General features: G+C 55.3%; 1 protein-coding gene across 1 annotated transcript; it reads right to left on the bottom strand.

Moving 5' to 3' along the window:
* Window positions 1-18,216: 18,216 nt before the first annotated feature.
* Window positions 18,217-51,605, bottom strand: LOC139250227 (15-hydroxyprostaglandin dehydrogenase [NAD(+)]-like; the record flags this gene model as incomplete). Its single annotated transcript, XM_070872722.1, has 6 exons — window positions 18,217-18,361; window positions 18,722-18,873; window positions 28,892-28,968; window positions 29,623-29,719; window positions 39,136-39,242; window positions 51,482-51,605. Coding segments are annotated over 6 exons (702 nt in total), but the record flags the coding sequence as incomplete, so codon positions are not given.
* Window positions 51,606-70,111: the final 18,506 nt, after the last annotated feature.

Raw genomic sequence — 70,111 nt, 5'->3', positions numbered from 1 at the left:
ACCCTGGGCTATCCCCCACTCCCCCCTCTAACCCTGGGCTATCCCCCACTCCCCCCTCTAACACTGGGCTACCCCTCACTCCCCCTCTAACCTGTCCCTCACTCCCCCTCTAACCATGGGCTGTCCCCCACTCCCCCCTCTAACCCTGGGCTATCCCCCACTCCCCCCTCTAACCCTGGGCTACCCCTCACTCCCCCCTAACCCTGTCCCACACTCCCCCCTCTAACCCTGTCCCTCACTCCCCCCTCTAACCCTGGGCTACCCCTCACTCCCCCTCTAACCCTGTCCCTCACTCCCCCTCTAACCCTGTCCCTCACTCCCCCTCTAACCCTGTCCCACACTCCCCCCTCTAACCCTGGGCTACTCCTCACTCCCCCTCTAACCCTGTCCCTCACTCCCCCTCTAACCCTGTCCCTCACTCCCTCTCTAACCCTGTCCCTCACTCCCCCTCTAACCCTGTCCCTCACTCCCTCTCTAACCCTGTCCCTCACTCCCCCTCTAACCCTGTCCCACACTCCCCCCTCTAACCCTGGGCTACCCCTCACTCCCCCTCTAACCCTGTCCCTCACTCCCCCTCTAACCCTGTCCCTCACTCCCTCTCTAACCCTGTCCCTCACTCCCCCTCTAACCCTGTCCCTCACTCCCCCTCTAACCCTGTCCCAAACTCCCCCCTCTAACCCTGGGCTACCCCTCACTTCCCCTCTAACCCTGTCCCTCACTCCCCCTCTAAACCTGTCCCTTACTCCCCCCTCTAACCCTGGGCTACCCCTCACTCCCCCCCTAACCCTGTCCCACACTCCCCCCTCTAACCCTGGGCTACCCCTCACTCCCCCTCTAACCCTGTCCCTAACTCCCCCCTCTAATCCTGGGCTACCCCTCACTCCCCCTCTAACCCTGTCCCTCACCCCCCCTCTAACCTATCCCTCACTGCCCCCTCTAACCCTGGGCTACCCCTCACTCCCCCTCTAACCCTGTCCCTCACTCCCCCCTAACCCTGTCCCCCACTCCCCCCGCTAACCCTGTCCCACACTCCCCCTCTAACCCTGGGTTACCCCTCACTCCCCCTCTAACCCTGTCCCTCACCCCCCCTCTAACCTGTCCCTCACTCCCCCCTCTAACCCTGGGCTACCCCTCACTCCCCCATCTAACCCTGGGCTACCCCTCACTCCCCCCTCTAACCCTGGGCTACCCCTCACTCCCCTCTCTAACCCTGTCCCTCACTCCCCCCCTAACACTAATGCCTCGTGACCCCCCCCAATGCCCAGTGTTGACCCCATGCCCAATGGTCATAGAATCTTAGAAGTTTACAACGGGGAAGGAGGCCATTCGGCCCATCGTCTCCCGTCGGCCGACCAAGAGCTACCCAGCCTAATCCCACTTTCCAGCTCTCGGTCTGTAGCCCTGTAGGTTACGGCACTTCAGGTGCACATCCAGGTACTGTTTAAATGTGGTGAGGGTTTCTGCCTCTACCACCCTTTCAGGCCGTGAGTTCCAGATCCCACCACCCTCTGGGTGAAGAAAGTTCCTCGCCAGGCATGTTGTCCACATACAATTTGATCCATCAGCATTTGCAGCATCGTCAGGGCCCAGGGCCCAGTGTGGGGCCCAGTGTGGGGCTCAGGCCCCAGTGTGGGGCCCGGGGACCAGTGTGGGGCCCAGTGTGGGCTCAGGGCCCAGTGTGTGGTTCGGGGCCCAGTGTGGGGCTCAGGGCCCAGTGTGGGCTCAGGGCCCAGTGTGGGGCTCAGGGCTCAGTGTGGGGCCCAGTGTGGGGCCCAGTGTGGGGCTCAGGGCCCAATGTGGGGCCCAGTGTAGGGCTCAGGGCCCAGTGTGGGGCCCAGTGTGGGGCTCAGGGCCCAGTGTGGGGCCCAGTGTGGGGCTCAGGGCCCAGTGTGGGGCCCAGTTTGGGCTCAGGGCCCAGTGTGGGGCCCAGTGTGGGGCTCAGGGCCCAGTGTGGGGCCCAGTGTGGGGCTCAGGGCCCAATGTGGGGCCCAGTGTAGGGCTCAGGGCGCAGTGTGGGGCCCAGTGTGGGGCCCAGGGCTCAGTGTGGGGCCCATTGTGGGGCTCAGGGCCCAGTGTGGGGCCCAGTGTGGGCTCAGGGCCCAGTGTAGGGCTCAGGGCCCAGTGTGGGCTCAGGGCCCAGTGTGAGGCCCAGTGTGTGGCTCAGGGCCCAGTGTGGGGCCCAGTGTGGGGCCCAGTGCCCAGTGTGGGGCCCAGTGTGTGGCTCAGGGCCCAGTGTGGGGCCCAGTATGGGGCTCAGGCCCCAGTGTGGGCTCAGGGCCCAGTGTGGGGCCCAGTGTGTGGCTCAGGGCCCAGTGTGGGGCCAAGTGTGGGGCCCAGTGTGGGGCCCAGGGCCCAGTGTGGGGCCCAGTGTGGGGCTCAGGCCCCAGTGTGGGGCCCAGGGCCCAGTGTGGGGCCCAGTGTGGGGCTCAGGCCCCAGTGTGGGGCCCGGGGACCAGTGTGGTCCATTCCGCAGTCACCCTCAGCAGCCCCTCCCCTCCCCACGGCTCCTTCCTGAGCAAGCGCAGGAGATGCAACACCTGCCCTTTGACCTCCTCCCTTCCCACTGTCCAGGGCCCCAAATACTCCTTCCAGGAGAACCAGCGATTTACGTGTACTTCTCTCAGTTTAGTATACTGTATCCGCTGCTCACAATGGGGTCTCCTCTACACTGGGGAGACCAAGTGTAGATTGGGTGACCGCTTTGTGGAACACCTCCGTTCAGTCCGTAAGTGTGATCCTGAGCTTCCGGTCGCCTGTCACTTTAATTCCCCGCCCCTCTCACACTCTGACCTCTCCGTCCTCGGCCTCCTACACTGTTCCAATGCAGCTCAACGCAAGCTCGAGGAACAGCACCTCATCCTTCGGTTAGGCCCTTTACTGCCTTCTGGACTCAACATCGAGTTCAACAATTTCAGAGCGTGACCTCTGCCCCCATTGTTTCCCACGGCAGCTGATGGTTCTGATTCCCAGTTACACCTCAGCTGGTCCCAGCTTTAGTTTCTTTACTTGTCCCATTACTGCCTCCTCTTGCCTCGCCCCATCATCCCTCCTGGGCTGGATTTTCGGCTCCCTTGCGCCTCAGTTAGCGCCCTGGAGAGGCGGTAAGGGGTGTCTCTAGGCATTATGGCGGGCATCCAGCTTTTACCGCCCGGCCGGCAAATTCGGCTCATGGTTTGCAGCGGTGCAAACACTTATCGCCCCACCCTCTAGTCTCACTGAGATGGTGACGTCAATTGTCGTGCAACGCTCTGCTAGCGCTCCGGATGCAAAATTCGGCCCCAACACCTCATTTCACGCCCACCCCAGGAAACGTCTGAAAAACCAGGGGGTCCCAGGGTGTGGTAGGCGGTATTGGCGATGTATTTAAATGGAGGGGGGAGGGCCTACATCGCAGGTCAGTGAGAGAATGTAATGGGGGCATTACTAGTCCGCCAGTGTATCATGCTGCATGCTATTACCAGGCCGTGTCAAGCTACAGGAAGGGCTCTTGGCCATGTCGGCCCATGGATGAGGAGAGGCTGAAGATATCTGGGGAGGAGGGCTACACCCCCATGGTTTACAGGCATCAACACTCAGACCTCCAGCTCTCTGAGGAGCAGTGTGTCAGATGCCGTCTCCTACAGGCAGACCCATGCCTGCACTGCTCTGGAGGCAGCCTTCAACACTCCCCTCACCAGTTTCCCAGGTGTGCCTCATGTTGCACAGCTTGGCCACCATGAGGGGCCAGGCATTGCCCGTGGGGACAGCAGGCCCACCTCAGGAGAAGGAGGACGATGAAGAGGAGCCTGGCGAGGCCCCCATTGGGTAGCCCCCCCTATCCACGGGGGGTGCAGCAACGCCAGCTCATGATGGACCAGCTCCTAAATAGAGAAACTGAGGGTGGAGCCTACACTGCACACGCTGGGTGCCCCCATAAAGGCACATCGCCGGTGAACGTGGGAATGATGCACAACGCACCAACGGCAAAAGGTGAATCCTAAACTTTACTGCAACATAGAAACATAGAGAATAGGTGCAGGAGTAGGCCATTCGGCCCCTCGAGCCTGCACCACCATTCAGTAAGATCATGGCTGATCATTCCCTCAGTACCCCTTTCCTGCTTTCTCTCCATACCCCTTGATCCCGTGAGCCGTAAGGGCCATATCTAACTCCCTCTTGAATATATCCAACGAACAGGCATCAACAACTCTCTGCGGCAGGGAATTCCACAGGTTAACCACTCTCTGAGTGAAGAAGTTTCTCCTCATCTCAGTCCTAAATGGCCTACCCCTTATCCTTAGACTGTCCCCTGACAAAGTCACAAAATCTCCCCCCACCAAAATAAACCCATTCGATGTCCAATGTTATGTTGCAGGGCACTGAACAACAAGTCCCTTAAATCAACAAACAGTTTTTAACGCTGTGATCTGTGGCTGGGGCCTGACTTGGCCCTGATCACGGACACTCATTCTTTGCCGAATTTTGCAGGCGAGGGACGCAAACCTTTTCCAGGCGTTATCAGGAACGCCATTGATCAAAAATCTCACAATGCGACAATCCCGCCTGGTCTCTCAATCTCTCCTGCCTCCCAGCCTGTCACACACCTTCCCCTTTGTCCTCCCGGCCCCTGCACTTGTTTAAAACCTGTCACATCTCGAGCTTCTGCAGTTCTGCCGAAGGGACATGGACCAATCTCCACAGACACTGCCTGACCCGGAGTGTGACCATTTTCTGGTTTTATTTCCCATTTCCAGCCCCTGCCGAGTCCGGTTCTGTTCGGTAATCGGGAGATTGCATGGACTTGCTGCCACCTGCTGGTGGTCAAGGGGAACGCTTCAGCCTTGATCCCAGAATCACGGGATCGCCGCCTGGTTTGCACCTCCGGTTAGAGCCCGCAAGGGTCGGTAACAGGGCGCTCGGGGGTTACCGACCGGGCGTGGAGAATTCACCAACGCTCGCCAACTTCCCTGCCGGTTTTGTGTTGGCGCTAACACTTACCGCCTCGCTCTCTTGTGTCCCGTAGATTGTGACGTGGTCCGGTGCGCAACACTCCGTTACCGCCCCGGATGTGATATTAACTCCCGCCCTCTGGCGCATCGCCAGGCGTCAGCACCGGCAGCTGCAGGAGGTGTGGGCACCACGGCCAGGCCCTTGGGGAACGCTGGTTAGAGGCAGGCAGGGAAACAGTTATCTCTCGCTCCAGTATGGTGCCTCCTGATTTAATGTGAGCCACGATGGCTCGGCCCTGCGCTCGGTCTCTCAGTGTGCGGGGCTGTTACGCACGGGAAGCAGGACCCATGACCCTACACACAGCAGGAGAGTGATTGAACCCACCATTGGCCTTCCTGTTAAGGACATCGCTCCACACACTGCCACCACCACCCCTCACTCACTTTAGCGCTCTGAGAGAAGTCATGGCACTTGGTTTAGCTCCACTTCTCTCGTCAATGCTAAAGCAGAAGTTTCTGCAAGCAAACTATCGTTTTCGCCTGCCGATACTTTTGTGCTCCTTCACGAGCTTTCACCTCAAGCGGCCGCTGTGCAATTCCTAGCCCTGGTTCAGCACAGCGGAAGGCCATTCAGCCCATCGAGTCCATGCCACTGCACTCGCTCTTTCCCCATATCCTTACATTTTTTCTCCTTCGTGTTTTTAACCAATTCCTGTTTGAAAGTTACGATTGACTCTGTATCCACCACCCGATCAGGCAGTGCATTCCAGATCCTAACCACTCATTGTTTAAAAAGGGTTTTCCTCATGTCGCCTCTGGGTTTTTTGCCAATCACCTTAAATCTGTGTCCTCTGGTTATTGGCCCTGCAGCCATTAGACACTGTGTCTCTTTATTTACTTGATGAAATCCTTCTTGACTTTAAGCGCCTCGATCAAATCTCCTCCCAGCCTTCTCTGCTCCGAGAACAAGAAACAAAAAGAAAGACTTGCATTTATATAGCGCCTTTCACGACCACCGGGCATCTCAAAGCACTTTACAGCCAATGAAGTACTTTTGGAGTGTAGTTACTGTTGTAATGTGGGAAACGCAGCAGCCAATTATTAGCTTGGAGGCAGCAAGCAAAGGGTAACAGTGGCTACACTGTTGGACGGAGTATAAATCAAGAAATAATGGGGGCTTGTAAAAAAGGAACGGCAATAATCCTGGGCGATTTTAACCATCATATTGATTGGACAAAGCAAATTGGCCACAGTAGCTGTTATGTATTGTCCAGGTACATTAAATGTATAAGTACAATGGTGCTCCACAGAGGGCGCTGTGGTGGGAGACCTGGAAGTAGCTGCGAGACAGAGTATAAAAGGCTGCCCACCACACCTGAGGGGCACTCTGGAGTTACACAATAAAGGACCAAGGTCACAGCAGTTACTACAACACCAGACCGTGTGGAGTCAGTGATTTGTGTGCTACATACACCACATTGGCGACAAGAAAGCGGACGAACTCCACGCAACCATGGCTACTCTGGGCTCGCTAAAGGATTTTACCGTGGGCAATGATTGGGAGGCCTTTACGGAAAGGCTCGAGTACTAATCCACAGCAGACGACCTGACGGGGAACACGAATGCACTGAGAGAGAAGCGTAAGGCGATATTGCTCTCCAGTTGTGGAGATGAGGTTTACTGTCTCGTCAGGGATTTGCTGGCACCTGGGAGCGCCAGGGACAAGTCATACGAGGAGCTGACTGAACTCATTCGTGACCAGTTGAAACCGAAGGAGAGCATCCTCACGGTCAGATACAAATTTTACCATCACTGCAGGCCCGAGGGCCAGGATATCACCAAATATGCTGCGGACCTCAGGAGACTCGCGGCGCCGTGTGATTTTGGCGCACACCTTGACGAGGCGTTGCGAGACGTTTTCGTTATGGGGATTGGCCATGAGGGCCTCCTTCACAAGCTACTGGTCACGGAACCCACAGTCACTCTGACAAAGGCCATCACCATCAGCCGCGCACATATGACCTCGACTTGCTGCACCAAGCAAATGATCCACACAGTCTCGAACCCGGCAGGCACTGTCCACAGGATAGCGCCCACCACGGACAAAACTGCAGAACGTGGCTCTGCCCAGGGCAGAGAGCACGGACCTCGGGGTCCTGGAACTCAGAGTCCGCTGAGGGAGGCCAATCAAGCAGCACCATGCTGGCGTTGTGGAGGAAGCCATGAGGCTCACCGGTGCAGGTTTGCGGAGTACACGTGCAATACGTGCCACGTTAAAGGCCACCTTCAGCGTATGTGTAAAAGAAATCAGACTCACCATGTGGCTGAGGAGATGGGGGATGATCCACTGTTCAGTGAGGAGCAGGCAGAAGAAGATGAGGTGCTTGGACTGTATACGTGCACCGACGGTTCAACCCCAGTGACTATGGAAGTCAAGATTAACGGAGTTCCAGTGAGTATGGAAGTGGACACGGGCTCGGGTCCGTCGTTGATGAGTCGGAGAACTTTTGATCAACTGTGGGTCAACCCAGCTGCACGACTCAAGCTGGTCCCGGTCACGGTGAAGCTGCGTACCTACACCAGGGAACTGATACCTGTTCTCGGCAGAGCGATGGTGCAGGTATCCCACGGGGGCGAGGCGCACGGTTTACCCTCATGGGTCATTGCAGGCGATGGGCCGACACTCCTCGGCAGGAGATGGATGGGGAAGGTCTGTGGGAGCTGGGAAGACTTCATTCCTCCACAGACCGGTGTTCCCCGGGTTCCCAAAGAGCGGCGCCGACCGAGCTGGAGGAGGAAGAAGCCGTTCATCGGCAGTCTGAATCCCCACACCGGCGAGCAGACCCGGGAAGAGTAGCTTTGTAAGTACGGGCCGATCGCTGAGGTGCGAGTCGGTGGGGAGCTGCAGGCGATGGACAGGAAATCCATCGATGGCCAGCAAGTCCGAGGGGCCCACGCGGAGAAAAAGTCGGGCGGTGGTGGCGGCTACGGCGGCCGCAAGAGAGGCGGCCATTACTGGGTCAGCGCCGGCGGCCGCAGGAGAGGCGGCCATTACTGGGTCAGCGCCGGCGGAGGCTACGGCGGCCGCAGGAGAGGCGGCCATTACTGGGTCAGCGGCGACGGAGGCTACGGCGGCCGCAGGAGAGGCGGCCATTACTGGGTCAGCGGCGGCGGAGGCTACAGAGGCGGCCATTACTGGGTCAGCGGCGGCGGAGGCTACAGAGGCGGCCATTACTGGGTCAGCGGCGGCGGAGGCTACAGAGGCGGCCATTACTGGGTCAGCGGCGGCGGAGGTTACAGAGGCGGCGGAGGTTACAGCGGCGGCGGAGGTTACAGCGGCGGCGGAGGTTACAGCGGCGGCGGAGGCTACAGCGGCGGCCGCAAGAGAGGCGGCCATTACTGGGTCAGCGGCGGCGGAGGCTACGGCGGCCGCAGGAGAGGCGGCCATTACTGGGTCAGCGGCGGCGGAGGTTACAGCGGCGGCGGAGGCTACAGCGGCGGCAGAGGCTACGATAGCAGCCGGTATGACTCGGGAGAACGTGACAGCTACTCGGGCGGGTACAAGAGCCAGAGCGGCGGATACGGCAGCAATTACAGAGGCCACTCTCACAGGGACTATGACTGATCGAATCCAAAGAACCACTTCTGCCAGAGTCAAGATCAAATTGTTCTTGGCCATTTTTCTTCCTTCTTTCTTCTTTATTCCTTCTATTCCTTCTTTAAACTCCATCCACAACTGCATGGAGAGAATAAAACGTCATGCCAGCGAGCTCAAGATTGTGGCGAGCCTCGTGGTAGCAGAGCTCTGCAGAGAAAGGCAAGCAGAACAACTAAAATGGTGACGCCCAGTGGAAGCCTCGTGGAAAACACAAGATTGCGTCTTAAAAGGGAAAGGCACCCGGGAGTCTTAAAAGGGCCTTACACGTTGGCAGTCCCCACAAAGAGACTTTTGTAAGGCAAGAGCGAATCTAAATGAGCAATGTGATTGTATGATGACGGATTTATGATATGAGTTAATATTTTAATGGTAAATGGTTACCACGTTTAAAATAATGGATATGAATTACGAAGAGTTAATACCATGAGGTACAGGTAAAAGGGTTAATGGGTTCGTGACTAATGTGACTAATGGACTAATGCAATTTTCGATCTATGTATTTATGTAATTGTTCAGCGGCTGCAGATGAGCTGCCAAGGCGACTGTTTTCTGAGAACAGAGGCAACGCACTAGTTGCGATACCCTGTCTCAGCGCAGCCCATTACCTGGGCCAAAAAGGGGCTGTATACCCCCACCACACCTCACCCAGTGGAGCCGGGATTTAATAACTGTTCAGTGTACCTGCAACCTTTTGACATAACATCTGTACCATATAGAATATGTACCATACAAATGTACTGTCCATGTATACCTGCTTTCTGTTGGAGTTTCTACTCGTGTACTTCATCACCCATGTAAACACCACATGCTTGCACCTGATCACAAGCATAATCTCTACAAGGGGGGAAGAGGGCAATGGATGGTCATGGGCTCACACTCACAAATCAACCAGGACGGACCAGGAGGTTACCGGCAATGGCTTTTGGAACTGGGGGGGGAGTGAGATGTTATGTATTGTCCAGGTACATAAAATGTATAGTTACAATGGTGCGCCACAAGGGGCACTGTGGTGGGAGACCTGAAATTACCTGCGAGACAGAGGAAAAAAGGCTGCCCACCACACCTGAGGGGCACTTACACAATAAAGGACTAAGGTCACAACAGTTACTACAACACCAGACCGTGTGGAGTCAGTGATCTGAGTGCTACATACATCACAGTAGCCTTGAGGAGGAGTTTATAGAGTGTATCCGGAATAGTTTCCTTGAACAGTACGTTGCAGAACTAACCAGGGAGCAGGCTATCTTAGATCTGGTCCTGTGTAATAGAAACATAGAAACATAGAAAATAGGTGCAGGAGTAGGCCATTCGGCCCTTTGAGCCTGCACCACCATTCAATGAGTTCATGGCTGAACATGCAACTTCAGTACCCCATTCCTGCTTTCTCGCCATACCCCTTGATTCCCCTAGTAGTAAGGACTACATCTAACTCCTTTTTGAATATATTTAGTGAATTGGCCTCAACAACTTTCTGTGGTAGAGAATTCCACAGGTTCACCACTCTCTGGGTGAAGAAGTTTCTCCTCATCTCGGTCCTAAATGGCTTACCCCTTATCCTTAGACTGTGTCCCCTGGTTCTGGACTTCCCCAACATTGGGAACATTCTTCCTGCATCTAACCTGTCTAAACCCGTCAGAATTTTAAACGTTTCTATGAGGTCCCCTCTCATTCCTCTGAACTCCAGTGAATACAAGCCCAGTTGATCCAGTCTTTCTTGATAGGTCAGTCCCGCCATCCCGGGAATCAGTCTGGTGAACCTTCGCTGCACTCCCTCAATAGCAAGAATGTCCTTCCTCAGGTTAGGAGACCAAAACTGTACACAGTACTCCAGGTGTGGCCTCACCAAGGCCCTGTACAACTGTAGCAATACCAGTGATAGATGCAGATCTGGAACTTTGTGTTCGCAGGTGCAACACGGCTGCCCAGCTGGGCCATGCGCCCAGGGAAGCCCCCCTTAGCCCCTGGCCATGGCCCGCCAAGCCTTGGTCACGCGTCTATGTGGACTACTCAGGTCCTTTCATGGGAAAAATGTTTTTGGTTGTAGTAGACGCCTACTCCAAATGGATCGAGTGTAATATTTTCAATTCAAGCACATCCTCTGCCACGGTAGAAAGTCTACAGGCAATGTTCGCCGCCCACGGTCTACCGGACATCTGGGTCAGCGACAATGGCCCGTGCTTCACAAGCACTGAATTCCAGGACTTCATGGCAGGCAATGGAATTAACCATGTTAGAACGGCACCGTTCAAGCCGGCCTCAAACGGCCAGACAGAACGAGCAGTGCAGATAATCAAACAGGGGATGCTCAGAATCCAAGGGGGTTCCCTACAAAGCCGCTTATCACGCCTCCTGTTGGCCAATAGACCCCGACCACACTCGCTCACAGGGGTTCCACCCACAGAGCTGCTAATGAAAAGAACGCTCAAAAACCAGGTTATCCCTTATACACCCTACTGTGAAAGAAATTGTTGAGAGCAGGCGTCAGTCACAATGTGACTACCATGACAGGAATGTGAGGGCGCGATGTATTGATGTCAATGACCGTTTTTGTCCTCAATTACGCTGCAGGGCCCAAATGGCTCGCAGGCACTGTGGTTGCCGAAGAGGGAAATAGGATTCTGATAGTTAAACTTACCAATGGACAAATCTGCCGCAAACACGTGGATCAAACAAAAAGGAGGTTCAGCAACCCCATAGAAGAAGCAGAGGAAGAACACGATATTGAGTTCACTCCACCACAGGTGACCGAACACCGGAACCAAAGGGAGAAGAGCCCAGTCACTGTGGGCAGTCCGGACAGGCCTGAGGCACCGCAAACAGCAGACACTCAGGCCAGCGCCCAACAACCGGAGCCCCAGCTCAGGCGCTCTACAAGGGAGCGTAAACCACCAGAGAGACTCAACCTGTGATCCCAATAAGGGGGGGAGGTGATGTCATGTATTCAACCAGCATTGTAACCCATGTATAAACTGACCTAAGTTGTACACCGTGAGAACACTGACCACTAGGTGGGAGACACTCCTAACCTGGACCTGCAGGTATAAAAGGGGAAGCTCCACCCACCTTCATCACTTGAGTGCTGGCTAATAAAGGTAACTGGTCACAGAGTGACCTTCTCTCAATTATGGGCCTCGTGTGCATTTATACTGTGTAGTAAGGACGTATTACAGCCAGTCTTCTTAAATGTGCAGCATACTTAGTAATTTCTTGGCCTTCGGGTCGCCAGTGAGTGTAGAACCGGTGCCTGGCTGTGAGGATGCTTTCTTTTGGTTTTAGTTGCTCCTGTATAAGTGTTACAAGTTCCTCATAGCTTTTGCTGGTTGTCTTCTCCGCGGCTGGCAAGTCCCTGATGAGACAAAGGATGGTAGGCCCACAACTGCTAAGCGGGATGGCCCTGCGTTATTTCGGTAGTGAAGCCAGTGTGTCACCATCCAGGTTGTTGGCTATGAAGAAATGTTCCAATCTTTCCATGAAAGCATCCCAATCTTCCCCATCGGTGAATTGTTGAAAGCTGCTGAGATTCGACATGCTGAGCATGTAGTTCGTGACCTCGTCGCCAGTTATTGTATATGTTGGCACCTTGTTAATGACTCCACGAGGCAGGGTATGATACTTACAGACTGTAGTCCTTTATTTGCAGCTTCTGAGTGAGGACACCAAGCTGTGAGCTCCCTTTTATACTGGGTTACCTGCCGTGTGCAGGTAACCCTTAGGTCTTCAGCAGCAGCACCCTCTGGTGTACAGGTAAGGTGTGTACAGTGTAAGGTACATTCAGTGTTACAGACATCATATAACAATACAAGCATGCATACATAACAGAGAGGGGTAGGGCAGGGGGAGGGAGGGAGGTGGAGGGATGGATGGAGAGAGAGGGGGGAGGGACAGAGAGAGGGGGAGGGGGAGGGACAGAGAGAGGGGGAGAGGGAGGGACAAAGAGAGGGGGAGGGGGAGGGACAGAGAGACGGAGAAGAACAGACAGAGGGGGAGGGGCACAGCGAGAGGGGCATGGGGAGGGAGCTAGAGAGAGGGAGGGTCAGGGGAGAGAGGGAGGACGAGGGGAAAAGAGAGAGGGGGGGGAGAGACAGAGAGAGAGAGAGAGAGAGAGAGAGAGCGGGGGAGAGGCAGGGGGAGGGAGGGAGGAGGAGGACGGAAGAGAGAGAGGGGGAGGGAGAGCGACGGAGAGAGGGGAGGGATAGAGAGAGGGGCACGGGGAGGGAGGGGGAGAGAAAGGGAGGTGGAGGGAGAGAGAGAGGGAGAGAGGGAGGGAGAGGGAGGGGAGCGGGAGGGGAGCGGGAGGGAGCGGGAGGGGAGCGGGAGGGGAGCGGGAGGGAGAGGGAGGGGAGCGGGAGGGGAGCGGGAGGGAGAGAGAGGGAGAGAGGGAGGGAGCGGGAGGGGAGCGGGAGGGGAGTGGGAGGGAGAGAGAGGGAGAGAGGGAGGGAGCGGGAGGGGAGCGGGAGGGGAGCGGGAGGGGAGCGGGAGGGAGAGAGAGGGAGAGAGGGAGGGAGCGGGAGGGGAGCGGGAGGGGAGCGGGAGGGAGAGAGAGGGAGAGAGGGAGGGAGCGGGAGGGGAGCGGGAGGGGAGCGGGAGGGGAGCGGGAGGGGAGCGGGAGGAAGGGAGCGGGAGGGGAGCGGGAGGGGAGAGGGAGGGGAGAGGGAGGGGAGAGGGAGGGAGCGGGAGGGGAGAGGGAGGGGAGAGGGAGGGGAGCGGGATGGGAGAGGGAGGGGAGCGGGAGGGGAGAGGGAGGGGAGCGGGAGGGGAGCGGGAGGGGAGAGGGAGGGGAGAGGGAGGGGAGCGGGAGGGGAGTGGGAGGGGAGCGGGACCGTCCACTCGCCTACTCTGATCAATCAATAGCTCCCCGTCTCTCAGTCCTTCCTCTGTTGTACCAACCCCAGATTCTCACAGCTCCTTCCCCGGCCCTCCAGCAGCATTCTATCACCCACACTCCCATCAGCCCATTGACAAGGCCCAGCTCTGCCGGCAACTCCTCACCAATCCAACTGTTGGATCCATCAACATTCCCTTCAGATACAAAGGCAGAGCCGTGTGTTTTGGGCCTTGTCAGACCGCCACGCCTTTGGCCTGAACGTCTCCACCAGCTTCCCTCGCTGGCCCTTCAGTCTCATCCAGGAGCATTGTGCAATTGTTGACCCGAAGACCGGCTTCTCCCGATAGGATGTCTCCTCTCGCTCGTTCAATTTACAAAAACTAGACACTAGTTATTTTCTAACTTTAAAGAATTTACCATAGATAGAGGATTGGCTAACGAACAGAAAACAGAGAGTTGGGATAAATGGTTCATTCTCGGGTTGGCAATCAGTAACTAGTGGGGTGCCGCAGGGATCAGTGCTGGGACCCCAGCTATTTACAATCTATATTAACGACTTGGAAGAAGGGACTGAGTATAACGTAGCAAAGTTTGCTGACGATACAAAGATGGGAGGAAAAGCAATGTGTGAGGAGGACACACAAAATCTGCAAAAGGACATAGACAGGCTAAGTGAGTGGGCAAAAATTTGGCAAATGGAGTATAATGTTGAAAAGTCTGAGGTCATGCACTTTGGCAGAAAAAAATCAAAGAGCAAGTTATTATTTAAATGGAGAAAGATTGCAAAGTGCTGCAGTACAGCGGGACCTGGGGGTACTTGTGCATGAAACACAAAAGGTTAGTATGCAGGTACAGCAAGTGATCAGGAAGGCCAATGGAATCTTGGCCTTTATTGCAAAGGGGATGGAGTATAAAAGCAGGGAAGTCTTGCTGCAGTTGTACAGGGTATTGGTGAGGCCACACCTGGAGTACTGCGTGCAGTTTTGGTTTCCATATTTACGAAAGGATATACTTGCTTTGGAGGCAGTTCAGAGAAGGTTCACTCGGTTGATTCCGGCGATGAGGGGGTTGACTTATGAGGAAAGGTTGAGTAGGTTGGGCCTCTACTCAGTGGAGTTTAGAAGAATGAGAGGTGATCTTATCGAAACGTATAAGATACTGAGGGGGCTTGACAGGGTGGATGCAGAGAGGATGTTTCCACTGATGGGGGAGACTAGAACTAGAGGGCATAATCTTAGAATAAGGGGCCACCCATTTAAAACTGAGATGAGGAGGGATTTCTTCTCTCAGAGGGTTGTAAATCTGTGGAATTCACTGCCTCAGAGAGCTGTGGAAGCTGGGACATTGAATAAATTTAAGACAGAAATAGACAGTGTCTTAACCGATAAGGGAATAAGGGGTTATGGGGAGCGGGCGGGGAAGTGGAGCTGTGTCCATGATCAGATCAGCCATGATCGTATTGAATGGCGGAGCAGGCTCGAGGGGCCGAATGGCCGACTCCTGTTCCTATTTCTTATATTCTTACGTAAGTTGAGTGGTTTTACCAGAAAGAAATGAAGAGCTTCTCATTGACCATTTTCCAGTGAGCATGACTCAAGCCCAAAGGATTGAATAAGTTTTATCGTTGGACAATAAGAAGCTTCCTGTCCTAAACCATCTTGTTCTGACGTCACCCGTGTTTGTCCCTGTGGGCTATTTTATATCAGAGAATCATAGAAATTTACAGCATGGAAGGAGGCCATTCGGCCCATCGTGTCTGTGCCGGCCGACCAAGAGCTACCCAGCCTAATCCCACTTTCCAGCTCTCGGTCCGTAGCCCTGTAGGTTACAGCACTTCAGGTGCACATCCAAGTACTTTTTAAATGTGGTGAGGGTTTCTGCCTCTACCACCCTTTCAGGCCGTGAGTTCCAGACCCCCACCACCCTCTGGGTGAAGACATTTCCCATCAAATCCCCTCTAAACATCCCCTTTAAAGCTATGCCCCCTAGTTGATGACCCCTCTGCTAAGAGGTATAGGTCCTTTCTATCCACTCTATCCAGGCCCCTCATAATTTTATACACCTCAATCAGGTCTCCCCTCAGCCTCCTCAGTTCCAAAGAAAACAACCCCAACCTATCCAATCTTTCCTCATCGCTAAAATTCTCCAGTCCAGGCAACATCCTCGGAAATCTCCTCTGGATCCTCTCTCGTGCAATCTTTCCTGTAATTCCTGTTTTATATTTGATCTTCAAAATCTGCTGAGAACATCACAGTATTTTTCAATTCGAACGTTAAAGAATTCCTTTCAGTACTCAGGTCTGCTTTCCTAATCCTGTAATGATCAGCAGTGAGGCTGATCATTGCACCAGGTCCTGTAGATTACAGCGCTCAGTCTGACTCGGCAAAACCACATCCTGACAATAACAGGAAACAAAATCCCATGACCCTTTTCAGGATGTGTCAATGACGAAGTCTCCCACAATTCCCACTTTGCTCAAGTTCACAGTTCTGTTTTTTTACCGAGTAACCCAAGGTTCCACGTCCATTTCTTAATCTTCGTTCAAAACTGTTATATATTGAAGAGTCTATAACCCTTCATCCCTAAAACCTGCTCCCTGACCAAGAACACTTTGCTCCAGTTCTACAACAACGTCACCTCTGATTCCACCTCCTCTTCACCACCAACTCCCCAACCCGTACCTTCACCCCTCTACCCTTCACTTCCCGAACAGTATCCTCCCTCTCTCAGTCCTCCATCACACAGCGATGGGCCGGCCCACATCAACGTTCCTTTTAAGCTGCGCTGCCATGTTAAAGGGGTCACGTGAACCCTAAAACCTAGAGGGATCATTGGCCTACAGCCCCGTCCACTTACAGACCCAGATTCCCATCAACCCTTTCTCTCAGGGCACCAATGGCTCCCAGTCACTTCACGTCAACATTGCCAACCAATTCTTCTGCAGCCTCATCCCCCTCCCCGTGATCCCCTCCCCCACTGATCCCCCTCCCCCCATGATCCCCCTCCCCGTGATCCCTCCCCCACTGATCCCCCTCCCCGTGATCCCCTCCCCCACTGATCCCCCTTCCCCGTGACCCCCCTTCCCCGTGATCCCCTCCCACTAATCCCCCTTCCCCCGTGATCCCCCTCCCACTGATCCCCTCCCCCCATGATTCCCCTCCCTGTGATCCCCTCCCCCACTGATCCCTCTCCCCCATGATCCCCTCCCCCACTGATCCCCCTCCCCCACTGAACCCCCTCCCCCCACTGATCCCCCTCCCCCCACTGATCCCCTCCCCCACTGATCCCCCTCCCCCACTGATCCCCCTCCCCCCACTGATCCCCCTCCCCGTGATCCCCTCCCCCACTGATCCCCCTTCCCCGTGATCCCCTCCCACTAATCCCCCTTCCCCCGTGATCCCCCTCCCACTGATCCCCTCCCCCCATGATCCCCCTCCCCGTGATCCCCTCCCCCACTGATCCCCCTTCCCCGTGACCCCCCTCCCACTGATCCCCCTTCCCCAGTGATCCCCCTCCCACTGATCCCCCTCCCCCCGGGATCCCCTCCCCCACCCCCCACTGATCCCCTCCCCCACTGATCCCCCTCCCACTGATCCCCCTCCCACTGATCCCCCTCCCCCCATGATCCACTTCCCCATGATCCCCTCCCCCACTGATCCCCCTCCCCCCATGATCCACTTCCCCATGATCCCCTCCCCCACTGATCCCCCTCCCTCACTGAACCCCCTCCCCCACTGATCCCTCTCCCCCATGATCCCCTCCCCCACTGATCCCCCTCCCCCACTGAACCCCCTCCCCCCACTGATCCCCCTCCCCCCACTGATCCCCCTCCCCCACTGATCCCCTCCCCCACTGATCCCCCTCCCCCACTGATCCCCCTCCCCCCACTGATCCCCCTCCCCCATTGATCCCCCTCCCCCACTGAACCCCCTCCCCCACTGATCCCCTCCCCCACTGATCCCCCTCCCCCACTGATCCCCCTCCCCCACTGATCCCCCTCCCCCACTGATCCCCTCCCCCACTGATCCCCCTCCCCCACTGATCCCCTCCCCCACTGATCCCCCTCCCCCACTGACCCCTCTTCCCGTGATCCCAACCTCACACTGAGGCCCCAGAACAGATCCCTGGGGAAGACCACTTTTATTTGTATTTGTTCCTGGGATGTGGGCGTCGCTGGCAAGGCTGGCATTTGCTGCCCATACCTAATTGCCCCGTGAGAAGATGGTGGTGAGCCACAGCCTTGAACCACTGCAGTCCGTGTGGTGAAGGGGCTCCCACAGTGCGGGTAGGGAGGGAGTTCCAGGGTTGTGAGCCAGCGACCACTTGTCACATGCCACCAATCAGGTATCTAGCCTTTATCCCCACTCTCTGTCTCCTATCTCCCAACCAATTATTAACCCATGTCACAAGGGTGCCTCCAATTCCATTTATTTTTATTGTTTCTGATAATCTCTTGTGTAGAACTTTATAAAATGCCATTTGGAAGTACTTATAGACGTAGTAATGATCAGCAGCGGTGGGAGAAGGCCGGCCAATAGTATGTCCCAGCTGCCGCCATCACCAGGTGTCCTGGGAACATTTATATCTCACCCAAACACCATCGCAACATCCTCCATTACAAACACACACTTCTGTTAAATGAGAATAGTTTGGAGTTTATTGATCAGTTTTGGTTTGCAACCAACATTTCAATGTGAAAACAGTGAGATAGCAACAGCAGCCATTAAAGGGTTAACCTTTGCACTGCCCGGCGGTTGTGAAGGTCCAGTTCTGCTCAGCGCCCGACGCTCCAGGCCTTTGGATCTTTAAGTGTGTTTGTGAGTTGCTGCAGGAAGACCCTGAGGTTGGACCTCGTACTCAAGCTTGCCTTCTGCCAACACCTTCAGCAGTGCCCCATTCCTGCTCTGGTCCGACACAAGCTGCCAGAATCCCTCGGCAACCTGGGATGGCCTGAAAAATAAGACCGCATTCCTCAACATTCACCCATTAAGTTTAAAATGCTCCAGGACCAGAACCGAGCACAAGCCACCTGGGCAGGTCAATAGAGCTCGACACCATCTCAGTGTTGGGACTGTTGGTAACACTGCATCCACAGTACTCACAACATCGCCTGCACATTCCCCAAACGGTACACTCAACATCGGGATTAGTGCCGGTGGGCGCAGAAATCAGCTGGTGTCACCTTGCTCCCTCAGGGACACCCGGCCACAAATCACCGTGTGCCTTCACCGTACAAATGCTGCAAGTGGACCTTTGGGCCGTGCACCATCCAGATACAAAGTCACCCCTCCCTGACTGCTTTATACTCACTGCACAACTCCAATTGTCGCAATCAACTCCTGCAGTTCCTCCTTCAGGTCCACAAACTTCTCGACCAATTTCACGTCGCACAAAAGCATAGTGTCGACAAAGATGGGACACAGCGCATTCACTCGAACTCCGTGCTTCTCAACGCAGCTCAGCTGAAAGCAGAGATTCTGTTACGTCACAAATTCCCCAAAAATGTTCGGATTTGTCAACATTCCGAGAGGAAGTTCCTGGGTCCCAGATAGCAGGACCTGGTTCCCAAGGCCCAGTCTGTGTGGAGATTGGGGGTTAGGGCCCAGTTGTTAGGGCCCATCTGACTGGGGCACACTTAGCTCTCGGAAAATCAGCCCGGGTTCCTGCTCGGGAGCAGTATCCAGGAGGCCGCTGGGAGGTGCTATGTGTTGGGCCAGGCCCATCCTGAACATAAGAACATAAGAAATAGGAGCAGGAGTCGGCCATTCGGCCCCTCGAGCCTGCTCCGCCATTCAATACGATCATGGCTGATCTGATCATGGACTCAGCTCCACTTCCCCGCCCGCTCCCCACAACCCCTTATTCCTTTATCGCTCAAAAATCTGTCTATCTCCACCGTAAATATATTCAGTGACCCAGCCTCCACAGCTCTCTGGGGCAGAGAATTCCACAGATTTACAACCCTCTGAGAGAAGAAATTCCTCCTCATCTCAGTTTTAAATGGGTGGCCCCTTATTCTGAAACTATGCCCCCTAGTTCTAGATTCCCCCATGAGGGGAAACATCCTCTCTGCATCTACCCTGTCAAGCCCCCTCAGAATCTTATATGTTTCAATAAGATCACCTCTCATTCTTCTGAACTCCAATGTGTATAGACCCAACCTACTCACCCTTTCTACAGAAGACAACCCCCTCATCTCAGGAATCAACTGAGTGAACCCTCTCTGAACTGCCTCCAATGCAAGTATATCCCTCCTTAAATACGGAGTTCAGCAGCCTATCGCTGCTCTCTGCGACTCACACACCCACACACAGACAGCGACCAGTGAGACCCAGGCCATTCCACCCACTCCATTCTCGCTCCCCACACAATGCCAGGAGTGTACAGTATGTTAAAGTGTGAGGTCACCCTCCTTTGGATCCGCAAAAAATAAATGGGAATATTTTCTGAACAGTGAGAAATGAGGAACAGTGTTGGAGCAGAAAACGTTGTGAGTCCAAGGACAGAAATCACTAACGGTTCCTGGACAGGAACAAAAAGTCATCAAAAAGGACTTTGCCACAGCCACAGTGGAGGAGGTTGAGATAACAATAGATCAAGGGGAGGTACTAGAAAGGCTGGCTGTACTTACAGTAGATAATTCTCCAGGACCAGATGGGATGTATCTGAGGATGCTGAGGGAAGTAGAGGTAGAAATCGCGGAGGTACTGGCCATAATCCTCCAATCCTCCTTGGATACGGGGGTGGCAGCCAGAGGGCTGGAGGATTGCAAATGTTACAAACCTGATTCAAAAAGGGGAGAGGGAAAAACGTGACAATGACAGGCCGGTCACCCCAATGTCGGTGGTGGAGGAGCTTTTAGAGACAATAATCTGGGAGAAAATGAGCAGCTACTTGGACAAGCATGGGTGAATGAAGGAGAGCCAGCACGGATTGGTTAAGGGCAAATTGTCTTTAACTAACTTGATGGAGTTCTTTGATGAAGTGACGAAAGGTTAATGAGCGTAGTAGGTTGATGTGTATATGGACTTTCAAAAGGCATTTGATAAAGTGCCATATACTAGACTTGTTGGCAATAGTGAAGCCGATGGCATTCACCATCATCATCATCATCATCGGCGGTCCCTCGAACGAGGATGACTTGCTTCCACACCAAAAGGGATGAGTTCACAGATGTTTCAATGAAGGACCCGATGTTCCAGTCCTGATCTCCAGGGGTGGAAGATGCCTGTGGGTGGATTGTTTAACGTGGGGTGACCGTTGCACACTAGCCACCACACGGGCTTGACAGAGCGAGGCCTTGGTACCAGGGGCAAGGGTTAACCAGGACGACTGGAGACCTGCTCTGCTGCACGGACCTAGTGCGCCCACATATCGTAGTGTGGGCTGGGTCCGTGCTGCCCCTGGGCCCTCGGCTCTTCTGGGCCCTGCATCCTCGTTTGTCACATCGCTCGCCACTCCTCCGCCACAAACATTCGCACCACCGCCACGATTAAAGGGGCAGTGACAGCATGGATAGACTGGTTGAGGGACTGGAAACAGAGAGTAGTGGTGAACGGTTGTTTCTCGGACTGGAGGAAGGTATACAGTGGTGTTCCCCCGGGGTCGGTACTGGGACTTCTGTTTTCCGTGATATATATTAATGACCTGGGCTTGGGTGTACAGGGCACAATTTCAAAATTTGTAGATGACACAAAACTTGGAAGTGAGAAGGATAGTGATAGGCTTCAAGGGAACATAGACAGGTCGGTGGGACAGGTGTTCATGCGGCAGATGACATTCAATGAAACTCATTGCGGAAAAGTGTGAGGAGATACATTTTGCTATGAAGCTAAATGGTGCCATTTTCAAGGGGAGCACCTGAGGGTGTTTGTGTGTAAATCTCTGAAGGTGGCAGGACAGGTTAACAAAGCAGGTAATAAAACAATAAAAACAGAAAAGGCTGTGAATACTCAGCGGGTCAGGCAGCGTCTGTGGAGAGAGAAACAGAGTTAACGTTTCAGGTCAACAAACTTTCACCAGTACTGGAAAAAGTTAGAGATGTAAAAGGTTTTAAACAAGTGCACAGGCAGCGAAAGGGGAAGGAGACGAAAGAACAAAAGGGAAGGATATACTTGCTTTGGAGGCAGTTCAGAGAAGGTTCACTCGGTTGATTCCGGGGATGAGAGGGTTGACTTATGAGGAAAGGTTGAGTAGGTTGGGCCTCTACTCATTGGAGTTTAGAAGAATGAGAGGTGATCTTATCGAAACGTATAAGATACTGAGGGGGCTTGACAGGGTAGATGCAGAGAGAATGTTTCCTCTCGTGGGTAATCTAGAACTAGGGTGAAAAGTAGGAGAGATTAGAAACAAAACGGATGATGGGGCGAGGCAAGAGGAGGCAGTAATGGGGCAAGTAAAGAAACTAAAGATGGGACCAGCTGAGGTGTAACTGGGAATCAGAACCATCAGCTGCCGTGGGAAACAATGGGGGCAGAGGTCACGCTCTGAAATTATTGAACTCGATGTTGAGTCCAAAAGAACATAAGAACATAAAAACATAAGAAATAGGGGCAGGAGTAGGCCATACGGCCCCTCGAGTCTGCTCCGACATTCAATAAGACCATGGCTGATCTGATCATGGACTCAGCTCCATTTCCCCACCCGCTCCCCATAAGCCTTCACTCCCTTATCGCTTAAAAATCTGTCTATCTCCTTAAATATATTCAATGACCCAGCCTCCACAGCTCTCTGAGGCAGCAAATTCCACAGATTTACAACCCTCTGAAAGAAGAAATTCCTCCTCATCTCAGTTTTAAATGGGCGGCCCCTTATTCTGAAACAAGCCCCCTAGTTCTAGTCTCCCCCACTCCTGCATCTACCCTGTCGAGCCCCCTCAGTATCTTATATGTTTCAATAAGATCATCTCTCATTCTTCTAAACTTCAATGAGTAGAGGCCCAACCTGCTCAACCTTTCTTCATATGACAATTCCTTCATCTCTGGAATCAACCTCGTGAACCTTCTCTGAACAGCCTCCAATGCAAGTATATCCTTCCTTAAATACGGAGACCAGAACTGTACGCAGTACTCCAGGTGTGGCCTCACCAATACCCTGTACAGTTGTAGCAGGACTTCTCTGCTTTTATACTCTATCCCCCTTGCAATAAAGGCCAACATTCCATTTGCCTTCCTGATCACTTGCTGTACCTGCATACTAACTTTTTGTGTTTCATGCACAAGGACCCCCAGGTCCCTCTGTACTACAGCTTCCTATTTAAATATTAATTTGCTTTTTTATTTTTCCTACCAAAGTGGATAACCTCACATTTTTCCACATTATACTCCATGTGCCGTATGTTTGCCCACTCACTTAGCCTGTCTATATCCCTTTGCAGATTTTTTGTGTCCTCCTCACAATTTGCTTTCCCATCCATCTTTGTATCATCAGCAAATTTGGCTACATTACACTCGGTCCCTTCATCCAAATCATAATATAGATTGTAAATAGTTGAGGACCCAGCACTGATCCCTGTGGCACCCCACTAGTTACTGTTTGCCAACTGGGAAATTACCCATTTATCCCGACTCTGTGTTTTCTGTTAGTTAGCCAATCCTCTATCCCCAATCCCGTGAACTTTTATCTTGTGCAGTAACCTTTTATGTGGCAGCTTATCGAATGCCTTCTGGAAATCCAAATATACCACATCCACTGGTTCCCCCTTATCCATCCTGCTCGTTACGTCCTCAAAGAACTCCAGCAAATTTGACAGACATGATTTCCCTTTCATAAAACCATGCTGACTCTGCTTAATTGCATTATGATTTTCTAAATGTCCTGCTATTGCTTCCTTAATAATGGACTCCAGCATTTTCCCAACCACAGATGTTAGGCTAACTGGTCTATAGATTCCTGCTTTCTGTCTCCCTCCTTTTTTAAATAGGGGCGTTACATTTGCGGTTTTCCAATCCGCTGGGACCTCTCCAGAATCCAGGGAATTTTGGTAGATTACAACCAATCCATCCACTATCTCTGCAGCTACTTCTTTTAAGACCCTAGGATGTAATGCATCAGGTCCAGGGGACTTGTCCACCTTTAGTCCCATTAGTTTGCCTGGTACTTTATCTCTAGTGATACAGATTATTTTTGTTATATTTGTAAACCTGTAAATACCTTGTGTAACCACCAGATGGTTCTTCCTCTGGAGTCCCAAGGGATCCCACAATCCCTTGGGAGCACCTGTATATAAGGAGGCCTCACAGGCTGGAGAGGCACTCTGAGATCTGCAATAAAGGACTACGGTCACACCTTACTTTGAGCTTGCAGCATCTGGTCTGATTCTTTATCCAAGACTTAACAACTGGCAACGAGATACAGATGACGAACCCCATCACAACAGTGCAGAGAACCATGGGCATCCTGGAGAAATTTTTGAAGGGAGATGATTGGGAAACCTTCGTGGAGTGACTTGACCAATACTTCGTGGCCAACAAGCTGGAAGGAGAAGCGAACATTGCCAAACGAAGGCCGATTCTCCTCACCATTTGCGGGGCACCAACGTATGGCCTCATGAAAAACCTGCTCGCTCCAGCAAAACCCACAGAGAAGTCATACGATGATTTGTGCACACTGGTCAATGAGCATCTAAACCCGAAGGAAAGCATTCTGACGCCGAGGTATCGGTTCTCCACGTACAAGAGGTCTGAAGGTCAGGAAGTGGTGAGCTACGTCGCCGAGCTAAGGCACCTTGCAGGACATTGTGAATTTGAAGGATGCTTGGAGCACATGCTCAGGGACTTCCTTGTACTTGGCACTGACCAGGAAGTAATCCTTCTCAAACTTTTGACTGTAGAGACCCCAACCTTGAGTAAAGCCTTGGTGATAGCCAAGGTGTTCATCACCACAAATGACAATATCAAACAAATCTCTCAGCTTACGAGTGCTGCTGCGAGTACTGTGAACAAAGTGAAGTTGTTTTTGAATCGTAACGTACAGGGCAGGACTCACATGCCTGCAGCTGCACATCCGCAGATGGCTCAGGGTCCACCATCAAGGGTGATGAATGCAAGGCCATTAACACCTTGTTGATGCTTCGGGGGTGATCATCATTTCCATTCATGCCACTTCAAAGAATACGTTTGCAAGGGCTGTGGAACAATGGGACACCTCCAACGTATGTGCAGGCGAGCTGCAAACCCTGCTAACCCTGCAAACCACCATGTTGCAGAGGAGGACAGATCCACGGTGGATCACGACGAACCAGAGCCTCAGACCGAGGAGGCAGAGGTAAACATAGAAACATAGAAAATAGGTGCAGGAGCAGGCCATTCAGCCCTTCTAGCCTGCACCGCCATTCAATGAGTTCATGGCTGAACATGAAACTTCAGTACCCACTTCCTGCTTTCTCGCCATAACCCTTGATCCCCCGAGTAGTAAGGACTTCATCTAACTCCCTTTTGAATATATTTAGTGAATTGGCCTCAACTACTTTCTGTGGTAGAGAATTCCACAGGTTCACCACTCTCTGGGTGAAGAAGTTTCTCCTCATCTCGGTCCTAAATGGCTTACCCCTTATCCTCAGACTGTGACCCCTGGTTCTGGACTTCCCCAACATTGGGAACATTCTTTCTGCATCTAACCTGTCTAAACCCGTCAGAATTTTAAATGTTTCTATGAGGTCCCCTCTCATTCTTCTGAACTCCAGTGAATACAAGCCCAGTTGATCCAATCTTTCTTGATAGGTCAGTCCCGCCATCCTGGGAATCAGTCTGGTGAACCTTTGCTGCACTCCCTCAATAGCAAGAATGTCCTTCCTCAAGTTAGGAGACCAAAACTGTACACAATACTCCAGGTGTGGCCTCACCAAGGCCCTGTACAACTGTAGCAACACCTCCCTGCCCCTGTATTCAAATCCCCTCGCTATGAAGGCCAACATGCCATTTGCTTTCTTAACCGCCTGCTGTACCTGCATGCTAACCTTCAATGACTGATGTACCATGACACCCAGGTCTCGTTGCACCTTCCCTTTTCCTAATCTGTCACCATTCAGATAATAGTCTGTCTCTCTGTTTTTACCACCAAAGTGGATAACCTCACATTTATCCACATTATACTTCATCTGCCATGCATTTGCCCACTCACCTAACCTATCCAAGTCACTCTGCAGCCTCATAGCATCCTCCTCGCAGCTCACACTGCCACCCAACTTAGTATCATCCGCAAATTTGGAGATACTGCATTTAATCCCCTCGTCTAAATCATAATGTACAATGTAAACAGCTGGGGCCCCAGCACAGAACCTTGCGGCACTCCACTAGTCACTGCCTGCCATTCTGAAAAGTACCCGTTTACTCCTACTCTTTGCTTCCTGTCTGACAACCAGTTCTCAATCCACGTCAGCACACTACCCCCAATCCCATGTGCTTTAACTTTGCACATTAATCTCTTGTGTGGGACCTTGTCGAAAGCCTTCTGAAAGTCCAAATATACCACATCAACTGGTTCTCCTTTGTCCACTTTACTGGAAACATCCTCAAAAAATTCCAGAAGATTTGTCAAGCATGATTTCCCTTTCACAAATCCATGCTGACTTGGACCTATCATGTCACCATTTTCCAGATGCACTGCTATGACATCCTTAATAATTGATTCCATCATTTTACCCACTACTGAGGTCAGGCTGACCGGTCTATAATTCCCTGTTTTCTCTCTCCCTCCTTTTTTAAAAAGTGGGGTTACATTGGCTACCCTCCACTCCATAGGAACTGATCCAGAGTCAATGGAATGTTGGAAAATGACTGTCAATGCATCCGCTATTTCCAAGGCCACCTCCTTAAGTACTCTAGGATGCAGTCCATCAGGCCCTGGGGATTTATCGGCCTTCAATCCCATCAATTTCCCCAACACAATTTCCCGACTAATAAAGATTTCCCTCAGTTCCCCCTCCTTACTAGACCCTCTGACCCCTTTTATATCCGGAAGGTTGTTTGTATCCTCCTTAGTGAATACCGAACCAAAGTACTTGTTCAATTGGTCTGCCATTTCTTTGTTCCCCGTTATGACTTCCCCTGATTCTGACTGCAGGGGACCTACGTTTGTCTTCACCAACCTTTTTCTCTTTACATACCTATAGAAACTTTTGCAATCCGCCTTAATGTTCCCTGCAAGCTTCTTCTCGTACTCCATTTTCCCTGCCCTAATCAAACCCTTTGTACTCCTCTGCTGAGTTCTAAATTTCTCCCAGTCCCCAGGTTCGCTGCTATTTCTGGCCAATTTGTATGCCACTTCCTTGGCTTTAATACTATCCCTGATTTCCCTAGATAGCCACGGTTGAGCCACCTTCCCTTTTTTATTTTTACGCCAGACAGGAATGTACAATTGTTGTAATTCATCCATGCGGTCTCTAAATGTCTGCCATTGCCCATCCACAGTCAACCCCTTCAGTATCATTCGCCAATCTATCCTAGCCAATTCACGCCTCATACCTTCAAAGTTACCCTTCTTTAAGTTCTGGACCATGGTCTCTGAAATTACTGTTTCATTCTCCATCCTAATGCAGAATTCCACCTTACCACAGTTTTAAGTCCCTCCCTCCCAATAGCTCTTTGATTATCAATTATTGGGATGTTTTTAGTGTCTTCTACTGTGAAGACCGATACAAAATATTTGTTCAAAGTCTCTGCCATTTCCCTGTTTCCCGTTATTAATTCCCCAGTCTCATCCTCTAAGGGATCAACATTTACTTTAGCCACTCTTTTCCTTTTTATATATCTGTAGAAACTCTTACTGTCTGTTTTTATATTTCTTGCTCGTTTACTCTCATATGCTATCTTTTCTCTATCATTTTTTTAGTCGTCCTTTGCTGGTTTATAAAAATTTCCCAATCCTCTGGCCTTCCACTATTCGTCGCCACATTGTAAGCCTTTGTTCTCAATGTGATACCATGCTTTACTTCCTTAGCTAGCCATGGATGGTTCATCCTTCTCTTCGAGTCTTTGCTTCTCACTGGAATATATCTTTGCTGAGGGTTATGAAATACCTCCTTTCTACAGCCTTACCCTTAAATCTATTTTCCCAGTCCACCTTAGCCAACTCTACCTTCATACCTTTGTAATCTCCTTTATTTAACTAAGAGGCCGAGGATGGAGAGGTCAGAGTGGGAGTGGAAAATTAAAGTGACAGGCGACCGGAAGCTCAGGGTCACACTTACGGACTGAACGGAGGTGCTCCGCAAAGCGGTCACCCAATCTACGCTTGGTCTCCCCAATGTAGAGGGGACCACATCATGAGCAGTGAATACAGTATACTAAACTGAGAGAAGTACACGTAAATCGCTGTCTCACCTGGAAGGAGTATTTGTGGCCCTGGATAGTGGGAAGGGAGGGGGTAAAGGGCAGGGGTTGCATCTCCTGCGCTTGCTCAGGAAGGTGCCCTGGGAAGGGGAGGGGGTGCTGGGGGTGACTGCGGAATGGACCAGGGTGTCACGGAGGGAGCGGTCCCTTCGGAATGCTGAGAGGGGAGGGGAGGGGGCGATGTGATTGGTGGTGGGATCACACTGGAGGTGGTGGAAATGGCGGATGATGATCCGTTGAACGTGGAGGCTGGTGGGGTGAAAGGTGAGGACAAGGGGACATGGTTCTGAGAGGGAGGGGAAGGGGTGAGAACAGAGGTCGGGAAATAGAACGGACGCAGTCGAGGACCATGTTAACCACGGTGAAGGTATCTCCCTCCACAGACACTGCTTGACCTGCTGAATGTTTCCAACATTTTCTGCTTTTCTTTCAGATTTATATATCTGCCGTATTTTGCTTCAAAATCAGAAGCACAGAGTACAAAAGTATAAATAGAGGCATAGAGTACAAAAGCAAGGAAGTTATAATGAACCTGTATAAAACACTGGTTCAGCCTCACCTGGAGTATTGTGTCCAATTCTGGGCACCGCACTTTAGGAAGGATGTGAAGGCCTTAGAGAGGGTGCAGGAGATTTACGAGAACAGTTCCAGGGATGAGGGACTTCAGTGACGTGGATAGACTGGAGAAGCTGAGGTTGTTCTCCTTGGAGCAGAGAAGGTTGAGAGGAGATTTGATCGAGGTGTTCAAAATCATGAATGGTCTGGACAGAGTAGATCGAGAGAAACTGTTCCCATTGGTGGAAGGTTCGAGAACCAGAGGACACAGACTTAAGGCGATTGGCAGAAAAACCATAGGCCACACGAGGGAAAAGTTTATACTCAGCGAGTGGTTAGGATCTGGGATGCGCTGCCTGAGAGCGTGCTGGAGGCAGACTCAATCGTGGCTTTCAAACGAGAGTTGGATAAGTTCCTGAAGGAAAACAATTGCGGGGCTACGGGAAAAGGGCGGGGGAGGGGGACTGACCCAATTGCTCTTCGAGATAGAGAGCCGGCGCGAGCTGGATGGGCCGAATGGCCTCCCGCTGTGCTGATCTATTCGATGATTCTCTGATTAACACTCACAGGCGTTGCGATACGATAGAACACTCACCGCCAGTGATTTGGTGAATCCCACCACCCCGTGTTTGGAGGCTGCGTAAACCGGTCCGGTGATAAAGGGGATCAAACCTGCTCACCACGTGGCATGGAGAGAAAGCATCAAACAGGTCATCAGATAAAATGTCTGACCACGTGGAAATACAGCAGTTACAACACGGAAACAGGCCATTCGGCCCATCTGGTCTATCTCGGCCTCCCCCTCCACATCGTTCTCATCACATTTACCCACCCCGGTCCCACATAGACTAAGAGAAATTTGCAGCACAGAAGGAGGCCATTCGGCCCATCGTGTCTGCACCGGCCGACCAAGAGCTACCCAGCCTAATCCCACTTTCCAGCTCTGGGTCCGTAGCCCTGTGGGTTACGGCACTTCAGGTGCACATCCAAGTACTTTTTAAATGTAGTGAGGATTTCTGCCTCTACCACCCTTTCAGGCCGTGAGTTCCACCCTCTGGGTGAAGACATTTCCCCTCAAATCCCCTCTAAACCTCCCCCCAATTACTTTAAATCTATGTCCCCTGGTTGTTGACCACTCTGCCAAGGGAAACGGGTCCTTCCTATCCACTCTATCCAGGCCCCTCATAATTTTATACACCTCAATCAGGTCCCCCTCAGCCTCCTGTATTTTAAAGAAAACAGACCCAGCATCTCCAATCTTTTCTCATAGCCAAAATTCTCCAGTCCAGGCAACGTAATGGAACAATTGTTCCTCTGCCGAGTTACCTGCCATTGACGCGACATTCACAATCACTCCTCCTGCTCCTCCAGTCTCTTTGCTCATGTATTCCAACCCCAGGTAGGTTCCTTTGATCACACTGACCTGCAATACACATAGGCACATTCATGTACAGGCATTATAGTACAGGCAGTGACACAGTGCGGGTACACACACAGTGACACAGTGCGGGTACACCCAGTGACACAGTGCGGGTACACCCAGTGACTCAGTGCGGGTACACCCAGTGACTCAGTGCGGGTACACCCAGTGACACAGTGCGGGTACACCCAGTGACACAGTGCGGGTACACCCAGTGACACAGCACGGGTACACACAGTGACACAGTGCGGGTACACACAGTGACTCAGCGCAGGTACACCCAGTGACACAGTGCGGGTACACACCCAGTGACACAGTGCGGGTACACACCCAGTGACACAGTGCAGGTACACCCAGTGACACAGTGCGGGTACACCCAGTGACACAGTGCGGGTACACACAGTGACTCAGTGCGGGTACACACAGTGACAGTGCGGGTACACACAGTGACACAGCGCGGGTACACACAGTGACACAGCGCGGGTACACACAGTGACACAGAGCGGGTACACACAGTGACTCAGTGCGGGTACACACAGTGACACAGCATGGGTACACACAGTGACACAGTGCGGGTACACATAGTGACAGTGCGGGTACACACAGTGACTCAGTGCGGGTACACACAGTGACTCAGTGCGGGTACACACAGTGACAGTGCGGGTACACACAGTGACACAGAGCGGTTACACACAGTGACACAGCGCGGGTACACACAGTGACACAGTGCGGGCACACACAGTGACACAGTGCGGGTACACACAGTGACTCAGTGCGGGTACACACAGTGACTCAGTGCGGGTACACACAGTGACACAGTGCGGGTACACACAGTGACTCAGTGCGGGTACACACAGTGACTCAGTGCGGGTACACACAGTGACAGTGCGGGTACACACAGTGACACAGAGCGGGTACACACAGTGACACAGCGCAGGTACACACAGTGACACAGTGCGGGCACACACAGTGACACAGTGCGGGTACACACAGTGACTCAGTGCGGGTACACACAGTGACTCAGTGCGGGTACACACAGTGACACAGTGCGGGTACACACAGTGACACAGTGCGGGTACACACAGTGACTCAGTGCGGGTACACACAGTGACACAGTGCGGGTACACACAGTGACACAGTGCGGGTACACACAGTGACTCAGTGCGGGTACACACAGTGACTCAGCACGGGTACACACAGTGACACAGCGCGGGTACACACAGTGACACAGCGCGGGTACACACAGTGACACAGAGCGGGCACACACAGTGACACAGCGCGGGTACACACAGTGACTCAGTGCGGGTACACACTGTGACACAGTGTGGGTACAGACAGTGACAGTGCGGGTACACCCAGTGACACAGTGTGGGTACACACACACAGTGACACAGTGCGGGTACACACACACAGTGACACAGTACGGGTACACACACACAGTGACACAGTACGGGTACACACACACAGTGACACAGCGCTGGTACACACAGTGACACAGTGTAGGTACACACAGTGACACAGTGAAGGTACACACAGTGACACAGTGCGGGTACACACTGTGACAGTGCGGGTACACCCAGTGACACAGTGCGGGTACACCCAGTGACACAGTGCGGGTACAAACACACAGTGACACAGTGCGGGTACACACACACAGTGACACAGCGCGGGTACACACAGTGACATAGTGCAGGTACACACAGTGACATAGTGCGGGTACACACACAGTGACAGTGCAGGTACACCCAGTGACACAGTGTGGGTACACACAGTGACAGTGCGGGTACACACAGTGACACAGTGCGGGTACACCCAATGACACAGTGCGGGTACACACAGTGACACAGTGCGGGTACACACAGTGACAGTGTGGGTACACACAGTGACACAGTGCGGGTACACACAGTGACACAGCGCGGGTACACACAGTGACAGTGCGGGTACACACAGTGACACAGTGCGGGTACACACAGTGACACAGTGCGGGTACACACACACAGTGACACAGTGCGGGTACACACAGTGACACAGTGCGGGTACACACACACAGTGACACAGTGCGGGTACACACAGTGACACAGTGCGGGTACACACACACAGTGACACAGCGCGGGTACACACAGTGACACAGTGCGGGTACACACAGTGACACAGTGCGGGTACACAGAAGGGCCACATTACAACAAAATTCTAAAGGGGTAAAGTGTGTTAAAAAGACAAGCCTGAGGGCTCTGTGCCTCAATGCAAGGAGTATTCGTAATAAGGTGGACGAATTAACCGTGCAGGCAGCAAGTAATGAATATGATATAATTGGGATTACGGAGACATGGCTCCAGGGTGACCAAGGCTGGAAACTCAACATCCAGGGCTATTCAACATTCAGGAAGCATAGACAGAAAGGAAAAGGAGGTGGGGTGGCGTTGCTGGTTAAAGAGGAAATTAATGCAATTGTAAGGAGGGACATTAGCCTGGATGATGTGGAATCGGTATGGGTGGAGCTGCGGAATACAAAACGGCAGAAAACGCTAGTGGGAGTTGTGTACAGACCACCAAACAGTAGTAGTGAGGTTAGGGACAGCATCAAACAAGAAATTAGGGATGTGTGCAATAAAGGTACAGCAGTTATCATGGGTGACTTTAATCTACATATTGATTGGGCTAACCAAACTGGTAGCAATGCGTGGAGGAGGATTTCCTGGAGTGTATTAGGGATGGTTTTCTAGACCATCCTAGACTGGGTGATGTGTAATGAGATAGGACTAATTAGCAATCTCGTTGTGCGAGGCCCCTTGGGGAAGGGAACCATATTATGGTAGAATTCTTCATTAAGATGGAGTGTGACACAGTTAATTCAGAGACTAGGGTCCTGAACTTAAGGAAAGGTAACTTCGATGGTATGAGGTGTGAATTGGCTAGAATAGACTGACAAATGATACTTAAAGGGTTGACGGTGGATAGGCAATGGCAAACATTTAAAGATCACATGGATAAACTTCAACAATTGTACATCCCTGTCTGGAGTAAAAATAAAACGGGGAAGGTGGCTCAACCGTGGCTAACAAGGGAAATTAAGGATAGTGTTAAATCCAAGGAAGAGGCATATAAATTGGTCAGAAAAAGCAGCAAACCTGAGAACTGGGAGAATTTTATAATTCAGCAGAGGAGGAAAAAGGGTTTAATTAGGAGGTGGAAAATAGAGTATGAGAGGAAGCTTGCTGGGAACATAAAAACTGACTGCAAAAGCTTCTGTAGATATGTGAAGAGAAAAAGATTAGTGAAGACAAATGTAGGTCCCTTGCAGTCAGATTCAGGTGAATTTATAATGGGGGGCAAAGAAATGGCAGACCAGTTGAACAAATACTTTGGTTCTGTCTTCACGAAGGAAGACACAAATAACCTTCTAGAAATACTAGGGGTCCGAGGGTCTAGTGAGAAGGAGGAACTGAAGGAAATCCTTATTAGGCGGGAAATTGTGATAGGGAAATTGATGGGATTGAAGGCCGATAAATCCCCAGGGCCTGATAGTCTGCATCCCAGAGTACTTAAGGAAGTGGCCCTAGAGATAGTGGATGCATTGGTGATAATTTTCCAACAGTCTATCAACTCTGGATCAGTTCCTATGTACTGGAGGGTAGCTAATGTAACACCACTTTTTTAAAAAGGAGGGAGAGAGAAAACGGGTAATTATAGACCGGTTAGCCTGACATCAGTAGTGGGGAAAATGTTGAAATCAATTATTAAAGATGAAATAGCTGCACATTTGGAAAGCAGTGACAGGATTGGTCCAAGTCAGCATGGATTTATAAAAGGGAAATCATGCTTGACAAATCTTCTCGAATTTTTTGAGGATGTAACTGGTAGAGTGGACAAGGGAGAACCAGTGGATGTGGTGTATTTGGACTTTCAAAAGGCTTTTGACAAGTCCCACACAAGAGATTGGTGTGCAAAATCAAAGCACATGGTATTGGGGGTAATGTATTGACGTGGATAGAGAACTGGTTGGCAGACAGGAAGCAGAGAATCGGGATAAACAGGTCCTTTTCAGAATGGCAGGCAGTGGCTAATGGGGTGCCGCAGGGCTCAGTGCTGGGACCCCAGCTATTTACAATATACATTAATGATTTAGATGAAGGAATTGAGTGTAATATCTCCAAGTTTGCAGGTGACACTAAGCTGGGTGGCGGTGTGAGCTGTGAGGAGGATGCTAAGAGACTGCAGGGTGACTTGGACAGGTTAGATGAGTGGGTCAATGCATGGCAGATGCAGTATAATGTGGAAAATATGAGGTTATCCACTTTGTTGGCAAAAACACGAAGACAGAATATTATCTGAATGGCGGCAGATTAGGAAAAGGGGAGGTGCAACGAGACCTGGGTGTCATGGTACATCAGTCATTGAAAGTTGGCATGCAGGTACAGCAGGCGGTTAAGAAGGCAAATGGCATGTTGGCCTTCATAGCTAGGGGATTTGAGTATAGGTGCAGGGAGGTCTTACTGCAGTTGTACAGGGCCTTAGTGAGGCCTCACCTGGAATATTGTGTTCAGTTTTGGTCTCCTAATCTGAGGAAGGGTGTTCTTGCTATTGAGGGAGTGCAGCGAAGATTCACCAGACTGATTCCAGGGATGGCAGGACTGACATATGAGGAGAGACTAGATCGACTGGGCCTGTATTCACTGGAGTTTAGAAGGATGAGAGGGGATCTCATAGAAAACATAAAATTCTGACGGGACTGGACAGGTTAGATGCAGGAAGAATGTTCCCAATGTTGGGAAAGCCAGAACCAGGGGACATAGTCTAAAGATAAGGGGTAAGCCATTTAGGACTGAGATGAGGAGAAACTTCTTCACTCAGAGTTGTTAACCTGTGGAATTCCCTAACGCAGAGAGTTGTTGAGGTCAGTTCATTGGATATATCCAAGAGGGAGTTAGATATGGGCCTTACGGCTAAAGGGATCAAAGGGTATGGCGAGAAAGCAGGAAAGGGGTACTGAGGTGAATGATCAGCCATGATCTTATTGAATGGTGGTGCAGGCTCGAAGGGCCGAATGGCCTACTCCTGCACCGATTTTCTATGTTTCTATGTTTCACACACACAGTGACACAGTACGGGTACACACACACAGTGGACAGGCTAGTTAGTGAGATGGGCAGGCTGGTTAGTGAGATGGGCAGGCTAGTTAGTGAGATGGGCAGGCTGGTTAGTGAGATGGGCGGGCTGGTTAGTGGGATAGGCAGGCTGGTTAGTGGGATGGGCGGGCTGGTTAGTGGGATAGGCAGGCTGGTTAGTGAGATGGGCGGGCTGGTTAGTGGGATGGGCAGCCTGGTTAGTGAGATGGGCGGGCTGGTTAGTGGGATGGGCAGGCTGGTTAGTGAGATGGGCGGGCTGGTTAGTGAGATGGGCGGGCTGGTTAGTGAGATGGGCGGGCTGGTTAGTGGGATGGGCAGGCTGGTTAGTGGGATGGGCGGGCTGGTTAGTGGGATGGGCGGGCTGGTTAGTGAGATGGGCGGGCTGGTTAGTGGGATGGGCAGGCTGATTAGTGTGATGGGCAGGCTGGTTACTGGGATGGGCGGGCTAGTTAGTAAGATGGGCGGGCTGGTTAGTGTGATGGGCAGGCTGGTTAGTGTGATGGGCGGGCTGGTTAGTGTGATGGGCGGGCTGGTTAGTGAGATGGGCGGGCTGGTTAGTGAGATGGGCGGGCTGGTTAGTGGGATGGCAGGCTGGTTAGTGAGATGGGCCGGCTAGTTAGTGGGATGGGCGGGCTGGTTAGTGAGATGGGCAGGCTGGTTAATGGGATGGGTGAGCTGGTTAGTGAGATGGGCAGGCTGGTTAGTGGGATGGGCGGGCTGGTTAGTGGGATGGGCGGGCTGGTTAGTGAGATGGGCGGGCTGGTTAGTGGGATGGGCAGGCTGGTTAGTGGGATGGGCGGGCTGGTTCGTGGGATGGGCGGGCTGGTTAGTGAGATGGGCGGGCTGGTTAGTGGGATGGGCGGGCTGGTTAGTGAGATGGGCGGGCTGGTTAGTGGGATGGGCAGGCTGGTTAGTGAGATGGGCCGGCTAGTTAGTGGGATGGGCGGGCTGGTTAGTGAGATGGGCAGGCTGGTTAATGGGATGGGTGAGCTGGTTAGTGAGATGGGCAGGCTGGTTAGTGGGATGGGCGGGCTGGTTAGTGGGATGGGCAGGCTGGTTAGTGAGATGGGTGGGCTGGTTAGTGGGATGGGCGGGCTGGTTAGTGAGATGGGCGGGCTGGTTAGTGAGATGGGCGGGCTGGTTAGTGGGATGGGCAGGCTGGTTAGTGAGATGGGCGGGCTGGTTAGTGGGATGGGCAGGCTGGTTAGTATGATAGGCAGGCTGGTTAGTGAGATGGGTGGGCTGGTTAGTGGGATGGGCGGGCTAGTTAGTGAGATAGGCAGGCTGGTTAGTGTGATGGGCGGGCTGGTTAGTGTGATGGGCAGGCTGGTTAGTGAGATGGGTAGGTGGTTAGTGGGATGGGAGGGCTGGTTAGTGGGATGGGCGGATTGGTTCGTGAGATGGGCGGGCTGGTTAGTGGGCTAGGCAGGCTGGTTAGTGAGATGGGCGGGCTGGTTAGTGGGCTAGGCAGGCTGGTTAGTGAGATGGACGGGCTGGTTAGTGGGATGGGCAGGCTGGTTAGTGGGATGGGCAGGCTGGTTAGTGGGATGGGCGGGCTGGTTAGTGAGATGGGCAGGCTGGTTAGTGGGATGGGTGAGCTGGTTAGTGAGATGGGCAGACTGGTTAGTGGGATGGACAGGCTGGTTAGTGAGATGGGCAGGCTGGTTAGCGGGCTGGTTAGTGGGATGGGCGGGCTAGTTAGTGAGATGGGCATGCTGGCTAATGGGATGGGTGAGCTGGTTCGTGAGATGGGCAGGCTGGTTAGTGGGATGGGCGGGCTGGTTAGTGAGATTGGCAAGCTGGTTAGTGAGATGGGCAGGCTGGTTAGTGAGATGGGTCGGCTAGTTAGTGGGATGGGCGGGCTGGTTAGTGAGATGGGCAGGCTGGTTAATGGGATGGGCGGGCTGGTTAGTGGGATGGGCGGGCTGGTTAGTGAGATGGGCGGGCTGGTTAGTGAGATGGGCAGGCAGGCTAGTGGGATGGGCAGGCTGTTTAGTGAGATGGGCGGGCTGGTTAGTGAGATGGGCAGGCTGGTTAGTGGCTAGTTGGTGAGATGAGACGGGCTGGTGCAGGTTCCATTTAAAGTGGAGAAGCTTGAGGTAATGGATTTTGGGAGGAATGTAATGAATGATGTAGTCTCAATGGACAGACACTGAATGGGATGATGGAGAGAGATCCCAGGGTCCCACAGTGCCCTGAATGTGTGAGTGCAGGGGGTAAAAACAGCAACAATATTTGAAAATAGGGGCTCAGGGGGAAAGGGCAATGAGATGATAAATGGGTGTAAGGCAATAGTTAAATCAATGTGGCATTGGAGGGGCCTATTGAGTTGGGTAAGGAATCGGTTAAGAGGCAGGAGGCAGAAGGGGGGATAAAGGAATGTGCTGGTTGGTGGGATGTGGCGTATTGTCTCCCAAAGGGTTCTGTTGTGGGGCCTCATCTTTCCACCACATTTAGCCGTGCCTCGGATAGAGCTGTGTGTCCAAGCTTGCCGAGGACACTGAGTTAGGGGGCACAGTGAGTGGTGTGGGGGTGGGGGCAGGAGGTTACAGAGGGGCATCGACAGACTGAGTGAGTGGGGCAAACTGTGACAGAGGGGACTCCATGTGGGGAAGGGTGGGCTCATCACTTTGGATCCAAGGAAGATAAATGAGTGTATTTTGTGAATGGTGAGAAGCTCAGAACTGTGGTGGAGCAGAGCGGGTTGCAAGTCAGCGAAGAGGTACAATAAGTAATTAAAACTGTTGTGCAGACTCCTGGTCAGACCCTGAGTGCAGCGACAGCACTCAGTCCTGGGCCTCGCCCCTCAGGGAGGGTATATTGGCCTTGGGGGGCGGGGGGAGCAGTGCAGATTCTCCAGGCTGGTACACGGGGCTGAGAGGTTTAGGTTTTGAGGAAAGGTTGCACAGACTGTATTCCCTCGGGTATAGAAGATTAAAGGGTGATCTAATCGCGGAGTTAAAGCTGTTAAAAGGATTTGATGTCAATATGGAGAGACTATCCCCTCCTGTGGGGGGAGTCCAGAACCTTAACATGAGAGCCCGGCCGTTCAGGGTGATGTCAGGGAGCACTTCTTCACACAAAGGGTGCTGGGAATCTCAAACCCACTCGCCCAAAAGGCTGTGGATACAAGAGGACAATTGGATCTTTCAAGACTGAGACTGATCAATTTTTGTTGAGTAAGGACATCCAGGGACGTGGAGCAAAAGCAGGAAGGTGAAGTTCGGTGGAAGATCAGCCATGACGTCTTTGAATGGAGGAGCAGGCGCGAAGGGCTGAATGGCCTCCTCCTGTTCCTGTGTTTTGGGTGATCCATTACAGAAAGGATATTAAAGCCATTGAGATGAGATTGTGCCAGGGATTCGTAATCACTCAATCATAGCTATCGGCCAACATTCCTCCATGACCATCCATGGCTATTTCCTGCCGACTGATGGGCAGACCCTTCGCAGGTGGCGAGTGATCCTTTACAAATGGGAGACAGTGGGTCTGGCCTTCAACATCCATCACAGGCCACGTAAAGTGTCATAAGAACTTCAGAAATAGGAGCAGGAGTCGGCCATCAGGCCCCTTGAGCCTGCTCCGCCATTCAATGAGATCACGACTGATCATCTACATCAGTGTCACACTGTCAGGTCAAACAAGTTCAAGGGAAACTCCTACTGATCACCCAATCTCTTCCCCCCACTGCCCACCTCCCTCCACAACCCTCGATCAGAACCTTCCCTCCACAACCCTCGATCAGAACCCACCCTCCACAACCCACGATCAGAACCCACCCTCCACAACCCACGATCAGAACCCACCCTCCACAACCCTCGATCAGACCCTACCCTCCACAACCCTCGATCAGACCCTACCCTCCACAACCCTCGATCAGACCCTACCCTCCACAACCCTCGATCAGAACCTTCCCTCCACAACCCTCGATCAGAACCCACCCTCCACAACCCACGATCAGAACCCACCCTCCACAACCCACGATCAGAACCCACCCTCCACAACCCTCGATCAGACCCTACCCTCCACAACCCTCGATCAGACCCTACCCTCCACAACCCTCGATCAGAACATCTCCATGAGGAAAGCAGGAGCACTGAACTTTCTGTGGCTGGAGACTTCAATGTCCATCACCGGTCAATGGTGGTTAGTGATACAGGCTGTGACACAGGACTGCTCAGTATTTCCACCACTGACTGAGCTGGCCGAGTCCTGAGGTACATCAGGTGGTGAGAGAACTGATAACTAGCCTACTTGCAGTCGGCCTCAGTCACCCACCACAGGAATACGTACCAGGTTTACACTGATGCATTTCTCCCAGTTCCCTTCTTCATAGATCCCCGCGTTGTTACACACCATGTCCAATCTCTGAAACCTTTCAAGAGTCTTGCTGAAAGAATCTGGAAAAGATGGTGAATGTCGTTGATTTGAAAGGTTTGTAGTGTCCCGCACCAGATGTTCCAACATCAAAAACTTTACTCCGAACAACACACCGTGTGAAGATATTTCAGTCGTTTCAATGTCAAGAGTACTCTATGCACCTGAATAATTGGGTGAATTTCCTTGGCCATTGCCCCAGGAAACGTGTTTGGCCTGGATACTGGGGCAGGGATCGGTCACTGAAACCCCCTTTTAGTTACCCCAGAATTTCCCCACAGAGTGACACAATGGAAACAGGAGGGACGATCCCAGCATCCTGCCCCGTTTCCAACACTGGCAGCTATGGGGAGCCCCAAGTCCTGGCGGGGGGTTGGGACCAGGAACCTCCCTACCTGTAGGAGCGAAAACCTTAATCAGGGGAAAAGTCATTTTGTAAAATTAAAACATAAAGCAAGAAAGGCTGAGAGAAAGGTTTAATGCGTTCATGGTTGAATAGCTGAATCCCACATTCCAGCTATTAGGCTGAAACACAGAAGGTCAGAGAACAATTCTCTGAGGAGATAACACTTCGATGAGCACCCACAAGATTTATGTAGACAGCTCACAGAAATAATGAGCTTGAGGTCACCATGTTCCAGTCACATGATATAACAGAAACAAACCCCCTTTGAAATCAGTATAGCCAGATGGATTGTCAAGGACACAGTCTGAGAGTTAACCTGGGAAGATGTTCCCAGAAATGTAACACATAACCTGTAGGGGGCCTTTCCCTAGCAACAGTGGCCATAACTGAATGTACCAATGAAATCATTGATTACAGTAATTTCTAATGAAATTAATCTAATGATATTGCTGTAATTGTATGAACCAATGTATTAGTAGCAGGTGGGCGGGGACTGGTGGCAAATAACCAATGGAACACTTCCCCACGTAGTTTCACCATTTTGACTGTATTTCGACTGTATAAAATGCAACTGCGCAGTCTGTCCCATGAGACCGGCGATTCGAGCACTCAGTAGGGGTACTGATGCAACCGGTTCTCCCTTGATTAATCAGGTTTAATAAACAATTATTTTCTCTATATACGGACCTTTGTGTAGAGTGTTACATTTGTAATACTCCACACTACCCCCGCCACCGCCCCCCTCACCAACCCCGTAAACAAGGAGGCTTGGAGAGAGCCAGCAATCCTTTGAGGAGTTCCAAGCTAAGACATCTGATCCTGCTCTCCAGCAACAGGCAAAGGCATTGTGGAGCCCTAATGGTCCGCGCTACACCAGGCCGTGGAGTTCCCCACTGAGCCATTACAGTGCAATACTTTGGGAGGGGGTGACATTGGGCTACTTTGCACCGCCCGTTACGCTATTGGGGCGCAGCGAGAACAGCGGCTCCCACTAAATTCGGCAGGAGTTTTGCGGCGACGGTAAGACGTTGCCCCCGGCGATGCTGAGGTCATCACCCTGTGCAGCGGCCCAGGACCCATCCTGGGATATAAAGTAATTGTGTGCTAGTGCTGACAATGACAGCTTCAGCAGGCAGGTTCAGTCGGCTGGAGGAGCGCGAGTTAAAGGCCCCCAAGTCCGTTTTATTTTTAGTCGCCCAATAATGGTTCCTTCTTAGTTTCACACAGGCACAAACCTTTTGACCAATTTCAGCGATTTGGATATTCTGGCTCAAAGATTCGTGACATTCATTGAGGGCAGATTTGAAAGTCCAACATTTATATTGTTTCACGGGCCTGTGCTGGCTCTGGACCTCGCCCTCCAGCATCACCATCAGAGGCAACCGAGGCAGAGAGAGAGACCGCCAAATGCAGCCAGAGGCAGGAGGGCCAACAGGGTTCCCAACAGGAGGCTTACCCTCCAAGGGTATTCCGCCAACAGTTCTCCACCATCAATCTCACTGAGGAACAGTGTGTTCGAAGGCTGCACTTCAGCAAGGACATGGTCACCAAGCTCTGCCACCTCCTGCAACCAGACCTGGAGCCTCAGACCAGGGTGAGGACTGCTCTCTCAGTGGCGGTCTCGGTCACCATCGCACTCAATGTCTACACCAGCAGATCCTTCCAGTGTGCAACAGAAGACATCTCCAACATCTCCCAGTTTGCTGTCCATTGCTGCATCCGCGAGGTCACAAATGCTCTGTGGGACATCTCCTTCCCCATGAGCAGAGAGAAGCAGCTGGAGCGTGTATGTAGCTTTGCCAGGATCACGTTCCCCAAGGTGCAGGGCGCCATTGACTGCACCCACCTCACTTTGCGGGCAACGCATCATAATCCTGAAATATTCAGTAACCGCAGTGGTTACCACTCACTGTGCAGCCGGTGTGTGACCACACACACAGAATCCTCACCGTCAATGCCCACTATCCTGCACCAGACCGGTGAGCCAGCTCTGCTCCAGCCACCACATCCAGCTCGCGGCTGGCTGCTGGGAGACACGGGCTATCCATCTCCACCTGGCTCATGGCTCCCCTCCGTAACCCCACCACTCCTGCCCAGCACTCGTACAATGAGAGCTCTTCTCCCACCAGGAACACCATCGATCAGACCATCGGAGAGCTCAAGCAATGGTTCCGCTGCCTTGACCACTCGGGAGTTCTCCAGTACTCAGCGGAGCGGGTGTCCATATTCGTCACCGTCTGCTGCATGCTGCACAACTTGGCCATCAGGAGGGTGCAGCCATTGCCAGCAGGCATAGTGCACCACCTCAGGAGGAGGAGGAGGAGGAGGAGGAGGCCGAGGAGGAAGAGGCCGAGGAGGAGGAGGAGGAGGAGGCCGAGGAGGAGGAGGCCGATGAGGCTGAGGAGGAGGAGGAGGAGGATGTTAAGGAGGAGGAGGAGGAGGAGGAGGCTGAGGAGGAGGCCGAGGAGGAGGAGGAGGCCGAGGAGGAGGAGGCCGAGGAGGAGGAGGAGGCTGAGGAGGAGGTCGAGGCCGAGGAGGAGGAGGCCGAGGAGGAGGAGGCCGAGGAGGAGGAGGAGGAGGAGGCCGAGGAGGAGGCCGAGGAGGCCGAGGAGGAGGAGGAGGAGGAGGCTGAGGAGGAGGAGGAGCCCGAGGAGGAGGAGGAGGAGGCCGAGGAGGCTGAGGAGGAGGCCGAGGAGGCTGAGGAGGAGGAGGAGGCTGAGGAGGAGGAGGAGGAACAACAACGATGGAGGAGGCAGGATTAGGCGACCGCCTCACTAGACTTTGGTTCCAATGAAATCCAGGCCACTTCCCAGTTGCTCTGCATGTCCCCATCGTTACATCAATTTCTCATTCCTAATGTACAATCAGAGGCAGCAGCGCCGGAACCTTCCACAGCGTCACAGGACACCACAAAGGTGATTGGTCAGTGATATTAACGTTTCTCCCCTCTAACCTCGGGCAATGGTTTAAACCAGGAGCGGGAAACTATAATAATCTGTATTAAATTTATAGCTTAACTAGTTAAACTAATTAATATAACTATAAATAATCATTGAATAAAGATTTTTACTAAATAAATCAATAAAATAAAGCAGACGAAGATGTGTCAGGGCAGGTGGTGTGTCGGGATGGCAGTATGTGGGAGTTTGTGGACAGTGAGACTGTCCCGAGCAAACACGTCTGCAGGAGATATCTCCATCTCCAATCTCCCCGGCTCAGAGCCATTGAGCTGCAGTGCGAGTTGGAGACACTCCGACACATAAGGGAGGGGGTGGAATTTCTGGACAGTTTATCCAGAATACACACCCCAGAGGAACGCTCAGGTTCAGGAAAGGGAGGAGGACTGATCGGGAGCTGGGTAGCGGGGTTTAGGAGAGGTTGAGAAGGAGCTGTCACAGACACAGGTCCTGCCCAACAGCTCGATATACTCGCTCCCTGTGAGGACAAGGAGAAGGACTGTGGGGAGGAGAGCCACAATGCAGACCAAGGCACCGTGGCTCAGAAAGCTGTTCAAGGGGTGAAGAGCAGAATAGGAATATGGTAGTGACAGGGAACTCTATAATTAGGGGGAGAGACAGCATCCTCTGCAGCCAAGGACGAGAATCCCGAAGGGTGTGTTGTCGACCCGGTGCCAGGGGCAAGGATCTCTCACGGCAGCTGGGGAGGAACTTGGAAAGGGAGGGGGTAAATCCAGTTGTCGTGGTCCATGTGGGAACAAACAACAGAGGTAGGAACAGGGAGGTCCTGCTGAAAGAGAATCGGGAGTTAGGCTCGAAATTAAAAAGCAGGACATGGAGGGTAATAATCTCTGAATTATTGCCTGAGCCACGTGCAAATTGGCACAGAAACAGTCGAATCAGGAGAATTAACACGGGGCTAAAGGGCTGGTGTGGGACAGAGGGATTCCTTTTCATGGGACACTGGCACCAGGTCTGGGACAGGGAGGAGAAGCCGATGGGATGGGACCATGACTGAGCGGAAAGGGTAAATCGGGAGGTGGCAAAGGCTTAAACTAGTAAGGTGGGGCAGGGATCGACAAGAAATGTAACCAGCCTAAAGTAAACACAAGGGGAAAAGAGATCCTCGGAAAGAGTAGAGTCAGGGAGGATATTGATGGCCAAGGAATGAAGAAAGTTATCGAACAGGAGTCTAAAAAGATGATTAAAAATAAAGTGAGAGGAAATCCTATTAAGCATTAGTTACACAGTCTGTACAGCAATGCAGTATCTGTAATAAACCAGGGGAACTGGAGGCAAATGTTATAATCAATTATTAAAGATGAATTAGCAGCGCATTTGGAAAGCAGTGACAGGATCGGTCCAAGTCAGCATGGATGTATGAAAGGGAAATCATGCTCGACAGATCTTCCGGAATTTTTTGAGGATGTAACTAGTAGAGTGGACAAGGGAGAACCAGTGGATGTGGTGTATTTGGACTTTCAAAATTCTTTTGACAAGGTCCCACACAAGAGATTGGTGTGCAAAATTAAAGCACATGGTATTGGGGGTAATGTACTGACGTGGATAGAGAACTGGTTGGCAGACAGGAAGCAGAGAGTCAGGATAAACGGGTCCTTTTCAGAATGGCAGGCAGTGACTAGTGGAGTGCCGCAGGGCTCAGTGCTGGGACCCCAGCTATTTACTATATACATCAATGATTTAGATGAAGGAATTGAGTTTAATCTCTCCAAGTTTACAGATGACACTCAGCTGGGTGGCGGTGTGAGCTGTGAGGAGGATGCTAAGAGGCTGCAGGATGAGTGGACAGGTTAGGTGAGTGGGCAAATGCATGGCAGATGCAGTATAATGTGGATAAATGTGAGGTTATCCACTTTGGTGGCAAAAGCACGAAGGCAGAATATTATCTGAATGGCGGCAGATTAGGAAAAGGGGAGATGCAACGAGACCTGGGTGTCATGGTACATCAGTCATTGAAAGTTGGCATGCAGGTACAGCAGGCGGTGAAGAAGGCAAATGGTATGTTGGCCTTCATAGCTAGGGGATTTGAGTATAGGAGCATGGAGGTCTTACTGCAGTTGTACAGGGCCTTGGTGAGGCCTCACCTGGGATATTGTGTTCAGTTTTTGTCTCCTAATCTGAGGAAGGACGTTCTTGCTACTGCAGGAGTACTTCATTTTGAAGGGTGGAAGATGCCTATGTGTGATTTCTTTTAACGTGGGGTGGTAGTTGCACACCAGCCACCACACAGGCTTAGCTGAACAAGGTCTTGGTCCAGTGGCAAGGGGGTCCAGGACCACTGGAGACCAAGCACTGCTGTATGGGCCTCGTTGTCTACGGCGAGATGTTGGCCGCAGGCACAGCACTGAGCAGTGATCTTTGGTAAGCTGGTGAGAAAAGCGAGGCATGGCTGAGGGCAGACATTGGGATGGTCAGAGGGCCACCTCGTGGCAGGAGCAGAGGTCAGAGTGACCACAGCTATTGTGCTCACCACGTGCTCAGCATACTCCGCCATTGAGTGGGGCCAGGACACCGCTGGAGGAGTGAGTGGAGTGAGAAGGATATGCTTGCATTGGAGGCAGTTCAGAGAACATAAGAACATAAGAAATAGGAGCAGGAGTCGGCCACACGACCCCTCGAGCCTGCTCCGCCATTTAATACGATCATGGCTGATCCGGTCATGGACTCAGCTCCACTTCCCTGCCCACACCCCATAACCCCTTATCCCCTGATCGTTTAAGAAACTGTCTATTTCTGTTTTAATATATTCAATGTCCCAGCTTCCACAGCTCTCTGGGGCAGTGAATTCCACAGATTTACAACCCACTGAGAGAAGAAATTTCTCCTCATCTCAGTTTTAAATGGGTGGCCCCTTATTCTAAGACCATGCCCCCTAGTTCTAGTCTCCCCCATCAGTGGAAACGTCCTCTCTGCATCCACCTTGTCAAGCCCCCTCATAACCTTATACGTTTCGATAAGATCACCTCTCATTCTTCTGAATTCCAATGAGTAGAGGCCCAACCTCCTCAACCTTTCCTCAAAAGTCAACCCCCTCATCTCCGGAATCAACCGAGTGAACCTTCTCTGACCTGCCTCCAAAGCAAGTATTGTGTTCCTAACACAGATGAGACTGCACACAGGGAGGTTAAAGTAATAGTGACCTCAGTCTTTAATAAGACACTCCAGAGTGAGGAACAGGCCTTAGGGGCCGGCTTATATACAGTGCTCCCAAGGGATGCTGGGATCCCTTGGGACTTCAGAGGATGCGCTCCCCGGTGGCGGAACATGGGAGTGCATGCTTTACAGATACACAACATCACTCCCCACCGCCAAAGTCAAAGTGAAAACTATTTACAAGGTGAGGCGGTCGGGAGCCTTTCTTTCCCTGGTGGACCGCCTCGGTACAAATGTCTGTTCTGGTGTGTTGGCTGTGCCCTCGCTGGGCTGGCGTGTTGTTGGCCCTGCAGGGCTGCTGGGTGAGCCTGGCCTTGCTGGGCTGTTGGGCGTGATGGGTTCGATTTCCTGGTCCGGGGTGGTGTCGTTGATCCTTTGGGTGTGTGTTGTGGGCTCGAAAAAGGTGGTGTCTGCTGTGGGTTGTTCAGGGCAGTCTGTGAACCGCAGCCTCGTTTGGTCCAGGTGCTTTCTGCAAATTTGTCCATTGTCTAGTTTGACTACAAACACCCTACTCCCTTCTTTAGCTATCACCGTGCCCGCGATCCACTTGGGACCATGTCCATAGTTTAGCACATACACAGGGTCATTCAGATCAATTTCCCGTGACACAGTGGCGCGACCATCGTTTACATTTTGTTGCTGCCTCCTGCTCTCTACCTGATCATGCAGGTTGGGGTGAACCAGCGAGAGTCTGGTTTTAAGTGTCCTTTTCATGAGTAGCTCAGCCGGGGACACCCCTGTGAGCGAGTGGGGTCTCGTGCGGTAGCTGAGCAGTACTCGGGACAGGCGGGTTTGGAGTGAGCCTTCTGTGACTCGTTTAAGGCTCTGTTTGATGGTTTGTACTGCCCGCTCTGCCTGCCCATTGGAGGCTGGTTTAAACGGGGCCGAGGTGACATGTTTGATCCCGTTGCAGGTCATGAATTATTTAAATTCGGCACTGGTGAAACATGGCCCGTTGTCACTGACCAGTATGTCAGGCAGGCCGTGGGTGGCAAACATGGCCCTCAGGCTTTCAATGGTGGCGGTGGCGGTGCTTCCCGACATTATTTCACATTCAATCCATTTTGAAAAAGCATCCACCATCACCAGGAACATTTTACCGAGAAACGGGTCCGCATAGTCGACATGGATCCTCGACCATGGTCTGGAGGGCCAGGACCACAAACTTAGTGGTGCCTCTCTGGGCGCATTACTCAACTGAGCACACACGCTGCATTGCTGTACACAGGACTCTAAGTCAGAGTCGATACCGGGCCACCACACGTGGGATCTGGCTATCGCTTTCATCATTACTATACCCGGGTGTGTGCTGTGGAGATCCGAGATGAACGTCTCCCTGCCCTTTTTGGGTAGCACTACGCGGTTACCCCACAACAGGCAGCCTGCCTGAATGGACAGCTCGTCCTTTCGCCGCTGGAACGGCTTGATTAGCTCTTGCATTTCAACGGGGATGCTGGCCCAGCTCCCATGCAGTACACAGTTTTTTACTCGGGGCAGCAGAGGATCTTGGCTGGTCCAAGTCCAAGTCTGGCGGGCCGTGACAGGTGATTTATCATTTTCAAACGCTTCCATGACCATCAACAACTGCGCCACCATCAACAAGTTTGCAGGCTGCGCCATTTCCACCCCCGTGGTGGGCAATGGTAGCCGACTGAGAGCATCCGCACAGTTCTCGGTGCCTGGCCTGTGGTGGATGGTATAGTTATACGCTGATAGCGCGAGTGCCCACCTTTGTATGCGGGCTGAGGCATTAGTATTTATCCCCTTGTTTTCAGCGAACAGGGGAATATGAGGGGCTTGTGATCGGTTTCCAGCTCAAATTTGAGGCCAAACAATTACTGATGCATTTTGTTACCCTGAACACACACGCTAATGCCTCTTTCTCAATCATGCTGTAGGCCCTCTCGGCCTTAGACAAATTCCTGGAAGCATAGGCGACAGGTTGCAACTTCCCCGTAACGTTAGCTTGTTGTAATACACACTCGACTCCGTACGACGACGCATCACATGCTAGCACAAGTCTTTTACACGGGTTATACAATACAAGCAGCTTGTTGGAGCATAAAATGTTTCTGGCTTTCTCAAAATCAATTACTTGTTTTTTTTCCCCATTCCCAGTTCTCACCTTTGCGCAATAACACATGTAGGGGCTCTAAAAGGGTTAGGGTTAGGGTTAGGCTTAACCCCAGTAGGAAGTTATCAAAATAGTTGAGGAGTCCCAGGAACGACCGCAGCTCCGTGACGCTCTGAGGCCTGGGCGTGTTCCTGATAGCCTCTGTCTTGGCGTCTATGGGCCGAATGCCGTCCGCCGCGATCTTTCTCCCCAAAAGCTCCACTTCTGTTGCCATGAAGATGCATTTCGACCTCTTCAGCCGCGGCCCTACGTGATCCAGTCGCTGGAGGACCTCCTCCAGGTTTTGTAGGTGCTCGGCGGTGTCCCGACCTGTGACCAATACGTCGTCCTGAAAAACCATCATGTGTGGTACCGACTTGAGTAGGCTCTCCATGTTTCTCTGGAAGATCGCTGCAGCCGACCGAATTCCAAACAGGCATCTGTTGTAGATGAACAGTCCCTTGTGCGTGTCGATGCAGGTGAGGCCCTTCGAAGACTCCTCCAGCTCCTGCGTCATGTAGGCCGAAGTCAGGTCGAGCTTGGTGAACGCCTTGCCTCCTGCCAGCGTCGCAAATAGGTCGTCTACCTTAGGTAGCGGGTATTGGTCCTGCAGCGAGAAACGATTAATAGTTACTTTATAATTGCCGCAAATCCTGACCGTGCCTTCACTTTTGAGTACTGGAACAATCGGGCTGGCCCACTCACTGAATTCCACTGGGGAGATGATGCTCTCGCGTTGCAGCCTGTCCAGCTCGATTTCCACTCTCTCCCTCATCATGTGAGGTACCGCTCGCGCCTTGTGGTGAATGGGTCGTGCCTCTGGGACCAAGTGGATCCGCACCTTCGCCCCGGAAAAGTTTCCAATGCCTGGCTCAAAAAGGGAAGGAAATTTGTTAAGAACCTGGGTACATGAGGCCTCATCGACATGTGATAGTGCTCGGATGTCATCCAGTTCCAGCGGATTTTGCCCAGCCAGCTCCTTCCAAGCAGTGTGGGGCCATCGCCCGGGACAATCCAGAATGGCAGTTTGTGCACCGTGCCCTCGTAGGTGAACTTGACCATGGCGCTGCCCAGGACAGTGATAAGCTCTTTGGTGTACGTTCTCAGTTTCGTGTGGATGGGGCTCAGGGCTGGTCTGAGTGCCTTGTTGCACCACAGTTTCTCAAACACTTTTTTACTCATGATGGATTGGCTAACGCCAGTGTCCAGTTCCAAGGCTACGGGTAAGCCATTCAATTTTACATTTAGCATTATAGGTGGACATTTCATCGAAATTGTGTGCACCTGTGTACTTCAGCATCTGCCTCCTCTCTCTGAGGCTCGAAATTGCTTTGATCCACCATGGACCGATCTTCCTCTGCCACGTGGTGGTTAGCAGGTTTTGCAGAGCTTGCAGCTCGTTTGCAAGCTCGTTGGAGGTGCCCCATTGTTCCACAGCTCTTGCAAACATATCCTATGAAGCGGCATGAATAGGCTGAATGGAAGCCTTCACAACGCCAACAAGGTGTGAATTGCCTTGCATTCATCCTTTGTTGGGGATTCTGAGTCATCTGGGTCACCTGAGGCTTGCTGGCAGTTGCAGACTCGTGGTTTCTGCCCTGTATATTTCTGCTCACAATCACAGTTCCAGTTAATTTCTGAACATTGCTCGCACTTGTGTGCTGAGAGATTTGTTTGGTGTTATCACTGGTGGACATAAACGCCTGTGCTATCGCAATGACCTTACTGAGGGTCGGTGTCTCTACTGTCAAAGGTTTTCGTAGGATGGTCTCGTGGCCAATGCCCAGTACAAAAAAGTCTCTGAGCATTTGCTCCAGGTAGCCATCAAACTCACATTGTCCTGCAAGTCGCCTTAACTCGGCGATGTAGCTCGCCACTTCCTGACCTTCAGATCGCTGGTACGTATAGAACCTCGCCATCAGCACGCTCTCCCTCGGGTTAAGATGCTCCCGAACCAGTGTACACAGTTCCTCATATGACTTATCTGTGGGTTTCACCAGAGCCAGAAGATTCTTCATGAGGCTGTAGGTCGGTGCCCCGCAGACTGTGAGGAGGACCGCTCTCCTTTTTGCAGCGCTTCCTTCTCCGTCCAGCTCGTTGGCTACAAAGTACTGGTCTAGCCGTTCGACATAGGCTTCCCAGTCCTCACCCTCCGAGAACTTCTCCAGGATGCCCACAGTTTGCTGCATCTTTGCATTGGATTCGTATTCTCGTCACCAGTTATTGTGTTCCTAACACAGATGAGACTGCACACAGGGAGGTTAAAGTAACAGTGACCTCAGTCTTTAATAAGACACTCCAGAGTGAGGAACAGGCCTTAGGGGCCGGCTTATATACAGTGCTCCCAAGGGATGCTGGGATCCCTTGGGACTTCAGGGGATGACTCCCTGGTGGCGGAACACGGGAGTGCATACTTTACAGATACACAACATCAAGTATATCCTTTCGTAAATATGGAAACCAAAACTGCACGCAGTACTCCAGGTGTGGCCTCACTGTATAGCTGTAGCAAGACTTCCCTGTGTTTATACTCCATTCTCTTTGCAATAAAGGCAAAGATTCCATTGACCTTCCTGATCACTTGCTGTACCTGCATACTAACCTTTTGTGTTTCATGCACAAGTACCCCCAGGTCCCGCTGTACTGCGGCACTTTGCAATCTTTCTCCATTTAAATAATAACTTACTCTTTGATTTTTTTTCTGCCTAAGTGCATGACCTCACACTTTCCAACATTATACTCCATCTGCCAAACTTTAGCCCACTCACTTGGCCTGTCTATGTCCTTTTACAGCTTTTTTGTGTCCTCCTCACACATTGCTTTTCCTCCCTCGGGGAGGGTTCACTCGGTTGATTCCGGAGATGAAGGGGTTGTCTTATGAGGAAAGGTTGAGCAGGTTGGGCCTCTATTAATTGGAGTTTATAAGAATGAGAGGTGATCTTATCGAAATCTATAAGATTCTGAGGGAGGCTTGACAGGGTAGATGCAGAGAGGATGTTTCCTCTTGTGTGGGGATGTAGAACTAGGGGGCATAGTTTAAGAATAAGGGGTCACTCATTTGAGATGAGGAGGAATTTCTTCTCTCAGAGGGTTGTAAATCTGTGGAATTCTCTGCCCCAGAGAGCTGTGGAGGCTGGGTTATTGAATATATTTAAGGTGGGGATAGACAGATTGTTGAGCGATAAGAGAGTAAAGGGTTATGGGGAGCGGGCGGGGAAGTGGAGCTGAGTCCATGATCGGATCAGCCATGATCGTATTAAATGGCGGGCAGGCTCGAGGGGCCAAGAGACCGACTCCTGCTCCTATTCCTGATGTTCTATGCTGCAACACCCTGAGATTCCTGGTGGACTGTGGTGGACCCAGCGATTTTTCAATAGTACAAAAGTCAGTGCCCCAAATGTTGTGCGACTGAATTTTTCGCCCTCTTTGTTCATTATATTAATGCAGGAATTCATTCCCTAATGCCGATTGTGCCAGCTCCCTGAAACCTCACTCCCAGCTTCTCATTGTGTCCATGGGTTAGAGGGGAGAATGAGGAAAGGGTTTACAAACCGGCCAGTCAGGTTGAGCAGGGCCAGGGGACAGTGTGAAGATAAAAGTTTGTCTCTGTACCTTTCAACTGAGCCTCAGACGTCACATCGCAGGGAAGGAACAAAACGTTCTCTGCTCCATACATCTGCTCAAAGGCAGCTCTAACAGCTTCACCAGCTGCTGTGTTGGCATCCAACAGGCTCACCTAAAGGTCAAAGCAAGGGTCATCAGTCAGTGCGGGGGGGGGGGTGGGGAGAGGTCATTGTCTGGGGGGGGTCATTGTCTGGGGGGGAGGGGTCAGTGTCTGGGGGGGTCAAAGTCTGGGGGGGGGAGAGGTCAGTGTCTGGGGGGGTCAAAGTCTGGGGGGGGGGAGAGGTCAGTGTCTGGGGAGAGGTCATTGTCTGGGGGGGGTCAGTGTCTGGGGGGAGGGGTCAGTGTCTGGGGGGGAGGGGTCAGTGTCTGGGGGGAGGGGTCAGTGTCTGGGGGGGGTCAGTGTCTGGGGGGGGAGAGGTCAGTGTCTGGGGGGGGTGGTCAGTGTCTGGGGGGGAGGGGTCAGTGTCTGGGGGGGTCAAAGTCTGGGGGGGGGGAGAGGTCAGTGTCTGGGGAGAGGTCATTGTCTGGGGGGGGGTCAGTGTCTGGGGGTGGAGGGGTCAGTGTCTGGGGGGGAGGGGTCAGTGTCTGGGGGGGGTCAAAGTCTGGGGGGGGAGAGGTCAGTGTCTGGGGGGGGTGGTCAGTGTCTGGGGGGGAGGGGTCAGTGTCTGGGGGGGGATCACCGGGTGGGGGGGGGTCAGTGTCTGGGGGGGGGTCAGTGTCTGGGGGGGGTCAGTGTCTGGGGGGGGTCAGTGTCTGGGGGGTGTCAGTGACCGGGTGGGGGGGGTCAGTGTCTGGGGGGGGGGTCAGTGTCTGGGGGGGGAGGGGTCAGTGTCCGGGGGGGAGGGGTCAGTGTCTGGGGGGGGGGGGTCAGTGTCTGGGGGGGATCAGTGACCGGGTGGGGGGGGTCAGTGTCTGGGGGGGGGGGTCAGTGTCTGGGGGGGAGGGGTCAGTGTCTGGGGGGAGGGGTCAGTGTCTGGGGGGGTGGGGTCAGTGTCTGGGGGGAGGGGTCAGTGTCTGGGGGGAGGTCAGTGTCTGGGGGGGGTCAGTGTCTGGGGGGCAGGGGTCAGTGTCTGGGGGGGGATCAGTGACCGGGTGGGGGGGGTCAGTGTCTGGAGGGGAGGTCAGTGTCTGGGGGGGGGGGGGTCAGTGTCTGGGGGGGGGGTCAGTGTCCGGGGGGGAGAGGTCAGAGTCTGGGGAGGGAGAGGTCAGTGTCTGGGGGGGAGGGGTCAGTGTCTGGGGGGGGGGTCAGTGTCTGGGGGGGGAGAGGTCAGTGTCTGGGGGGAAGGGGTCAGTGTCCGGGGGGGAGGGGTCAGTGTCCGGGGGGGGGGGGGTCAGTGTCTGGGGGGGGGCAGTGTCTGGGGGGAGGTCAGTGTCCGGGGGGGGGAGAGGTCAGTGTCTGGGGGGGGGAGGGGTCAGTGTCCAGGGGGGGAAGTCAGTGTTGGGGCGGGGGGGGGCAGTGTCCGGGGGGGAGGGGCCAGTGTCTGTGGGGGGGGCAGTGTCCGGGGGGGGGGGAGAGTTCAATGACCGGGGGGGTGGGGGGGTCAGTGTCCGGGGTGGGGAGAGGTCAGTGCCCGGGGTGTCAGTGTTCGGGGGGGTCAGAGTTCGGGGGGTCAGTGTTCGGGGGGTCAGTGTTCGGGGGGTCAGTGTTCGGGGGGTCAGTGTTCGGGGGTGTCAGTGTTCGGGGGGTCAGTGTTCGGGGGGTCAGTGTTCGGGGGGTCAGTGTTCGGGTGTCAATGTTCGGGGGGTCAGTGTTCGGGGGGTCAGTGTTCGGGGGGTCAGTGTTCGGGGGGTCAGTGTTGGGGGGGTCAGTGTTCGGGGGGTCAGTGTTCGGGGGTCAGTGTTCGGGGGGATCAGTGTTCGGGGAGGGTCAGTGTTCGGGGGGTCAGTGTTCGGGGGGTCAGTGTTCGAGGGGTCAGTGTTCGGGGGGTCAGTGTTCGGGGGGGTCAGTGTTCGGGGGGGTCAGTGTTCGGGGGGTCAGTGTTCGGGGGTCAGTGTTCGGGGGTGTCAGTGTTCGGGGGTGTCAGTGTTCGGGGGGTCAGAGTTCGGGGGGTCAGTGTTCGGGGGGTCAGTGTTCGGGGGGTCAGTGTTCGGGGGGGGGTCAGTGTTCGGGGGGGTCAGTGTTCGGGGGGGTCAGTGTTCGGGGGGTCAGTGTTCGGGGGTCAGTGTTCGGGGTTCAGTGTTCGGGGGTCAGTGTTCGGGGGGGTCAGTGTTCGGGGGTCAGTGTTCGGTGGGGGTCAGTGTTCGGGGGGGTCAGTGTTCGGGGGGGTCAGTGTTCGGGGGGTCAGTGTTCGGGGGTCAGTGTTCGGTGGGGGTCAGTGTTCGGGGCTCAGTGTTCGGGGGGGTCAGTGTTCGGTGGGGGTCAGTGTTCGGGGGGGTCAGTGTTTGGGGATTCAGTGTTCGGGGGTCAGTGTTCGGGGGTCAGTGTTCGGTGGGGGTCAGTGTTCGGGGGGTCAGTGTTCGGGGGGTCAGTGTTCGGGGGGTCAGTGTTCGGGGGGGCGTCAGTGTTCGGGGGGGTCAGTGTTCGGGTGGGTCAGTGTTCGGGAGGTCAGTGTTCGGGAGGTCAGTGTTCGGGGGTCAGTGTTCGGGGGGGTCAGTGTTTGGGGGGTCAGTGTTCGGAGGATCAGTGTTCGGGGGGTCAGTGTTTGGGGGTTCAGTGTTCGGGGGGTCAGTGTTCGGGGGTCAGTGTTCGGTGGGGGTCAGTGTTCGGTGGGGGTCAGTGTTCGGGGGGTCAGTGTTCGGGGGATCAGTGTTCGGGGGATCAGTGTTCGGGGGGTCAGTGTTCGGGGGTCAGTGTTCGGGGGGTCAGTGTTCGGGGGGTCAGTGTTTGGGGGTTCAGTGTTCGGGGGGTCAGTGTTCGGGGGTCAGTGTTCGGTGGGGGTCAGTGTTCGGGGGGTCAGTGTTCGGGGGTCAGTGTTCGGGGGTCAGTGTTCGGGGGTCAGTGTTCGAGGGGTCAGTGTTCGGGGGGTCAGTGTTTGGGGGGTCAGTGTTCGGGGGGGTCAGTGTTCGGGGGTTCAGTGTTCAGGGGTCAGAGTTCAGGGGGGTCAATGTTCGGGGGGGTCAGTGTTCGGGGGGTCAGTGTTCGGGGGTCAGTGTTCGGGGGGGTCAGTGTTCGGGGATCATGTTCGGGAGGGTCAGAGTTCGGGGGGTCAGTGTTCGGGGGGTCAGTGTTCGGGGGTCAGTGTTTGGGTGTGTCAGTGTTCTGGGGGTCAGAGTTCGGGAGGTCAGTGTTTGGGGGGTCAGTGTTCGGGGGGTCAGTGTTCGGGGGGTCAGTGTTCGGGGGGTCAGTGTTCGGGAAGGGTCAGTGTTCGGGGAGGATCATTGTTCGGGGGGTCAGTGTTCGGGGGTCAGTGTTCGGGGGGGTCAGTGTTCGGGGGTCAGTGTTCGGGGGTCAGTGTTCGGGGGTCAGTGTTCGGGGGGTCAGTGTTCGGGGGTGTCAGTGTTCGGGGGGGTCAATGTTCGGGGGGTCAGTGTTCGGGGGGTCAGTGTTCGGGGGGGTCAGTGTTCGGGGGGGTCACTGTTCGGGGGGGTCAGTGTTCGGGGATCAGTGTCCGGGAGGGTCAGATTTCGGGGGGTCAGTTTTCGGGGGGTCAGTGTTCGGGCGTTCAGTGTTCGGGGGTCAGTGTTCAGGTGTGTCAGTGTTCGGGGGGTCAGAGTTCGGGGGTCAGTGTTCGAGGGGGTCGGTGTTTGGGGGGTCAATGTTCGGGGGGTCAGTGTTCGGGCGGTCAGAGTTCGGGGGGTCAGAGTTCGGGGGGTCAGAGTTCGGGGGGTCAGAGTTCGGGGGGTCTGTGTTCGGGGGGGTCAGTGTTCGGGGGGGTCAGTGTTCGGGGGGTCAGGGTTCGGGTGGGTCAGTGTTCGGGGGGTCAGTGTTCGGGGGTGGTCAGTGTTCGGGGGGGGTCAGTGTTCGGGGGTGGTCAGTGTTTGGGGGGGTCAGTGTTCGGGGAGGTTCAGTGTTCGGGGGGTCAGTGTTCGGGGGGGTCAGTGTTCAGGAGGGTCAGTGTTCAGGAGGGTCAGAGTTCGGGGGGTCAGAGTTCGGGGGGTCAGTGTTCGGGGGGGTCAGTGTTCGGGGGGGTCAGAGTTCGCGAGGTCAGTGTTCGCGGGGTCAGTGTTCGGGGGGTCAGTGTTCGGGGGTCAGTGTTCGGGGTTGTCAGTGTTCGGGGGGTCAGTGTTCGGGGGGTCAGTGTTCGGGGGTGTCAGTGTTCGGGGGGTCAGTGTTCGGGGGGTCAGTGTTCGGGGGTGTCAGTGTTCGGGGTTGTCAGTGTTCGGGGGGTCAGTGTTCGGGGGGTCAGTGTTCAGGGGGTCAGTGTTCGGGGGGTCAGTGTTCGGGGGGTCAGTGTTCGCGGGGTCAGTGTTCGGGGGGTCAGTGTTCGGGGGTCAGTGTTCGGGGTTGTCAGTGTTCGGGGGGTCAGTGTTCGGGGGGTCAGTGTTCGGGGGTGTCAGTGTTCGGGGGGTCAGTGTTCGGGGGGTCAGTGTTCGGGGGTGTCAGTGTTCGGGGTTGTCAGTGTTCGGGGGGTCAGTGTTCGGGGTTGTCAGTGTTCGGGGGGTCAGTGTTCGGGGGGTCAGTGTTCGGGGGTGTCAGTGTTCGGGGGTGTCAGTGTTCGGGGGTGTCAGTGTTCGGGGGTGTCAGTGTTCGGGGGGTCAGTGTTCGGGGGGTCAGAGTTCGGGGGGTCAGTATTCGGGGGGTCAGTGTTCAGGGGGTCAGTGTTCGGGGGTGTCAGTGTTCGTGGGTGTCAGAGTTTGGGGGGTCAGAGTTTGGGGGGTCAGTGTTCGGGGGGTCAGAGTTCGAAGGGTCAGTGTTCGGGAGGTCAGTGTTCGGGGGGTCAGTGTTCGGGTGTCAATGTTCGGGGGGGTCAGTGTTCGGGGGGTCAGTGTTCGAGGGGTCAGTGTTCGAGGGGTCAGTGTTCGGGGGGTCAGTGTTCGGGGGGTCAGTGTTCGGGAGGGTCAGAGTTCGAGGGGTCAGTGTTCGGGGGGTCAGTGTTCGGGAGGGTCAGAGTTCGGGGGGTCAGTGTTCGGGGGGTCAGTGTTCGGGGGGTCAGTGTTCGAGGGGTCAGTGTTCGTGGGTGTCAGTGTTCGGGGGGGTCAGTGTTCGGGCGGTCAGAGTTTGGGGGGTCAGAGTTCGGGGGGTCAGAGTTCGGGGGGTCAGAGTTCGGGGGGTCAGAGTTCGGGGGGTCAGTGTTCGGGGGGGTCAGTGTTCGGGGGGGTCAGTGTTCGGGGGGTCAGGGTTCGGGTGGGTCAGTGTTCGGGGGGTCAGTGTTCGGGGGTGGTCAGTGTTCGGGGGGGGTCAGTGTTCGGGGGTGGTCAGTGTTCGGGGGGGTCAGTGTTCGGGGAGGTTCAGTGTTCGGGGGGTCAGTGTTCGGGGGGGTCAGTGTTCAGGAGGGTCAGTGTTCAGGAGGGTCAGAGTTCGGGGGGTCAGTGTTCGGGGGGTCAGTGTTCGGGGGGTCAGTGTTCGGGGTTGTCAGTGTTCGGGGGTGTCAGTGTTCGTGGGTGTCAGTGTTCGGGTGGTCAGAGTTTGGGGGGTCAGAGTTTGGGGGGTCAGAGTTCGGGGGGTCAGAGTTCGGGGGGTCAGAGTTCGGGGGGTCAGAGTTCGGGGGGTCAGTGTTCGGGGGGGTCAGTGTTCGGGGGGGTCAGTGTTCGGGGGGGTCAGAGTTCGCGGGGTCAGTGTTCGGGGGGTCAGTGTTCGGGGGTCAGTGTTCGGGGGTGTCAGTGTTCGGGGGGGTCAGTGTTCCGGGGGTCAGTGTTCGGGGGGTCAGTGTTCGGGGGTGTCAGTGTTCAGGGGGGTCAGAGTTCGCGGGGTCAGTGTTCGGGGGGTCAGTGTTCGGGGGTGTCAGTGTTCAGGGGGTCAGTGTTCGGGGGGTCAGAGTTCGGGGGGTCAGTGTTCGGGGGGTCAGTGTTCAGGGGGTCAGTGTTCGGGGGTGTCAGTGTTCGGGGTGTCAGTGTTCGTGGGTGTCAGAGTTTGGGGGGTCAGAGTTTGGGGGGTCAGAGTTCGGGGGGTCAGAGTTCGGGGGGTCAGTGTTCGGGAGGTCAGTGTTCGGGGGGTCAGTGTTCGGGTGTCAATGTTCGGGGGGGTCAGTGTTCGGGGTGTCAGTGTTCGGGGGTGTCAGTGTTCGGGGGTGTCAGTGTTCGGGAGGTCAGAGTTCGGGGGGTCAGAGTTCAGGGGGTCAGTGTTCGGGGGCTCAGTGTTCGGGGGGGTCAGTGTTCGGGGGGGGTTAGTGTTCGGGGGGGTCAGTGTTCGGGGGGGTCAGTGTTCGGGGGGGTCAGTGTTCGGGGGGTCAGTGTTCGGGGGGTCAGTGTTCGGGGGGTCAGTGTTCGGGGGGGTCAGTGTTCGGGGGGTCAGTGTTCGGGGGGTCAGTGTTCGGGGGGTCAGTGTTCGGGGTGTCAGTGTTCGGGGGGTCAGTGTTCGGGGGGGGACAGTGTTCGGGGGGGGTCAGTGTTCGGGGGGGGTCAGTGTTCGGGGGGTTAGTGTTCGGGGGGGGTTAGTGTTCGGGGGGTCAGGATTCGGGTGGGTCAGTATTCGGGGGGGGTATGTGTTCGGGGGTCAGTGTTCGGGGGGTCAGGATTCGGGTGGGTCAGTATTCGGGTGGGGTTAGTGTTCGGGGGAGTCAGTGTTCGGGGGGGGTTAGTGTTCGGGGGGTCAGTGTTCGCGGGGTCAGTGTTCGGGGGGTCAGTGTTCGGGGGGGTATGTGTTCGGGGGTCAGTGTTCGGGGGTCAGTGTTCGAGGGGTCAGTGTTCGGGGGGTCAGTGTTCGGGGGGTCAGTGTTCGGGGGGGTATGTGTTCGGGGGGTCAGTGTTCGGGGGGTCAGTGTTCGAGGGGTCAGTGTTCGGGGGGTCAGTGTTCGGGGGGATATGTGTTCGGGGGTCAGTGTTCGGGGGGTCAGTGTTCGGGGGGGTCAGTGTTCGGGGGGCTATGTGTTCGGGGGGTCAGTGTTCGAGGGGTCAGTGTTCGGGGGGTCAGTGTTCGAGGGGTCAGTGTTCGGGGGGTCAGTGTTCGGGAGGGTCAGTGTTCGGGGGTCAGTGTTCGGGGGTCAGTGTTCGGGGGGTCAGTGTTCGGGGGGGTAAGTGTTCGGGGGGGTCAGAGTTCGGGGTGTCAGTGTTCGGGGGTCAGTGTTCGGGGTGTCAGTGTTCGGGGGTCAGTGTTCGGGGGGTCAGTGTTCGAGGGGTCAGTGTTCGGGGGGTCAGTGTTCGGGGGGTCAGTGTTCGGGGGGTCAGTGTTCAGGGGGTCAGTGTTCGGGGGGGTCAGTGTTCAGGGTGTCAGTGTTCGGGGGGTCAGTGTTCGGGGGGGTTAGTGTTCGGGGGGTCAGTGTTCGGGGGTTCAGTGTTCGGGGGGGGTTAGTGTTCGGGGGGTCAGGGTTCGGGTAGGTCAGTGTTCGGGGGAGTCAGTGTTCGGGGGGGCTTAGTGTTCGGGGGGTCAGTGTTCGCGGGGTCAGTGTTCGGGGGTCAGTGTTCGGGGGGGTATGTGTTCGGGGGTCAGTGTTCGGGGGTCAGTGTTCGAGGGGTCAGTGTTCGGGGGGTCAGTGTTCGGGGGGTCAGTGTTCGGGGGGGTATGTGTTCGGGGGTCAGTGTTCGGGGGGTCAGTGTTCGGGGGGTCAGTGTTCGAGGGGTCAGTGTTCGGGGGTCAGTGTTCGGGGGGTCAGTGTTCGGGGGGTCAGTGTTCGAGGGGTCAGTGTTCGGGGGGTCAGTGTTCGAGGGGTCAGTGTTCGGGGGGTCAGTGTTCGGGTGTCAATGTTCGGGGGGGTCAGTGTTCGGGGGGTCAGTGTTCGAGGGGTCAGTGTTCGGGGGGTCAGTGTTCGGGAGGGTCAGAGTTAGGGGGGTCAGTGTTCGCGGGGTCAGTGTTCGGGGGGTCAGTGTTCGGGAGGGTCAGAGTTCGGGGGGTCAGTGTTCGCGGGGTCAGTGTTCGGGGGTCAGTGTTCGGGGGTGTCAGTGTTCGGGGGGTCAGTGTTCGGGGGGTCAGTGTTCGGGGTGTCAGTGTTCGGGGTGTCACTGTTAGGGGGTGTCAGTGTTCGAGGGTGTCAGTGTTCGGGTGTGTCAGTGTTCGGGGGGTCAGTGTTCGGGGGGTCAGTGTTCGGGGGGTCAGTGTTCGAGGGTTCAGTGTTCGGGGGGTCAGTGTTCGGGGTGTCAGTGTTCGGGGGTCAGTGTTCGGTGTGTCAGTGTTCGGGGGGGTCAGTGTTCGGGGGTCAGTGTTCGGGGGGGTCAGTGTTCGGGGGGTCAGTGTTCGGGGGGTCAGTGTTCGGGGGGTCAGTGTTCGGGGGGTCAGTGTTCGGGGGGGTCAGTGTTCGGTGTGTCAGTGTTCGGGGGTCAGTGTTCGGGGGGTCAGTGTTCGGGGGAGTCAGTGTTCGGGGGAGTCAGTGTTCGGGGGGTCAGTGTTCGGGGGGTCAGTGTTCGGGGGGTCAGTGTTCGGGGGTCAGTGTTCGGGGGTCAGTGTTCGGGGGAGTCAGTGTTCGGGGGGTCAGTGTTCGGGGGGTCAGTGTTCGGGGTGTCAGTGTTCGGGGTGTCAGTGTTCGGGGGTGTCAGTGTTCGGGGGGTCAGAGTTCGGGGGGTCAGAGTTCAGGGGGTCAGTGTTCGGGGGCTCAGTGTTCGGGGGGGTCAGTGTTCGGGGGGGTCAGTGTTCGGGGGGTCAGTCTTCGGGGTGTCAGTGTTCGGGGTGTCAGTGTTCGGGGGGTCAGTGTTCAGGGGGTCAGTGTTCGGGGTGTCAGTGTTCGGGGGGTCAGTGTTCAGGGGGTCAGTGTTCGGGGTGTCAGTGTTCGGGGGGGTCAGTGTTCGGGGGGGGTTAGTGTTCGGGGGGGTCAGTGTTCGGGGGGGTCAGTGTTCGGGGTGTCAGTGTTCGGGGGGGTCAGTGTTCAGAGGGGTCAGTGTTCGGGGTGTCAGTGTTCGGGGGGGTCAGTGTTCGGGGGGGGGTTAGTGTTCGGGGGGGTCAGTGTTCGGGGGATCAGTGTTCGGGGGGGTCAGTGTTCGGGGGGGTCAGTGTTCGGGGGGTCAGTGTTCGGGGGGTCAGTGTTCGGGGGGTCAGTGTTCGGGGGGGTCAGTGTTCGGGGGGTCAGTGTTCGGGGGGTCAGTGTTCGGGGGGTCAGTGTTCGGGGGGTTAGTGTTCGGGGGGTCAGTGTTCGGGGGGTCAGTGTTCGGGGGGGTCAGTGTTCGGGGTGTTAGTGTTCGGGGGGTCAGTGTTCGGGGGGTCAGTGTTCGGGGGGTCAGTGTTCGGGGGGGGACAGTGTTCGGGGGGGGTCAGTGTTCGGGGGGGGTCAGTGTTCGGGGGGTTAGTGTTCGGGGGGTCAGTGTTCGGGGGAGTCAGTATTCGGGGGGGGTTAGTGTTCGGGGGGTCAGTGTTCGGGGGGTCAGGATTCGGGTGGGTCAGTATTCGGGGGGGGTATGTGTTCGGGGGTCAGTGTTCGGGGGGTCAGGATTCGGGTGGGTCAGTATTCGGGGGGGGTATGTGTTCGGGGGTCAGTGTTCGGGGGGTCAGGGTTCGGGTAGGTCAGTGTTCGGGGGAGTCAGTGTTCGGGGGGGGTTAGTGTTCTGGGGGTCAGTGTCCGGGCGGGGGTTAATGTTCGGCGGGTCAGTGTTCGGGGGGTCAGTGTTCGGGGGGGTATGTGTTCGGGGGTCAGTGTTCGGGGGTCAGTGTTCGAGGGGTCAGTGTTCGGGGGGTCAGTGTTCGGGGGGTCAGTGTTCGGGGGGGTATGTGTTCGGGGGGTCAGTGTTCGGGGGGTCAGTGTTCGAGGGGTCAGTGTTCGGGGGGTCAGTGTTCGGGGGGATATGTGTTCGGGGGTCAGTGTTCGGGGGGTCAGTGTTCGGGGGGGTCAGTGTTCGGGGGGCTATGTGTTCGGGGGGTCAGTGTTCGAGGGGTCAGTGTTCGGGGGGTCAGTGTTCGAGGGGTCAGTGTTCGGGGGGTCAGTGTTCGGGAGGGTCAGTGTTCGGGGGTCAGTGTTCGGGGGTCAGTGTTCGGGGGGTCAGTGTTCGGGGGGGTCAGTGTTCGGGGGGGTCAGAGTTCGGGGTGTCAGTGTTCAGGGGTCAGTGTTCGGGGTGTCAGTGTTCGGGGGTCAGTGTTCGGGGGGTCAGTGTTCGAGGGGTCAGTGTTCAGGGGGTCAGTGTTCGGGGGGTCAGTGTTCGGGGGGTCAGTGTTCAGGGGGTCAGTGTTCGGGGGGGTCAGTGTTCGGGGGGGTCAGTGTTCGGGGGGTCAGTGTTCAGGGGGTCAGTGTTCGGGGGGGTCAGTGTTCAGGGGGTCAGTGTTCGGGGGGGTCAGTGTTCGAGGGGTCAGTGTTCAGGGTGTCAGTGTTCGGGGGGTCAGTGTTCGGGGGGTCAGTGTTCGGGGGGGGTTAGTGTTCGGGGGGTCAGGGTTCGGGTAGGTCAGTGTTCGGGGGAGTCAGTGTTCGGGGGGGGTTAGTGTTCTGGGGGTCAGTGTCCGGGGGGGGGGGTTAATGTTCGGCGGGTCAGTGTTCGCGGGGTCAGTGTTCGGGGGTCAGTGTTCGGGGGGGTATGTGTTCGGGGGTCAGTGTTCGGGGGTCAGTGTTCGGGGGGTCAGTGTTCGGGGGGTCAGTGTTCGGGGGGGTATGTGTTCGGGGGTCAGTGTTCGGGGGGTCAGTGTTCGGGGGGTCAGTGTTCGAGGGGTCAGTGTTCGGGGGGTCAGTGTTCGGGGGGATATGTGTTCGGGGGTCAGTGTTCGGGGGGGTCAGTGTTCGGGGGGCTATGTGTTCGGGGGGTCAGTGTTCGAGGGGTCAGTGTTCGGGGGGTCAGTGTTCGAGGGGTCAGTGTTCGGGGGGTCAGTGTTCGGGAGGGTCAGTGTTCGGGGGTCAGTGTTCGGGGGTCAGTGTTCGGGGGGTCAGTGTTCGGGGGGGTCAGTGTTCGTGGGGGTCAGAGTTCGGGGTGTCAGTGTTCGGGGGTCAGTGTTCGGGGGGTCAGTGTTCGGGGGGGTTAGTGTTCGGGGGGTCAGTGTTCGGGGGGTCAGTGTTCGGGGGGTCAGTGTTCGGGGATGTATGTGTTCGGGGCGGTCAGTGTTCGGGGATGTATGTGTTCGGGGGGTCAGTGTTCGGGGGGTCAGTGTTCGGGGATGTATGTGTTCGGGGGGTCAGTGTTCGGGGGGTCAGTGTTCGGGGGGTCAGTGTTCGGGGGGTCAGTGTTCGGGGGGTCAGTGTTCGGGGCGGTCAGTGTTCGGGGGGTCAGTGTTCGGGGCGGTCAGTGTTCGGGGGGTGTCAGTGTTCGGGGGTTAGTGTTCGGGGGGTCAGTGTTCGGGGGGTCAGTGTTCGGGGCGGTCAGTGTTCGGGGGGTCAGTGTTCGGGGGGTCAGGGTTCGGGGGGTCAGTGTTCGGGGATGTATGTGTTCGGGGGGTCAGTGTTCGGGGGGGTCAGTGATTGGGGGGGTCAGTGTTCGGGGGGTCAGTGTTCGGGGGGTCAGTGTTCAGGGGGTCAGTGTTCAGGGGGTCAGTGTTCGGGGGTCAGTGTTCGGGGATGTATGTGTTCGGGGTGTCAGTGTTCGGGGGGTCAGTGTTCGGGGGGTCAGTGTTCGGGGGGTCAGTGTTCGGGGGGTCAGTGTTCGGGGGGTCAGTGTTCGGGGGGTCAGTGTTCGGGGGGTCAGTGTTCGGGGGGGGTCAGTGATCGGGGGGGTATGTGTTCGGGGGGTCAGTGTTCGGGGGGTCAGTGTTCGCGGGGTCAGTGTTCGGGGGGTCAGTGTTCGGGGATGTATGTGTTCGGGGGGGTCAGTGTTCGGGGGGGTATGTGTTCGGGGGGTCAGTGTTCGGGGGGTCAGTGTTCGGGGGGTCAGTGTTCGGGGGGTCAGTGTTCGGGGATGTATGTGTTCGGGGGGGTCAGTGTTCGGGGGGGTCAGTGTTCGGGGGAGTCAGTGTTCAGGGGGGGTCAGTGTTCGGGGCGGTCAGTGTTCGGGGGTCAGTGTTCGGGGGGGTCAGTGTTCGGGGGGTCAGTGTTCGGGGGGTCAGTGATCGGGGGGTCAGTGTTCGGGGGGTCAGTGTTCGGGGGGTCAGTGTTCGGGGGGTCAGTGTTCGGGGATGTATGTGTTCGGGGGGGTCAGTGTTCGAGGGGTCAGTGTTCGAGGGGTCAGTGTTCGGGGGGTCAGTGTTCGGGGGGTCAGTGTTCGGGGGGTCAGTGTTCGGGGGGTCAGTGTTCGGGGATCAGTGTTCGGGGGTCAGTGTTCGGGAGGGTCAGAGTTCGGGGGGTCAGTGTTCGGGGGTCAGTGTTCAGGGGGTCAGTGTTCGGGGATCAGTGTTCGGGGGTCAGTGTTCGGGAGGGTCAGAGTTCGGGGGGTCAGTGTTCGGGGGGGTCAGTGTTCGGGGGGTCAGTTTTCGGGGGTCAGTGTTCGGGAGGGTCAGAGTTCGGGGGGTCAGTGTTCGGGGGTCAGTGTTCAGGGGGTCAGTGTTCGGGGGGGTCAGTGTTCGGGGGGTCAGTGTTCGGGGGTCAGTGTTCGGGGGTGTCAGTGTTCGGGGGGGGGGTTAATGTTCGGGGGTCAGTGTTCGGGGGGTCAGTGTTCGGGGGTGTCAGTGTTCGGGGGGGGGTTAGTGTTCGGGGGGTCAGTGTTCGGGGGGTCAGTGTTCGGGGGGTCAGTGTTCGGGGGGTCAGTGTCCGGGGGGGGGTTAATGTTCGGCGGGTCAGTGTTCGCGGGGTCAGTGTTCGGGGGTCAGTGTTCGGGGGGGTATGTGTTCGGGGGTCAGTTTTCGGGGGTCAGTGTTCGGGGGTCAGTGTTCGAGGGGTCAGTGTTCGGGGGGTCAGTGTTCGGGGGGGTATGTGTTCGGGGGTCAGTGTTCGGGGGGTCAGTGTTCGGGGGGTCAGTGTTCGAGGGTCCAGTGTTCGGGGGGTTAGTGTTCGGGGGGATATGTGTTCGGGGGTCAGTGTTCGGGGGGGTCAGTGTTCGGGGGGCTATGTGTTCGGGGGGTCAGTGTTCGAGGGGTCAGTGTTCGGGGGTTCACTGTTCGAGGGGTCAGTGTTCGGGGGGTCAGTGTTCGGGAGGGTCAGTGTTCGGGGGTCAGTGTTCGGGGGTCAGTGTTCGGGGGGGTCAGTGTTCGGGGGGGTCAGTGTTCGGGGGGGTCAGAGTTCGGGGTGTCAGTGTTCGGGGGTCAGTGTTCGGGGTGTCAGTGTTCGGGGGTCAGTGTTCGGGGGGTCAGTGTTCGAGGGGTCAGTGTTCGGGGGGTCAGTGTTCGGGGGTCAGTGTTCGGGGGGTCAGTGTTCAGGGGGTCAGTGTTCGGGGGGGTCAGTGTTCAGGGTGTCAGTGTTCGGGGGGTCAGTGTTCGGGGGGGTTAGTGTTCGGGGCGTCAGTGTTCGGGGGGTCAGTGTTCGGGGGGTCAGTGTTCGGGGACGTATGTGTTCGGGGCGGTCAGTGTTCGGGGATGTATGTGTTCGGGGGGTCAGTGTTCGGGGGGTCAGTGTTCGGGGGGTCAGTGTTCGGGGATGTATGTGTTCGGGGGGTCAGTGTTTGGGGGGTCAGTGTTTGGGGGGTCAGTGTTCGGGGGTCAGTGTTCGGGGGGTCAGTGTTCGGGGGGTCAGTGTTCGGGGGTCAGTGTTCGGGGGTCAGTGTTCGGGGGGTCAGTGTTCGGGGGGTCAGTGTTCGGGGGGGTCACTGTTCTAGGGAGTCAGTGTTCGGGGGTCAGTGTTCGGGGGGTCAGTGTTCGGGGGTCAGTGTTCGGGGGGTCAGTGTTTGGGGGGTCAGTGTTCAGGGGGTCAGTGTTCAGGGGGTCAGTGTTCGGGGGTCAGTGTTCGGGGATGTATGTGTTCGGGGTGTCAGTGTTCGGGGGGTCAGTGTTCGGGGGGTCAGTGTTCGGGGGGTCAGTGTTCGGGGGGTCAGTGTTCGGGGATGTATGTGTTCGGGGGGTCAGTGTTCGGGGGGTCAGTGTTCGGGGGGTCAGTGTTCGGGGGGTCAGTGTTCGGGGGGTCAGTGTTCGGGGGGGGTCAGTGATCGGGGGGGTATGTGTTCGGGGGGTCAGTGTTCGGGGGGTCAGTGTTCGGGGGGTCAGTGTTCGGGGATGTATGTGTTCGGGGGGGTCAGTGTTCGGGGGGGTCAGTGTTCGGGGGAGTCAGTGTTCAGGGGGGGTCAGTGTTCGGGGCGGTCAGTGTTCGGGGGTCAGTGTTCGGGGGGGTCAGTGTTCGGGGGGTCAGTGTTCGGGGGGTCAGTGATCGGGTTTCAGTGTTCGAGGGGTCAGTGTTCGGGGGGTCAGTGTTCGGGGGGTCAGTGTTCGGGGGGTCAGTGTTCGGGGGGTCAGTGTTCGGGGATCAGTGTTCACGGGGTCAGTGTTCGGGGGGGTCAGTGTTCGGGGGTTCAGTGTTCGGGGGTCAGTGTTCGGGAGGGTCAGAGTTCGGGGGGTCAGTGTTCGGGGGTCAGTGTTCGGGGGTCAGTGTTCAGGGGGTCAGTGTTCGGGGGGGTCAGTGTTTGGGGGGTCAGTGTTCGGGGGTCAGTGTTCAGGGGGTCAGTGTTCGAGGGGTCAGTGTTCAGGGGGTCAGTGTTCGGGGGTCAGTGTTCGGGGATGTATGTGTTCGGGGTGTCAGTGTTCGGGGGGTCAGTGTTCGGGGGGTCAGTGTTCGGGGGGTCAGTGTTCGGGGATGTCAGTGTTCGGGGGGTCAGTGTTCGGGGGGTCAGTATTCGGGGGGTCAGTGTTCGGGGGGTCAGTGTTCGGGGGGTCGGTGTCCGGGGGGTCAGTGTTCGGGGGGGGTCAGTGATCGGGGGGTCAGTGTTCGGGGGGTCGGTGTCCGGGGGGTCAGTGTTCGGGGGTGTCAGTGTTCGGGGGGTCAGTGTTCGGGGGTCAGTGTTCGGGGGGGGTCAGTGATCGTGGGGGTATGTGTTCGGGGGGTCAGTGTTGGGGGGTCAGTGTTGGGGGGTCAGTGTTCGGGGGGTCAGTGTTCGGGGGGTCAGTGTTCGGGGGGTCAGTGTTCGGGGGGTCAGTGTTCGGGGGGTCAGTGTTCGGGGGGTCAGTGTTCGGGGGGTCAGTGTTCGGGGGGTCAGTGTTCGGGGGTCAGTGTTCGGGGGTCAGTGTTCGGGGGTTCAGTGTTCGGGGGGTCAGTGTTCGGGGGGTCAGTGTTCGGGGGGTCAGTGTTCGGGGGGTCAGTGTTCGGGGGGGTCAGTGTTCGGGGGGTCAGTGTTCGGGGGGTCAGTGTTCGGGGTGTCAGTGTTCGGGGGTCAGTGTTCGGGGGGGTCAGTGTTCGGGGGAGTCAGTGTTCGGGGGAGTCAGTGTTCGGGGGGGGTTAGTGTTCGGGGGGGGTTAGTGTTCTGGGGAGTCGGTGTTCGGGGGGTCAGTGTTCGAGGGGTCAGTGTTCGGGGGGTCAGTGCTCGGGTGGGTCAGTGTTCGGGGGGGGTTAGTGTTCGGGGGGTCAGGATTCGGGTGGGTCAGTGTTCGGGGGGTCAGTGTTCGGGGGGTCAGTGTTCGGGGGTCAGTGTTCGGGGGGTCAGTGTTCGGGGGGTCAGTGTTCGGGGGGTCAGTGTTCGGGGGGGTCAGTGTTCGGGGGGGTATGTGTTCGGGGGTCAGTGTTCGGGGGGTCAGTGTTCGGGGGGGTATGTGTTCGGGGGTCAGAGTTCGAGGGGTCAATGTTCGGGGGTCAGTGTTCGGGGGGTCAGTGTTCGGGGGGGTATGTGTTCGGGGGTCAGAGTTCGAGGGGTCAATGTTCGGGGGTCAGTGTTCGGGGGAGTCAGTGTTCGGGGGAGTCAGTGTTCGGGGGGGGTTAGTGTTCGGGGGTCAGTGTTCGGGGGTCAGTGTTCGAGAGTGTCAGTGTTCTGGGGGTCAGAGTTCGGGAGGTCAGTGGTCGGGGGTCAGTGTTCGGGGGGTCAGTGTTCGGGGGGTCAGTGTTCGGGGGGTCAGTGCTCGGGGGGTGTCAGTGTTCGGTGTGTCAGTGTTCGGGGGTCAGTGTTCGGGGGGGTCAATGTTCGGGGGGGTCAGTGTTCGGGGGTCAGTGTTCGGGGGTCAGTGTTCGGGGGGGTCAGTGTTCGGGGGGTCAGTGTTCGAGGGGTCAGTGTTCGGGGGGTCAGTGTTCGGGTGGGTCAGTGTTCGGGGGGGGTTAGTGTTCGGGGGGTCAGGATTCGGGTGGGTCAGTGTTCGGGGGGTCAGTGTTCGGGGGGTCAGTGTTCGGGGGTCAGTGTTCGGGGGGGTCAGTGTTCGGGGGGTCAGTGTTCGGGGGGTCAGTGTTCGGGGGGTCAGTGTTCGGGGGGGTCAGTGTTCGGGGGGGTATGTGTTCGGGGGTCAGTGTTCGGGGGTCAGTGTTCGGGGGGTCAGTGTTCGGGGGGGTATGTGTTCGGGGGTCAGAGTTCGAGGGGTCAATGTTCGGGGGTCAGTGTTCGGGGGGTCAGTGTTCGGGGGGGTATGTGTTCGGGGGTCAGAGTTCGAGGGGTCAATGTTCGGGGGTCAGTGTTCGGGGGAGTCAGTGTTCGGGGGGGGTTAGTGTTCGGGGGAGTCGGTGTTCTGGGGGGGTTAGTGTTCGGGGGTCAGTGTTCGGGGGTCAGTGTTCGAGAGTGTCAATGTTCTGGGGGTCAGAGTTCGGGAGGTCAGTGGTCGGGGGTCAGTGTTCGGGGGGTCAGTGTTCGGGGGGTCAGTGTTCGGGGGGTCAGTGCTCGGGGGGTGTCAGTGTTCGGTGTGTCAGTGTTCGGGGGTCAGTGTTCGGGGGGGTCAATGTTCGGGGGGGTCAGTGTTCGGGGGTCAGTGTTTGGGGGGGTCAGTGTTTGGGGGGGTCAGTGTTCGGGGTGTCAGTGTTCGGGGATGTATGTGTTCGGGGGGGTCAGTGTTCGGGGGGGTCAGTGATCGGGGGGGTCAGTGTTCGGGGGGTCAGTGTTCGGGGGTTCAGTGTTCGGGGGTTCAGTGTTCGGGGGTTCAGTGTTCGGGGGGTCAGTGTTCGGGGGGTCAGTGTTCGGGGTGTCAGTGTTCGGGGGGTCAGTGTTCGGGGTGTCAGTGTTCGGGGGTCAGTGTTCGGGGGGCTATGTGTTCGGGGGAGTCAGTGTTCTGGGGAGTCGGTGTTCGGGGGGTCAGTGTTCGAGGGGTCAGTGTTCGGGGGGTCAGTGTTCGAGGGGGTATGTGTTCGGGGGTCAGTGTTCGGGGGGGTCAGTGTTCTTGGGGGGTTAGTGTTCGGGGGGTCAGGATTCGGGTGGGTCAGTGTTCGGGGGGTCAGTGTTCGGGGGGTCAGTGTTCGGGGGGGGTCAGTGTTCGGGGGGTCAGTGTTCGGGGGGTCAGTGTTCGGGGGGGTCAGTGTTCGGGGGGGTCAGTGTTCGGGGGGGTATGTGTTCGGGGGTCAGTGTTCGGGGGGTCAGTGTTCGGGGGGTCAGTGTTCGGGGGGTCAGTGTTCGGGGGGTCAGTGCTCGGGGGGTGTCAGTGTTCGGTGTGTCAGTGTTCGGGGGTCAGTGTTCGGGGGGGTCAATGTTCGGGGGGGTCAGTGTTCGGGGGTCAGTGTTTGGGGGGGTCAGTGTTTGGGGGGGTCAGTGTTCGGGGTGTCAGTGTTCGGGGATGTATGTGTTCGGGGGGGTCAGTGTTCGGGGGGGTCAGTGATCGGGGGGGTCAGTGTTCGGGGGGTCAGTGTTCGGGGGTTCAGTGTTCGGGGGTTCAGTGTTCGGGGGTTCAGTGTTCGGGGGGTCAGTGTTCGGGGGGTCAGTGTTCGGGGTGTCAGTGTTCGGGGGGTCAGTGTTCGGGGTGTCAGTGTTCGGGGGTCAGTGTTCGGGGGGCTATGTGTTCGGGGGAGTCAGTGTTCTGGGGAGTCGGTGTTCGGGGGGTCAGTGTTCGAGGGGTCAGTGTTCGGGGGGTCAGTGTTCGAGGGGGTATGTGTTCGGGGGTCAGTGTTCGGGGGGGTCAGTGTTCTTGGGGGGTTAGTGTTCGGGGGGTCAGGATTCGGGTGGGTCAGTGTTCGGGGGGTCAGTGTTCGGGGGGTCAGTGTTCGGGGGGGGTCAGTGTTCGGGGGGTCAGTGTTCGGGGGGTCAGTGTTCGGGGGGGTCAGTGTTCGGGGGGGTCAGTGTTCGGGGGGGTATGTGTTCGGGGGTCAGTGTTCGGGGGGTCAGTGTTCGGGGGGGTATGTGTTCGGGGGTCAGAGTTCGAGGGGTCAATGTTCGGGGGTCAGTGTTCGGGGGGTCAGTGTTCGGGGGGGTATGTGTTCGGGGGTCAGTGTTCGGGGGAGTCGGTGTTCTGGGGGGGTTAGTGTTCGGGGGTCAGTGTTCGGGGGTCAGTGTTCGAGAGTGTCAGTGTTCTGGGGGTCAGAGTTCGGGAGGTCAGTGGTCGGGGGTCAGTGTTCGGGGGGTCAGTGTTCGGGGGGTCAGTGTTCGGGGGGTCAGTGCTCGGGGGGTGTCAGTGTTCGGTGTGTCAGTGTTCGGGGGTCAGTGTTCGGGGGGGTCAATGTTCGGGGGGGTCAGTGTTCGGGGGGTCAGTGTTTGTGGGGGTCAGTGTTTGGGGGGGTCAGTGTTCGGGGGGGTCACTGTTCGGGGGGGTCAGTGTTCGGAGATCAGTGTCCGGGAGGGTCAGATTTCGGGGGGTCAGTTTTCGGGGGGTCAGTGTTCGGGGGTTCAGTGTTCAGGACGTCAGTGTTCGGGGGTCAGTGTTCGGGGGATCAATGTTCGGGGGGTCAGTGTTCTTGGGGTGTCAGTGTTCGGGGGTCAGTGTTCGGGGTGGTCAGTGTTCGGGGGTTCATTGTTCGGAGGGGGTCAGTGTTTGGGAGTCAATGTTTGGGGGGGGTCAGT

This window comes from Pristiophorus japonicus, unplaced genomic scaffold, assembly GCF_044704955.1.
Source record: "Pristiophorus japonicus isolate sPriJap1 unplaced genomic scaffold, sPriJap1.hap1 HAP1_SCAFFOLD_354, whole genome shotgun sequence".
NCBI lineage: Eukaryota > Metazoa > Chordata > Chondrichthyes > Pristiophoridae > Pristiophorus > Pristiophorus japonicus.
Note: the sequence above shows the minus strand (reverse complement) of the source record. Positions and strands in the feature narration are given on the sequence as shown.